The sequence below is a fragment of the Siphateles boraxobius genome, unplaced genomic scaffold (genome assembly GCF_051911475.1).
Source record: "Siphateles boraxobius isolate OS27281-9 unplaced genomic scaffold, OSU_SipBor_1 6, whole genome shotgun sequence".
In the NCBI taxonomy this organism is placed as follows: Eukaryota; Metazoa; Chordata; class Actinopteri; order Cypriniformes; family Leuciscidae; genus Siphateles; species Siphateles boraxobius.
In genome coordinates this window covers 19,176,155-19,235,678 of record NW_027509186.1, presented here as the reverse complement: position 1 = coordinate 19,235,678, position 59,524 = coordinate 19,176,155, and the positions used below count along the sequence as shown (strand labels likewise).

General features: G+C 42.1%; 1 protein-coding gene across 1 annotated transcript; it reads left to right on the top strand.

Annotated features, from left to right (window-relative positions):
- Positions 1–8,014: 8,014 nt before the first annotated feature.
- On the top strand, positions 8,015–53,065 carry LOC143716018 (NXPE family member 3-like). Its single transcript, XM_077208081.1, has 8 exons — positions 8,015–8,101; positions 45,869–45,939; positions 50,006–50,398; positions 50,482–50,897; positions 50,988–51,064; positions 51,252–51,455; positions 51,538–51,875; positions 52,727–53,065. The coding sequence occupies exons 1-8, from the start codon at positions 8,074–8,076 to the stop codon at positions 52,919–52,921; spliced, it is 1,722 nt and encodes a 573-aa protein (XP_077064196.1). The 5' UTR covers positions 8,015–8,073; the 3' UTR covers positions 52,922–53,065.
- The last annotated feature ends 6,459 nt before the right edge of the window (positions 53,066–59,524 follow it).

The window sequence follows — 59,524 nt, the reverse complement described above, 5'->3', positions numbered from 1 at the left end:
ATTGGGTCAACAGGGTCCAGCCATTGTTAATTATTAGATATCACTTGATTACACAGTTTACATATTTACATCACTTGATTATACAAGTTAAAAGTTTAGAAACATTAATAATAGTAAAGTTTTTGAAAATAAGTCTCTTCTGCTCATCAATGCTGTATTTATTTGATCAAAAATACAAAAATATAATTTAATCCTGTGATCAAAGCTGAATTTTCAGCATTCAGTGTCACATGATGTATTATAAACAGGAATAAATTACACTTTACTCTATATTCACATAGAAAACAGCTGTTTTACATTATAATAATATTTCACAAAATTACTGTTTTTTTTGTGAAAGAAATGCAAGCTTGATGAGCAGAAGAGACTATTTCAAAAAATATTAAAAATAGTATTGTTTCCAAACTTTTGCCCGGTACTGTATATTGACTTTATACACAATAAATAGTAGTTAATAAGATTGATGTGGTTTGGCTTTGATAAAATGGGCTTGAAAAAACATGATCAGAATATCGACTCAAATTATGCATACACTGTATTATATCTAGTATTATTGAAGCAAAACAGAGTCCCCATACCAGTGCAATTTGTATATGTAAGTCTTCGAGAAAATGTTTTAGGAGTTGCAAACTTGTAGTTTTTTTCCTTTCTTTCTCACAAACACAACACATCAGTTACACCTTTTTAAATTCTTCATTGAAGGTGCAAAAATCCTATTCTACAAATTACCAAACTCATAGGGTCACATTTTTGTTGAGAACAGTACAATTTTGGCCAATCATGCACATTTCTTTGTGTATAATTTTGTGAATCATCTATACTGTTTGGCTATTCTCATGTGGTCACAGTTCACTTTTCATTCCATATTTCCATTCATTTACAAGTGAATGTGGGAGATTGGAAATGCTAGCTCTCGCAAAAACAAAAAGTTTTGTATTTTACTGCATTCCAGTTCAAGTCAGTTCAAGAGTGAACTCTTGCCTGCGAATTTGCTCTACATGATAACGTGTGACCTGATCAATACATGAAGGTGTGACCTCTTGGCTGATTTGAAAGAATGATATGTTTGTTGTAAAGTCATATCCTCTAACCCCTTGTGTGACCGCGGCTTAAATGTGAGCATATACATTTCTTATTTATTTGTGCACCTCCAATGAAGAATTTGAAAAGCTGTAACTTCTGTGTTGTTTGGAGGAGAGAAAATAGTTTGATTTACTGATGTGTGACTTTACACCTACAAATTCCACTGCCACAGGTGCTCAGTTTTGCTATATTAATACCCTCACAGAACATGGTAGTAATCAGCCATCCATGCAAAAGCAGAGGTCGTGTGGTGTACAGGTACATCTGTCCAGGCCAACATCTGATGCCTTGATGCCTTCCGCTGGGGATCCCAGAAAACCTGCAATGAAAAAAATAGTACAGTTCAAAATCTATCATACATACATCTCATCTGGTATCACAAATCATCATTCCAGGTTCAATTTAAGTCTATTTGAAGTCTATTAGGTCTATTTGAAAAGAATTAATCATTTTGACTTAATTTTGCGTGCATGTACCCGTTTATGCTCAAAAGAAAGAGAAAGAGAACTTAATTGGGCATTCACGCGCTGTCTGCATTGCTCTGTGTGTGCACGTGAGTCCTCTTGCGCTTGATGCCTGACTCGACTTAAAAACACATGCACATGATGAACTTTCAGTCTATTAAACTTTGCAATTAATCCGCAAATTACATGCGTTCCCAACCGGGGGACAACTTACCCATACGCATCACAGATAAACTACGATCCCTATACATGACAACGCACATCCTGCGACGGACTGTCGTTATTGTTCACAATGCAATATTGATGCTAAAACGATATATCGTGCAGTCCTACTCAATATACAATATTTGGGGCATGATATTGCCCAAAAGAAATTATTTCAACTCGCCCCTCTGAATATTCCTTTATGGCATTTTGTGAAAGGTCCAGAGAACTTGTCAATTTTTCTTGTCATTTTCATGTAAGATTAACAGTTAATGCCAAATATAAAATGTCCATGCATTCACAAACCTCATTTGGATAAATACAATGGTAAAAAAACTTGAATCAATCACAGATAACAGTAAAACTATTTCATAGTTGAGTCATTTTATAATAAAGACATATAATTATATATATTTTTAAAGATCTTGTTAATAACTTTGCTTAATATTAACATTATTATTAGTAGTATTTAAATGCTTGAAAATTTTCATATGAGAATAGAGAGTGAAAAAAACAGCTCTATCTAAAACTTTTCAATCAAGTCAAAGGAGTACCAGCTCCTGTTGTAAAGTTATAGTACACAGGACACACACATGAGAGGTACAGCCTCTCCCTACTTACAAAATTACAAACAACCAGCCTGAAAAACACATGTTGTATGAAGATTTGCAAGACAATGTCTATAATAAATAGTGTGTGTAATTTCTTCAGTACCGTCAGCAGAACCGATAACGTCCAAGCTTATATCGATACTGCGGTCTTCCTTAATTTGCCCCAGGGCCAATTTAATACCGGGTTTCGATACCCATCCCTACATATGGATGAGTTCATAAGGATGAAAGCCTGTTGTGTTCTGTCTCTTGATTTGTGATAATAGCAGCTATTGTGAAACTCACCTTCTTCATGTACTGAGTGTGGATGACATCAAGATCTTGTCCTGAAGAATCACAGGCCAAACGCTAGGGATTATATCTCATCTGGTGACAAGAGCATAGCCATCACTTTAAGGACTCTAATGATATCTTTACCCCTGATATTGCATTGGGGATATAAATTCAAACATTTTAAAGGCTAAGAGTATGAGCCATGAGTAAGCTGGCCAGATATTTGTGAAAAATAACTTGCGTGCCTAAAGTTGTCGACCCCCTGACCAACATTCAGCATTTAAAAGTGAAAAGAATTACAGTATTTATCAGTAAAAAATGCATACAAATAAATAAATACCTTTGAGTTGAACAGTATTGTGTCTGTCTCATTGGCCAACATAATTCAAAACTGACCTAGAGAAATAAAATAAAATATACCAATGACCATGATATCCTGTTATCATAATAGTTAAATTAATTATTATAACTATGACCATTAAAACATCATATTTGTCGCCTATTATTTAGCTGATTATTTAGCCTACAGGCTTCTCAAGGATAATCTCGCTGAAAAAACCTAGGGTTAATGATTTTAAAATGTGAGACTTCTTTCAAAAGCATACATCTTACAGACCCCAAACTTTTGAACAATAGTGCAATTTATGTTTGAGGTTTTGGTTACTAATCATATGGTTCATAGCCGTGGAGATTTTCTTGGACAGGTGGTGCAGCATCAACATGATGATCTATGTACATAACATGCAATTTGTCATAGAACCAACATATTGCTAGTATGTTAAATAGGATTTACAATAGAACATAGGGTTTATTACAAGGAACCAAGCTAGAACATAGGTGAAATGCAGAAAAGAGAAAGCATATATATATATATATATATATATATATACATATATATATATATATATATATATATATATATATATATATATATATATATATATATATATATCTTAAGATAATATATATTGTGAAATAAATGCATAATGATTATTATCATGATTAAACAATAATTCACACTTTGTTGTGGAGTTTTTTTTTCTGCCCCTCCTGACATCACATATTTTTTAATCAATATTTGCAGGGCTCTCAAGTTTTATCAAAAGTTTAGAGTGAGATTTAGGGGAGGAGCCACCCAAATATTTGCAGCAGCGGTCCCTCGACCCAACCAAATTCGCTTCAATTTTTGCTAGCAGTTCAATTTTGCCTAATGTTCATAATTGACCAGCACAAATGGAAATTATAACAATTGTTAAATCTGATAAAAAGACAAATTCATCCAAATAAAATAAATAGTTATATTTAAAAAATAAAAATTTATTGAAAAATAAAAATAAATTTGACCCCAAACAAGCCAACTGAACATCAGTGCTCAATATACATAACATTGTGTCATAACAACTTGCCCTGAGCATGTACGTCAAGACCCAAACCGGTCACCTTTACAGGGGTCATCGGATGCCCATTTTCCACAAGTTGGAATGATTCTTTTGGGTCTTCATGTAAAGTTTGTAACATACTTTGGTTAAAATGTCTCAATGGTTGTGTAAAACAACACCCTTTTTACCTCTTAAAAAACAGCTCTGTTCACAGTGACCCGTTTCGGTGCATGTCTCTTTAAATGATAATGAGCAACAACTTTTTGGCTTTTTGAGGATTAAAAAAAAGTGAATGGATTTTTTTCATTGCATGGTGATTGTGTCCACACACTGCAAAGACACATTTATTTACAAATACCATATAAAAGTGTATTTTGCATCCGATGACCCTTTAAAAGCAATTGAAGAGTTTTTGAATGCATCAAAAATAATTTATCACGAATTTGGCTATACTCCTCAACATCAGCTCTCACTGTCTTTGATCACAGGCAAGAGATATCGTCCAGGAATCGTAAAATCAAAATGCTAAAAAAAATTAAAAAATAAATGAAGATGTCCGCAAACCGCATTCATCAGATCGTGCTCTTTCAACTTCCACTCCGTGTGTGCGCGTATTGTCTAGTAACGAACGAGCTTGCAGCGGGAACACATAATTTACCCAGAAACAACTAATTCTAATTTCTGATTGGCTGGTAGCTAGCATTTAACTCGGTATAACTCGAGACAGATGCTATGAACTCGGCAGAGAACTTCCCTCCGTTTGCCTGCGCCTCGTCCATTAATTGTATAGCGGGACAAGTTCCCTTACTCCTCAGCGTGAGAAATACAAGGTGTGGCGTGTGAGCGTGTGAACGGGTTGAAATGCGTGTGTCTCACGCCCAATGCGTGAGACTTGAGAGCCCTGATATTTGTAAGTGACGTCACTGAATAACAGTAAGTTACAGTGCATTATTTTAGGTTCAATAAATTAGGTTACTTCCAATCACCCATTGACCAATTACCAGCAAAAAAAAAAAGGTATCAAAAACTTTTATTTACACAAAGATGTGGTTAAAACCCCAAACTTATATAAACAAGAGCTCCAGTCTGTAGTTAGCCTTAACTTACCTCTTCTGAAAACGGTTGAGATGCTAACGGACTTTTTCGAAGACACAAAACCATTTCTATAAAGTAAATATTCAACAGAAGCGTACCAATTACACGTAAGAAAGGTGTCAGGGACGTTTGTATGTATCATTTGTGTGATTATGTATACTAAACTTACCTGAAAGCAGTGAAAACAACAGCGAGAGACGCTATATTTGCTGTTTGTCAGTTCTCAGTTGATGACGTTTCCTCGTTTCCATCTGTCTCGCGCTCGCTCCAGTCTTTCAATGCGACTCGAATGTTCACGCGCACGCAAATTAAAACACTTTAATGGCACGCAGCATTTAATTAAACATCTAGAATTAAACCTTATAACCTAATTTAAAATATCATTAATATTAAATCATGAATTTAAAGCTTGTGTAGTTATATGACCCATTCGCGTGCAAAATGCTAGTGGGACAAAGTGGCACTTAGTTTAAGAATTTAACACACAACACGTTTACACAACCTCTTTATTTTATTTGAAAATATTTTTGATACCATCACTTTGTTTTTGATTTCATTTTTAATATAAAAAAGAAATTGAAACAAATAAAATATTTCATAGAAATGCAGTCTGATAAGATGGTAATGAAATTACGTTTCCGTGACGTTGCAGTCAATTAGTAAAGTCATGACGTGACCAAAAAGTACGAATACATTCATAGCTGTCAACATTGAACATTGAAAATAAGGGAGATTTCCCGGAATCCATCCCCAAAATAAGGGATTTTTTTACACGATTCTTACCCACAAACTTTAAAAAAAAAAGCACTAATCATTAACAATCTAAAGAGTTTATAACTACATATAGGCCTACATATGTGAGAGAGAGAAAGAGACAGTGTGTGTGTGTGTGTATGAGAGAGAGAGAGAAAGAGACAGTGGGTGTGTGTGTGAGAGAGAGAGAGAGAGAGAGAGAGAGAGAGAGAGAGGGGTAGAGAGAGACAGTGTGTGTGTGTGTGTGTGTGTGTGTTAGGGGTGTGACCGTAACCGTGAGACCGACGGTTATAGTTGAACACCGTCATTAGAACTCTATAACCGCCAAAATCGTGTTATTAAAATATTTGTTACATTTTTTATCATAGAGAATGTTTAAATAGGCCTACTAATATCAGCTTACGAGGGAAACGGAGGCGGAGTTAGTGGTGCTTCGGAAGTTCGGAGGCTGCTGCAGGAGATGATTTGGTAGATGTCTGTGCCCCTTTACAGATCAGAGCGCACGCTGACACGGAGTTAGGGTTAAGCTTTGTTTATACCATGGTTTATACTCGACGCGTCCGCATGAGCGCGAAGGTGCGCGCGGCAAAAATGACCAGTTGGGTGCGCAAGACCACATTTCGCTTTGCTGTGTGCACGGCTTTTTTTGTAACAGCGATTGCGGCGCCGCATCCGAGGATGAACAACTTCAAGCCGAATCTGCCCGAGCTTGTACGTCTCACACAATCAGAGCGTAAAAATACGGGATATTTTACGGGAAAATACTAAAACGGGAAGACAGCGGGAAAAGAGCTAAAATACGTGAGAAACCCGGAAAAAACGGGAGGGTTGACAGCTATGTACATTAGGCCTACGTAACTGTTACGTCGTGTGTTAGCTGGGTTATAGCCATGAAGCTGCATACTCGGAGCCTGCATCTACAGTCCCCCACCGAGAGTCCCGTATTCTCAGACCCCTCGTTTTTCGAAAACAGTGCCTCCTGCTGTTCGAAAGTTCGTATAACACCCGAACACAGAGTACAGCGCACGCGTATCCAAATGCAATTAAAAACAATAGGATGCAATATAACGGTCTCCAAATAAATGATCCAATAAATATTTGCGTTCCCTGCTTAATGCATGTGCCAAAAAAAACTCATTGCGATGGAAGGGATACAATTACAGATTGAACTATCTTCTGAAAAATAGTATGTGATATTATATTGCTACAAAGTTTTTTTATATTTTTTTTATTCAAATTCCAATTTTTCTTTCAGTTCAACCTATAATGGTCTAATTAACATTACCATGCTAACATTACAAAATCTGTTTTTTGATATTTTGAATGCGAAGCAAAACAAATCAGAATAGACAAAACACCAATAATAAACAATTCAGTATTTAATGATCACCTAAACAAAGAAAAAAGGAAGAAAAAACTGTGTTCGTGACTTTACTTTTCGTCTTCAATTGCATTAAAAAAACCAATTTATAAGTCGCTTTGCATAATCATAAAAGTATATGTTGCTGGGTTTGGCAGGGGCGACTCCATCGATGTATGGTGTACCCTGGAATAGCCTACAACAGTATAGGCCCGATAGCACATGTCTTATGATGTTTAAAAAAAAAAAAGATGTTTGCAAATGTTACCTTCATGTTGCACTGCTCTGTTGAAGTGTCCCTTGAGATGTTTTTTGAACTTTGGACAACTTTTTGGGTTTGAAATATATGGGGGCACAAAATGGGCCCTGAAAATCACTGCAGCATTTATGACATATACAAAAAGTCCAAGGTTAAAGGCTAACGTTAGCTATCAAAATATTTTCGGGGGGAAGAGGGCGATTTGTAAACTATCTTTACAAATATTAAATGGACTATTCATATGTTGTATCGATGGGCTAAATTAGTTTTATTAAAAAATAAATCAAACGAATAGGCTACTACGATTCGCTAAATAAAATTGAAGATAGCCTACTCACGTTTTGGCTTAAGTTCTTCACATGTTTATCCGATACAATTTGATAGGAGGCGCTGTCTCGAAAAACGAGGGGTCTGAGAATGCGGGACTCTGGGTGCAGGGGGACTGTAGATGCAGGTCTCCGAGTCTGCAGCTTCATACTACTGCAAATGGTTAATATATCTGAGTCCCGCCTGCTTAACACACACCGCAAAACTGATTGGCTTTGTTTTTTCTTTCTAACTTGTGAGAGGCTCTTGTGCAAAGAAAGCGGCAATGCTCCCCAGAAGGACACCTGAATGCGGTAAGCAAGGGAGAAATCAACAGTTCTGTGCACAAAAATGCGGTGCAAATCAGTTTTTAATAGCCTACTGTATTAGCTACAATCGCGGGATAAGTGGCAAACAATCGTTAGTTTCGTGTGTCAGAGAGAGAGAGAGAGATTGTGTAGGCTATAATTGTGTGTTTGTGTAACCCTGCATTATATTGACAAAATGTCACCACAAAGATGGCAATATCCGAAATACTTGTCATTGTGGGGATTTTTTAGCAGCTTAAATGGGGGGACAGCTTAAAATGTAAAACTTCCGAAAGTTTTCTGTGATAGGTAGGGTTAGTGTGGCATATAATACAGTTTCTACAGTTTAAATCATTATGTCTTTAAAAGGTCGCCATAAAACATAAAAACACAACATTGCTTGGTCTTGTTGAAATGAGAGGACTGATGAAGTTGAAACACTTGTCATCCCAGTCTCATCAGCTGAAGCTGAAAGAAGTTTCAGTGCTCCTAGGGTAATGAACACATGGCTCTGAACAATGGCACAAGTGACACTTAAAGGGATAGTTCACCCAAAAATGAAAATTCTGTCAGTAATTACTCACCCCGTAAAGGCTGATTTATACTTCTGCGTCGGACATAAGCCGGAGCCTCTACGCCGTAGACTACGCATTGGTTTTAATTTATACTTCTGCGTCGTTGTCCGCGTTGACGCACGCAGAGGGTTTATGTGAAACCCGAGGGAGCGGTTTGAGCCGACCAATCAAAGAGCTTGCGTCCGCGTAGAATTGACGCGTTGTTACATTTTTGGAGAGGTGCACGTCAGGGTACGCCGAAGGGTACGCGCGCTACGCACAGCCTACGGCGTAGCTACGGCGTAAGTTCGACGCAGAAGTATAAATTGGGCTTAAGACTTTCGTTCATCTTCGGAACACAAATTAAAATATTTTTGATCAAATCTGAGAACATGGCTCACTCCATAGGCTGCTAGAAAATTGATATCTATGAAGGTATTTTTGGTGCAAAACTATGAAGGTAAAATTATGACATAAAGAATCGCATGCGCAGGGTAAGATTTGTGAAAGTGTAGCCTACATAAGATTGCAAGCGTAAAATAAATTTGCATGCGCAAGAGAAGATTTGTAAAGGTGTAAACCGCCCTTCAAGTGTAAGAAAAAAACATTTGCAGCATGTAACTGTTATTCGTAAGTGTAGGCTAAAGCCTGTTTTATGCTTCTGCGTCGAATCGACGACGTACCCCCGCAGACCCCTCTGCGTCGCCGCGAACCCCTCCGCCTTAGCTCGACGTGCACCTCCAAAAAATTGTAACTACGCGTTGAGGCGACGCAGACCACAAGGGCTGTGATTGGTCAGATGCACCGCGATGCAGCTCAACCTGACGCAGAACCATAAAACGGCCACGACGCCGGGAGTTGACGCAGAAGCATAATGAGGCCTTAATTCATGTATTTTGAAGCTGCAGCTTCATGCTAACGCAAAATAAATAAGATCTGTATTCTTCAGACCTTCATTTTTCCGCGCTTACACTTTTGGCACGGTTTTTGCGCACAAATGCGGCCAAAAGCACTGCAAACCTGTGAACAGCAATTTTCAAGCGAAAACAACAGAGGCAGGAACTGCAAAACAGATGAATTGCGTAAAATCAAACTTTGTGTAAAAAAACAAATAAACTGTTGCAAATATCTAAATGGCTTGTTGTGTGCATGGGGTAAAAAAGTTCCCGAAAAAACCCGATTTGTACAGTTGCGTCTTTCTTTTACCTGCGCTTCCAGTTTTGGCACGATTCTCTCACTCACTGAGTTTTGCAAGTGCAAAGAGGAGGGCGGGTCCACCTTCATCATGTAGCCAATCAAATGAGCTTCTCGCTGACACTCGATTTACTCTGATCTGATTGGTTCAATAAACACGCCAGTCACTAGAAAACTATCTTTATTTGGCTCAGAAATGTTCTCATTGACGAAATGGTAGTTTTAATGCACACATACATGTTAAATAAATAAATAAACAAAGGAACAAATAAATTAAAAAATAAATCATGATTGCTTAATAAGCTGTGCACCATTATGCATATCTGACATTCATATTGAATTTCGAGCTGGTGTTAATGTTATTGGATTGAAATTTTATACATTAGGCTATATAATCTGTTACACCACTGGGCTGATGTTAAACTTTACAATCATGTAATTGTATGTAATAATACCATTCTGATGCAGTGTTTTTCAAATTATGTCTCTGTTTGTGCTATTTAACACTCAATTATATATTTTGAAATATTGTCACGCACTGTAAATATTGATTCTGATTACTTCCGTGTGACTGATCAAGCTATTATATGTAGCTAGTATGAATAACAAAATCCTTTCTCTGTGTCCAGATTTGACTGTAATCAAAAATTGATACTAAATCAACATGAACTCAACTTTGACAAAAAGTAACTAATTATGTATGAATAAATACCCAGCAACCAGGGAATACACAGCATAGATAGGCCTATGTGTATAGGGCTATACAGGCATCTAGTGGTTACACGATGGAATTGCAGGTGATAAATGGTGCATAATTTAGAGATGCTCTTAAAATACGTTAAAGGGAAAAAAATATTATTATAACTCATTTTAGTAAAATAATAATAATAACAATTCTGGAATCCCCCCTGATCAGTAGACCGGTGAAATTATGCACGCAGTAGCAGGTACTACGCCTACATTCAGCAGCATCAAGATTACAAACTAATATGGCCTGATGAGCAGAATACATGCACTGAATACACAGATATTTTCTTTCTTAACACAACAGCTTGAAATTCAGTTTTGGCTCATATAGTCAGCCTAATGGTGCACAGCCTAATAAGCAATCATGATTTATTTATTTTTTCATTCATTCTGTCATTTATTTATTTATTTATTTAACATGTACATGTGTGCATTAAAAGTACCATTTCGGCAATGGGAACATTTCTCAGCCAAATAAAGATAAAGATGTGTTCTGGTGACTGCGTGTTTATTGAACCAATCAGATCAGAGTAAATTGAGTGTCAGCGAGAAGCTCATTTGATTGGCTACATGATGAAGGTGGACCCGCCCTCCTCTTCGCGCTTGCAAAACTCAGTGATTGAGAGAATCGTGCCAAAACTGGAAGCGCAGGTAAAAGAAAGACGCAACTGTACAAATCGGGTTATATCGGAAACTTTTTTTGCCCCATGCACTCAACATGACATTTATACATTTGCAACTGTTTATTTTTTTAAACAAAGTTTGATTTTACGCAATTCATCTGTTTTGCAGTTCTTGCTTCTGTTGTTTTCGCTTGTAAATTGCTGTTCACACACAGGCCTGCAATGCTTTTGGCCGCATTTGTGCGCAAAAACCGTGCCAAAAGTGTAAGCGCGGAAAAATGAAAGTCTGAAGAATAGCCTACAGATCTTCTTTTTTGCGTTAACATGAAGCTGCAGCTTCAAATACACTTACGTATAACAGTTAAATGCTGCAAATATGTTTTTCTTACACTTGAAGGGCGATTTACACCTTTACAAATCTTCTCTTGCACATGCAAATTTATTTTACGCTTGCAATCTTATGTTCTCTTTCACAAAACTTCCACAGCGCATGCGATTCTTTATGTCATCATTTTACCTTCATACACCCGCATCAAAAAATGTGAAGTCACGGAGAAATTTTGCTCATCCGCAAATCAATATGTGAATTCATCCAATGAGAGTTGCACACTTGTAGAATATTTTCTCACAAATATCTTCTTGTATATTTTTCTAGCACAAACACAAGTAAGCATACATAACTACAGCTGCTTGGATCTGCAGCGACGAATCTCAAACCTTGTTTTTCGCTTTCAAATGACAAGTTTCGCGCGCTCTCCCTTTTGCGCCATATCTCGTGAAATGTGGACTTGTGCATTAGCATCTGTAGAGGCAGTGGGCCTTCTGGAGCCTACATGAACATTCATGAGTTTCCCGGGCATGCGCGTGGAACTGCTCGCTCATTTTAGTTCACTCAGAGGTTCACTCCTCGTTTCTCAGCAGGTGTAATGGGTTATTTCAAAAAAGGTAAATATAGTTTCAGCGCGAACTTAAACTACAATTGTGTATCGTTTCGTTAAGTTCATAATGTTTTTATTAATTTGCACGTTTTGTGCATTCGTCAATGACTGAATGATTGCAGGCATTCACTTAATGTAGGCCTATAAAGTAGGCTACAGCAAACTTCAACTCGTCGTATAAATTGCACCTTGCAAAGCTTTAAAACTGTCTTTTACTAATTGTTATCATTTGTTGATTGCAATAAATTAAATAAACCCTCATAAATGTATCTGTGGGCTAATACTTTTTTGTACAAATATATCCTGGTGTGATTGATAATTCTTGTTCATTTAAATAAGCCAAATAATTTAAGACCACACACAAGCATGAATGTGTGGCCTTAGTTACTTAAGTACAATTTGGATTAAACAAAATTGAATGGACAAAAGTGGATACATTACATTTGGTACAACTAGGTTACTGTAAAGGAGGAAAAAAACACTTAACATTCTTTTACGGAATATAACAAGCATCCAATTTGATGTTCTAAAATAATTATATTTACAAATATAGGCTACATACTGGCAAAATAATGTAACACGCCTCACGCGAGCAGAGCTTATATGCTCCGACAATGGACACTGCACTAGTGATATAAAACACACACAGGTCTGTTAACTTAAGTTAACTTAATATTTTTAATAAGGTAGTCTAATATTTTTCTCAGTAACAAATTACTGACAAAGTAGGGTAGATTTAAATAAAGAAGCGGCGCGCCTCACGCATGCAGGGCTTGCGTATATTCTCCGAGAACGGACACTGCGCTAGTGATATAACACACACACACACACACACACACACACACACACACACACACACACACACACACACACACACACACAGGTCTTTTAACTTAATCAATATTTTTAATAAGGTAGTCTAATATTTTTCTCACTAACAAATTACTGACAAAGTAGGGTAGATTTAAATAAAGAAGCGGCGCGCCTCACGCATGCAGGGCATATATGCTCTGAGAACGGACACTGCGCTAGTGATATAAAACACACACACACACGTCTTTTAACTTAAGCAATATTTTTAATAAGGTAGTCTTATAATATTTTTCTCACTGACAAAGTAGGGTAGATTTAAATAAATAAAAACGACATTTAAATAAATAGAAACGAAATTTAAATAAATAAAAACGAAATTTAAATAAAGAAAAACGAAATTTAAATAAAGAAAAACGAAAAATAAACGTGACGTCCCAGTAAAATCTCAAAGTCTCCTATATTTAGCTGTAGATTAATTTAGATTGATAAGGGTAAAAAGGATAATACATTTTGTTTCTATTATTCTATGTTCCACAATGTCAAAGCAACGCAGCTTAACCCAAAATACAAGCTCATGCATGCACTTCTGTCTATACAAACTCCGCTGTTCTGCGCTCTAGCCAGAGAATACTCCCGTTGCAGGAACACTTTTAGTAGTCCAAGAAGAAGCAAATATATTTATTAAGTAGATATAACGAATTTATATGTTAAGTAGCCTATTATATTTCACCCGATTTTATAGTGTAAAACATATTCAAGCGCGAATGAGAACCGTTTCGAGGGGGATGCAGGTGTGCAAAAAAAAAAGAAAGAAAATAATATTCTAATGTCACATTTTCAAATCGAATACCAACACACGAACGAATATTCGGATATTCGGGTCCAGCCCTAAATTCTACAGTAAAAAAGGTAGAATATAAATACTGTTTTCTATTTACTCTATTATCTATTAACATCTCTATGTATAGCATATACAGACACTCCAAACAGACTTTTTACTCAATGGAAAAAATAAAGAAAAAATAGATTATGGTACAGTACATTGTTTGCCATTTATTTAAAACAGGTAACAGGTTTTAACAATACATTAACGGTATTTAAGGGAAAAAGGTCACAGAAAATACATTTTAAAATTCAATGAGAGGAACCATTAGTAAAAAACTGAAACCTTACAAAGAGGCAAAAAAACTAACAAACTAAAAACTAAAAACAGCCAACTAGGCCAGAGAGGAAGTCCCGGTCTGAGAGGAAAACATTGAGAACCAATGGATGAAAAATCCTCGATAGAGACAAAAAACTGCCAAAACATCCCAAACCTGCTTTTGAAAGATCTGCGGGGAAGTCCGGATCTGAGAGGACATCATCAAGAGAACCAATGGGTGAAAAAACGTAGGAAGAGGCAAAAAAAAAAAGCCAACACGTCCCACATCAGCTTTTGACACATCTGGTCTGAGAGGAAATCCAGGTCTGAGAGGAAAGAAAATCAAGAAAATCTTAGTGGTAAAATAAAGCATATAGCAAAAACTAGTGATCGAAAACTCTGCGAAAATTTTTAAAAGAGACATAAAATGATCATGTTAATGTAGGCCTACTTAACTGATCTTGTTTGACTAATTCTTTTGACACTTAAAAAACAACAACACAACGATCCTGACATTAATTCACAAGACCCCAGTGGATGAATCAATGTCTTCTGAAACAAAACGATAGACATGTGTAATAAAAATATTGATATTTTTAACTCATTTTTTTTGTGTAAGAAAAACAAAATTGAAGTATAAATCATTTCTTCCTACCTACTGTCATAAGAGTGTTCACCAGGACATGGTGACGTGACGTAAGTGAATTGTGAAGCTAATGGAAGTGTCGGTCCTCCTTGCTTCTGTTACTTCTCGAATAACAAATGCAGCACAAATGGCAGCCTACTTCATGCTTGTGCACAGAGTTTGCAAGTACATTGCGTGAAACTCACCAAAGATTAGGGCTGTGTACTGTCTCAGTAAAACATTTACATCAAGTGAATGATTCCTAGGAAAAAAATAAGAAAATAATTATTTCGAAATCTTTAGCTGTTGAGAACTGTCATAAAAACAAGGAACCACTACATTTTAATTACTATGATGGTAATGGATATTTCGAGTAGTTTCGTAATTATTCTCCATCTTATGCGCATGATATAATGCGAATAACATTAATGCATCTGTTACTGAATAACAAATTCATGTAAATCGAGTTAAGAGTTAGGCTACTACAAAAGAAAGCCAAACTGAATTCTAAATGGTAACTTGACATTAACCAAGCAAAGAATTCGAAGTAATCGGAGCTCAGAGCATTCATTAGCAGGAGAAATGCCTCAACCGTTGAGAGCTCTGTCTGCAAAACGCGATTCGCGCTCAGTAACTTAGCACAGTCAAATACCTTGTGAAAAAGGCGATTTTACACGCTGGGAGTAACATAATAGAATAACAGCAAAGAAATAAACTTACCTTGAACAGTGTCCTTCTTTAAGGGCCTAGAGGAGTGTTGGGAAACAATTTTGTTCTTTGCCTGCTTTCTGTTCAAAAATAGACCGCGTTGAAGATGCCCCGCCCCCACGTGCTATTTTTTTCGAGCCGCGCGAATCCCAACGCGACGCTTCAGGAGATAAGATGTACGTGGCAAAACTAAACATCTCGGTTACATATGGTAACCCTCGTTCCCTGAGGGAGGGAACGGAGACGTAGGTCATGACTGACCAATAGGAATCCCTACCAAAGCGCCACAGCTGCTGCACCCCATCCAGCGCCCCTGTGCAAGCCTCTACACCTTCTTGCCTGGAAGGACGATAGGAGGAGGCTTACACAGAGTGAGTCTGACACTGTTGTTCCGTGATAACTCATACAGTGAGATATTGGATAACACTGGGAAAGCGTGCCCTTTCTGTTTAGGAAGGAACGCTGCGGAAGCCACTTCTTCAAGGAGTTATGTGGAAACACATAATATGGACTAGCCCGAAGGCTGTACTGCATATGAAATAATGGGTGACTTAGCCCAGGGGAAAGACACAGGCTTCCGATAGGAGCAGCCGTGGAATATACACATATGGGATCCCCGTAGGGTCACACATATGGAACCCAGCCCAGATCCGGTTCTCAAGGATTCAGCGGAAAAGGGCCTGGCGCCGGACGCTCCGCCAAGTCCGGGCCGGGGGGGTTTAGAGGACTCGACAGGTTTTACTCTGGAGCAATAAGGGTGCACAGTAGGGTGCAGCAAGCCGACAGAGCCAGGCACCTCAGTGCTTCTACCCATCTAGGGTGAGAACACGGGAGGAGACTGGCTCTACACGTAGGCTATAGTATCTAGCGAACGTGTTAGGTGTCGCCCAGCCCGCAGCTCTACAGATATCTGTTAACGAGGAGCCACGTGCCAGCGCCCAGGAGGATGCAACGCCTCTCGTGGAGTGTGCATGCAACCTGAGCGGGCAGGGCACGCCTTGTGCTTGGTAAGCCAAGGCGATGGCATCCACTATCCAGTGGGCCATCCTCTGCTTGGAGACAGCCTTTCCCTTCTGCTGGCCTCCGTAACAGACAAAGAGCTGGTATGTCCATAATATAAAATCATTTTTGAGCCACAACATTGTCAACATACCATAGTTGGACTTGTACTGCGCTGCGCTGATTTCTAAAGACTGCTGCACAGTGGCGGCGACTAGCGTCTTGAGCTCAAACAACGCTAAGAGAGAGCTTACGAATGGTCCAGAACAACCTTACGAAAAGTGTGACTTACAGAAGATATACTTAGAGTACGAACGTGTCGGGAATCGTGCCATCACGTTAAGAGAGAGGTTAAGGAATAGGTTAAGAACTACTTAGCGATAAGAACATTTTGGGGAACCGGGCCCAAGACTGTTTTTTCCAGGAACAAACGGGTTTACACATAAATGCTGTACATTTACTGCAAGTAATTAGTTTATGGAACTTAGACTGTAAATTTGCAGGATTAAACTGTTTATTGAAATAACAGTATTTTACTGTTGGAAATTGGCTGTATTTTTACAGCAATTTTTAACCGTAGGGTACCAAGACTACATTTATCTAAAAAACAGTAATATTTAAGTATAATAATTGTTGTGTTATGTTTGTGGGAGAGAAAAAAAAGTCTACAAGTTTGCAACTCTTAAAACATTTCTCTCTGGGACTTCAAATTTACTGATACACATGTGTGGCTATTCTCTACAACTACAAATTTCACTGTCACAGGCGTTCAGTAGTTCCCTTTCAGTCGATAACGTCGGACGTAGTCGACGCGACTGAAATGAAATGGGATCACGCCAGGGAGCCTGTCTTCTTCGAGTACTATTGAACGAGCCAATGTAATTGGCGAGCGTGATTCGCATCACACACTCCGCCCCCGCGGCGCGGGTATAAATACGGAAGTGGATGCACGCACTAGTTGCCTTTCGCTTCGGAGCCGATCGTTTGATGTCTCTGAGAGTGCTGTTGTCTACAACGAGCGAGTGTGTCGGTGTTCTTCAGGAAGACTCTCCCAGGGCTGGTGTTCTACAGCGCGAGTGCAGCGGTGATCGCGAGCTTTGAGCTCTCAACTGCTGTTTTAACAGCAACAAATTTCTAAATGTTTGTGTGTGTTGATGGCTGGTTAGAGGGCGGAAAAGTGAGTGCTTCACTGTTTCAGTTCTCTGTTCAGTGTTGCCGCGGTCATTCCCCTGTGTGCTCCGGCACTGGTGACGGTCCTATTTTCTGAAAGAGCAACACGGGTGCGTTTGCGTCTTTTTCAAGATGTCATTCCGCCCGTGCGTTTCTGGGTGCGGTCGTTCCCTGTCTCTCTCTGATGGTCACAACTGTTGTGTCACGTGTTTGGCTTACAGCACGCTGAGACAGCTTTTGTGGACAGCTCATGTTTTCACTGTGGGAACATGACTGTCGCAGTGTTGAGGGCGAGACTCGCCTTCGTTCGTGGAGAGCGAGTCCCCATTACCATGCCCCACCCTCGGGTGCTGTGTGGGATGGGTGACCGGAGGATAGTGTTGGATGTCCCGCCCGGTAACCATTCCCTGTGGGCTCCTCACTCCTCCCTTCCACTGCAACCACTGGAGCCTCCTGTGTTGTCTGCTGGTCCATCTGTAATGGGTGGGCCAGCGGTTTCACTCGGGGCTCCCCTGGAGGACAGGACGCCGATTGCAGCATCGGAGGGTGAGCTGACTTCTAGAGATGATGACTCGGCTGCATTGTCTCCCTCCGGGAGTTCAATGTTGCCCGAGCCGGATCCAGAATTATCAGCTATGCTGAAACGGGCCGCCGAGGCTGCCGGGCTCGAGTGGAACCTCCACCGTGTCCCGTTCAGTCTCGGTTGGAATCTGGAGTTTGGTATCTTGGGGCGGGCCGCGCTGGTTCTCAGCTCGCCGCCCCAGTGCCTTTCTTTCCCGAAATGCATGGAGAGCTTGTCAGGTGGTGAACAGCATCTTTCTCTGCCAGAAACTGCCTGACTAGCTTTTCCCCCTCATTACCCTTGATGGAGGAACGGTGAAGGGTTGCGAGGTGTCCCTCCATTGGAGCGGTCTGTCGACACAGGTGCACCTGTGTCCGGCGGCCGCTGCCTTTTGGGGGGATCCTCGTCTCCCCCCTAAGGCCTGTGAGTTTCGTCTGCTCCGACGGGCAGAGCTTACAAAGCCTATGGGCAAGCCCCTTCCTCTTGCGTGCCATGGCGTTGCTGCAGGCTAGGGCACCCATGGCATGCACGAGGGTAATCCAGACCGTGCGCTCATAGGTGAGCACCGCACTGCATCCGACCTCACCCTCCGGGGTACGGGTGTCGTAGCGTGCGTGTTCGGTCTGGCGATGTCCACCTTGGTGGTCCAGTAGCGCCTTCGTTGGCTCAGCCTGGTTGGTATGGCGGATGCGGACAAGGTTCGGTTCCTGGTCTCCCCAATTTCCCAGGTTGGGCTGGTCGGCGACGCGGTGGAGAACTGCATCAAACAGTTCTCTGCCGCTCAAGCGCAGACGGAGGTCATCCGGCACATCCTGCCCCGGTGGCCAGCTGCTGCTTCCAACCGCCGCCGGTGGCAGCTCCTCCGCCTGCTCGTCGCCGTGGGCGTTCTCCGGCCGCTGCTCCTGCTGGCCCTCCGCAGCAGCCTCCACCCAGGCCTCAGCATGGAGCCGGCCGCAGTTCAGACGCCCAGCCCGCTCCAGGCGCTGCCAAGCCAGGTGGCAAGCGACAGCAAAAGCATTCCGGAGCGGGCCGCCCAGGAATGGATGAGATGCTCTTGGAGTGGCACGATCACTCCCTCCCCCCGGGTGAGGGCCGGGTGGAGCCTTTGTTTGTGTGTGTGTCTGTTCCGCCGCTGGCTCCCTAAAAAAAAAAAAAAAAAAAAAAGCGGAGCAAGCGGTACCCACACTTCAAAGAGAGAGCAATTTCATCTGTTCCTGGGTCCCAAGAGGGCCAGTCTGGCGGGTGTGACCCTGTATAGCCTTACACCCCTCAGCTCCCCCTTGGTCGCCAGCAGGCAGCTTGGTGCGTTCGAGGACCCGGTCATCCGCCTTCTCACGCGCCCCCTGCCGCTTGTGGAGACAGGTAAGTGTTGCACAGCACACTAACACCACTCTCTCCACTTTGCTGCCCCACCTCAGGCTCGGCTACCCCGCTCAAGTCAGTGATAGACATCACATTAGGTGTTGAGCAGACGTGCTCCTGAAAATTCAGTGATATTTATCACACCGAGTGTTGAGCAGTGCTCCTGACTTGTGCGTGCTTATCTTATCCTGCTGGCGAAGGATTTGATATAGCCGCTCCTCCAGCCGGTACGAAGGCCAGTGTAAACTCGTTCTTCGTGCTACTAGGGGGTGGGTCGTGACCATCTTGGCCCAAGATTGGTCTGCAGCTTTGACCTGAAAGACAGGTGCTTCAGATCTCTACCTCCCGCACCGCAGGCCATCCTGTGTGTTGCGTCTAAGGGTGGAGTATCAGTACAGTGTCCTTCCCCTCGAGTGCTCCAGAGCCCGTTGGGTCTTCAGGTCAACTGGAAGAGAGTAATCTCGCCCACGGGCTGAGTATCTCTTTTCTAGTTTTGGAGAGGTACTCGGTCCAACATGTCTCTCCAATGAGAATGTGTTCAGCTGGTGTTGAAGTGAGAAAGGGTCCCACTGAAAGAACTTTCAGAGGCTCCTGGGGTATATGGTAGTCGCAGCCTTTGGCTCCCTCCATATGTGACCGCTTCAGCGCTAGCTTCACGATCGAGTCCCGAGGTGACCGTGGCAGAGCAGCTCACCCTGTGTGACTATAGTTCATCCCGGTCTGCTGCCAAACCCTCTTCAACAGAGGGGCCATGTACAAAGGGCGTGTTTTAACGGGGGCCTGGGCGACCCCCGACTACACGGGCATTCGTGCCTCGAGTTGTTAGACATTGCGACCGTTGCGCAAGCTTCCCCTGCATGTCACAAACTCACCCGTCACCTCCTCCTTGGAGTCAGACGCTTCTGAGGGCGCCTTGTTCCACTCCTCCCGCTTACTCAATCGTGCCGCCATTGAGCCTCACGACAGTTATAGCCAGGGCAAGTGGAGACTCCATCCCCTGGGTCCGGCTGGGTCATGACCATTCCGGGGCCGCTCAGTTGCCCCCCCGGTTTTATTTTTCCGCCAGTGTTTGGGTAAACCGAGCGGACTACCCTTGGACAAACACTGGGACTCAGCTGCCCCAGGGGCCCGCAGAAATGCGTTTAACCCCAGTGAGCCTTCTAAAAGTGACTGCGACTCATGGTCGCCTTGCGCCTGCAAGTCAGTGAAATCATCACTCTTCATGTTGAGCAGAATTGCTCCTGAAACTCAGTGAAGTTCATCGCACTCAGGTGTTGAGCAGCAATGCTCCTGTAGCTCAGTGAGTCCATCACAGGTAGCTCAGTGAATTCATCACACGCAGTGCTGAGCAGAAATGCTCCTGGTGCTCAGTGAAGTTCCTCGCACTCAAGTGTTGAGCAGAAATGCTCCTGAAGCTCAGTGAGTTTATCACACTCAGGTGTTGAGCAGTAATGCTCCTGAAGCTCAGTGAACTTGTCACACTCAAGTGCTGAGCAGAAATGCTCCTGTCGTTCAGTGAAATTCTTCGCACTCAAGTGTTGAGCAGAAATGCTCCTGAAACTCAGTGAGTTTATCACACTCAGGTGTTGAGCAGGAATGCTCCTGAAGTTCAGTGAACTTGTCACACTCAAGTGCTGAGCAGAAATGCTCCTGTCGCTCAGTGAGGTTCTTCGTACTCAAGTGTTGAGCAGAAATGCTCCTGAAGCTCGGTGAGTTTATCACACTCAGGTGTTGAGCAGGAATGCTCCTGAAGCTCAGTGAACTTGTCACACCCAAGTGCTGAGCAGAAAATGCTCCTGAAGCCCAGTGATCTTCACATGTTGTGTTGAGCAATGCTCCTGTCTTTTGCGCCCGTCACTTGCACCTACGTGCCATGTCAGGAGAGGAACAGGTCTTCATAGTTGCCCCTTATTGGCCCAACTAGACCTGGTTCCCTTCAACAGCCTTCCTGACTTCCCCTGGAAACTCTTTCGGGGACGGGGCACGATGGCACACGCGTTCTTCCCCCGGAGATTCCGGGCGGTCTTACATCTGAACGCGGAGGTTCAGGTGGCTATCACAAGAACATGTGATAGTTACCATCACTTCTGCGAGCACCCCCTAGAATTGGGTAGCGTGCTTACGCCTTTAGAAGTGGAACCTAGTCGTTGAGTGCGTCTTCTCTCCTGAGGAGATCCTGAAAGCTTTCGATCACTTCAGTGCTCTCTTTCCTGCAAAATGGGTTGCAGTAGGCTGTTTTCCTAAATCACCCTCAAAATGATGTTGCCTCGGTGTTTAAACGACGCTCATCGTGTTGCAGAAGTATGCAGAAGCACGTTCTGGTCGTCAGGTTCCTGAGGAGCAAGGTCTTGTAAATCCTTGTGTCCCTCTTTATCCTCTTGGGCCTTGTCCCTGGTGCGACTGCACTGCAGAGACCGCCCCTGAGCCACTGCAGGTAGTGAGTTAAAAATTCTGTTATATCAGTTCTCCTGCTCGCGTGGTCTCTACTAGAGGGTAGGGACTTGCTCGCTTTCGGTCAACGTATTGTGCCTGGAGTCTGGGCCGGCTAACTCTCACAAGCTGAGACCCCGGCTCGGATTGTGCCCAAGGTTCCTACCTCTCCCGTAATAGGAGCAGGTGGTGAGCCTGCAAGCGCTGCCCTGGAGGAGGCAGATCCAGCCCTGGCTTCTCTGTCCGTTCGCTTGGACGTGTACAGAATGCAAGTCATAGACCTCAGACCAGCTCTTCAAATATCTGTTGGAATTCAGCAGAGAGGGAAGGCTGTTTCCATGCAAAGTTGCACTTAGTGCTTGCCTTCATTTCGGCAAAGATCCGAGATGCAACATGTCCACTTAGGTGTTGAGCTCCTCTATGATGAGTGTAAAGTGCTCCGCCTGGGCGTTGACGATATACTTTGCTAAACAGATTCTAGAGTTGGGGGCTGGACGACACCTGGTTGAACCGCCGCTTCCCGTGGGCTCCCTTCTCATGAAGCCAGTTTCACCGTGAGCCCGGTTCAAGTGTCGGCTTGCTGCGCCATTCCCCTCCTATGGACTGGATACGTGCGCCTTTCTACTCCAGTTGAGTTCCCTTAAAATTGAACCCTGTTGAGTTCCTCCACACCCCTCCGACGTCGGACGTGCGGAACGTCTGGTGTTAGGCCTACCACTCGTAAGCGGTGTGGAACCTGTGTTAGGCTGGGTCCATATGTTGCGGTCCCTTCGGTGACCCCATATGTGTATTCTTCCACGATACGGCTCCCTGCGGTGAGCCCGTGTCTTCCCTCGGCAGAGTCTCTCTGCCGTCACTGTCCGGTGTGTCTCCCCCCGTCTTGGGCTGGAGCCACCCCAGTGACATTCCATATGTTAGACTGCCCGGTTTCCGCCCAGTTCAAATGTGTATTCTCCACATTACCTCCCTCTGGGTTGGATGTGGCTTCCGCAGCGTCCCTTCCTTCCAACGTACGGGGAACGCTTTCCCAGTGGTCCTGTAGGAACAGCAGTGACTTCCCTGGCCTAAGCCCTGTCCTTCCCCGCCTTAAGTTTGCGGGGGCATCAGGAGGCTTTGGTTTAGGCACTGGAAGGTGGCAGCGTTAGTGGCGTGTTCAATGGTTGATCCCATTTCAGTCGCGTCGACTACGTCCGACGTTATCGACTGAAAGGGAACGTCCTGGTTGCGTATGCAACCCACCGTTCCCTGAAGGAGGGAACGGAGGACGTAGTCCCCTTGCCACTACCGCTGGACCACCGCTGACCCCGGGTTACTCTCGGCTCCTCAGCGAAAAGCAACTAGTGCGTGCATCCACTTCCGTATTTATACCCGCGCCGCGGGGGCGGAGTGTGTGATGCGAATCACGCACGCCAATTACATTGGCTCGTTCAATAGTACTCGAAGAAGACAGGCTCCCTGGCGTGATCCCATTTCATTTCAGTCGCGTCGACTACGTCCTCCGTTCCCTCCTTCAGGGAACGGTGGGTTGCATACGCAACCAGGACGTTTTGCACCAAAAATACCTTCCTATTTGCCAGCCCAGAAATGTTAGTAAAGACATAGTTAGAATAGTCCAAGTGGCTCAACCTTAAGTTTATCAAGTTAAGTTTTCTCTGTTGTTATGTTTGCCTGTAAAGCGCTTTGAGAAAGCAACTTTTAAAGGCACTATATAAAATAAATTTATTATTATTATTAATTTGTGTTCCGAAGGTAAACGAAAGTCTTACGGGTTGAGTAATTACTGACAGAATTTTCATTTTTGGGTGAACTAACCCTTTAACAGTACTGCTGTGTGTCATGTCCAACATATATGGAAGCGTATGAGTAGCAATATTCAATTTGAAGTGTAATATGCAAAATGACAGTGCAATATGTAAAATGGCAATGCATTTCTGTATTTGTATATTTCTCCATTACATTTGTGCAACGTTGGTGCAAGATGAAAATGAAAAATCAATTATAAAATTTACATTTGCTATTTCATACACATATTTTAACGCTTTATAAGTTGCAAAATTAAAATGTATTACAGAAATGATTAGATATTTTAAAGGGTAACTAAACCCTGAAACAACTTTTAATGATCTATAAGAGTGGGGCTTTATTAACGCTGTTCATTGATTCGAGTAAATTTTTTTGACATTTGGGTATAAAGTATTTAAATTCTACAATATATGGTGTAAAAACGTCTGAGTGCTGGCCTTGTTGTGGTTTTCAATCTTTCTGAAAAATAACTTCGCAGAGATCTTTGATGCCAGAAATAATTAGACTTTATTTTCAAACGCCATTCCGTTCCATAGAACGACGCTCTAACGCTCTGGCCCTGCGGCCCACTGGCCCTCTGGCCTTCCAGTGCGCTCCCGAGTATATTTTGGTTCAGAGTTAAATACATACATTTTCTTCCAAAGAAGGTAACACACCCTATAGATAGTTTTGGGTAAAGGTCTTTTACCATGTGACTTCTCAGAATAGAATTTTCTGCAGCAAACAACATTCCATTCAAGGTCTTTCACATACACAGAGGAAATCCAAAGTCACAGACAGAAGAAATAATTGTGTCCAAATATATAGCAAAATTACTTGTTTTCTAAATAATAAAATCTTCAACATTCCCTCCTCTGAGGCTTATCTTAGCCTCACTTTCACTAGCTTTTCCCAGAGTGTAGTTTCAAAATCCAGCTCCCTCAGTTACGCTACCTGGTGACTCAACTGAGTCACTCATTCTCCTTTCCAATTACTGGATTAAGCCACCACACTCTGGCGGAGCACTCGAGCCAAACATCTTCTTCCATACATTTTTATTTCTTTTAGTTGTTCTTTCTTTTTTGTTTAATGGAAAAAGTAAAAGACTCGAGTTCTCCCTAATCAGACAAACTTAAACATTGTTATAAGTGTGTGTATACATTTGTTCTTGCATTGCATGTTATTGTCACAGTTATGTAGAGTATATCAAACATAAAAGTCTCTTATATTATTGAAAGTTTTCTTGCGGTGTAGATATCCTCTAGGGTCTGGCTCATCAATCATCTTCTTGTCCTCAAATCCTCATTTACTGGAATCAACATCCAGGGTTTGTAAATATCAATTTGGTTGCCCTCTCAAATTAGTTTTCATTATCTATTTTCCGCATTTCCATTCGTTTAACCGTGGTTTTCCAACTAGTGATCTTAATATACAAAGTACACAACAGAATAATAACCCACTTTCAATATCCCTAATTGAGCAAACCTTAATTTTCAAAACTTTTCATTAAGTTTTCCTTAACTTCTGCTCTTAAGTTTTTCTTGACTCAATCGTAATCGCTAATTTTCCTCCCTGCACAATATTATTTAGTAAAAGTGCAATACTGATCACCAAACATAAGTCAGTTTACTTTTTTCACATAATTGTTTTTCTCCTAATGCAGACAAAGCATTATAATAAATATCTGCTTATTATAGTAGTCTAATTGATTTATTATGCATTTTTGTTCTACTTGATCCATATGACTATTAATTCAAAATATGGCTGGGTAAACATAACTTTTATCACTTCTTATGAGAGAATATCATTTCTTAAATTCGAAGAATCCATCTTTTAGTCAGTCAATTTTAGTGAACAGAACACTTTAGACCTATCTAATAAATTGCAATACATTTCGCTTACTGTCTATTTTATTACCAAATTTAAACAATAAATACCATTTTGACCTTTTTAATCTTGCATATTGCTTCCTATTCTCATTGTAGCTCCTCAATTCAAGACTAAACTGAATAAATTTTCTTACTAATTTCTAAATAAGCTATCATGAATAAACTAATTATGTCTCATGTAATCACTCTAACTAAGAAAGCTTCAGAGCAATGTTACATTTATCTCATAAAAGTCATTCAATAAACTCATTAGACAATTAGACAAATAACTCTAGCAAATAACTTTTTGCACTATCTTACATATTCCTTATATGTACATTTCTTTTTCAGTATATCTAACAATCTAAAAGTTTTTCTATCAACCTTTTAAACCATTAGCATTATAACTTAATTATTATTAAAACTTCCTTTTGTTCGTATGCAACTTATTTTTAATCTTCAATACTTCTGTTTAGTTGACATATAATCTGACGTTATTTTTGATAGTTTTTCAATCTAAGGTTTACTTCTCTGTTAGAAATTTAATTTCTGTTCCTGCCCCTCCTCTGTTGATTTCATTGCTTTTACCCATCTATATCATGTCCACATGGTATACTGATATATGGCCTATTTTTGTCGCTGTTCTTTTCTTAACTTTGTTTTTGCCACAAATTTCACAAAACTTTGCAAAAATGCTTTTTAATTTAAAATGCCTTTAATTTTATCTTCATTTTAATTTTTAATTTCCTTACCTTACTCCCCCCTTTGCGCACTGGTTTAAAACCATTGCGCATCTGGACTGAGAATATTCAAAAGTATTCATTGGTTCAACAATCTGTCCTTCATGTGAATGCCAAATATCTAATTTTGACCCCTCTCTGGTGCCATTTAGATTGTTCACAAGGGCCTGTTAGTTATTGGATTTCAATAAGTTCTTGTAAGTCTATAAACTTTCTATACTTTCTATCAAGCACTACTTGATATCATTTTAACTAATCAATTGCATTTTGAATCAAATTGTATGCTTATCAATTAAAATTAAAATTTAATATTTGTTAATACTTGCTTTAATTTCAACTGTAGTCTTAAATTAATTAAGTATACCCTTGTATTGACAAATTGCATCTGAGTACCATTAATATTTATTTAAAAGTTCTTTTTAGTTCAAATTTTTTCCTTCATGAATTGTCTTAATTCCCACTATGCTATATCAATTTCTTAAAAACAATTGTTAACATTATTTTAGTTTCTTTTCTTTTTTTCATTATCATTGTTTTCTATGTTGCTTTAATATATTTTTCTCTTCAATCATTTTTGTTATTGTGGGGTTATTATTAAGTTGCTACTGAATCTATTCAAGGACTGAACATTCAATCATAGGAAAGTTGGTTGATGTTGACTATGGTTTGAGCTTGTACTCTTCTGTGTTGATTCTCTTCTTTGCACAGTTCCTCTCATTACTGTGTTTCTGGTCAAGTTTGTCTTCTTTTTCCATTCATGATTTGATCATTCTGTTAGCCATCTTGTCATCTTTACATCTTTCACCAGGGTGACTCTTGAGTCGTTCATTCTAATGGACTCTTTCTCTCATTGTCAGCATGTCCTTGATCCCTCAGTTCAGTTGTGGGGGGTTGCTGAAGTCAGTTGGTGTATTTTAAGTTGAGAGACATGAACTCAAATGTCACTCTGTTAATCACTTCCTCTGAAATTACAAAGCATAGTTACTGGTTCTTTTTGTTAGACTTGTTCCAGAATCCTTCCTGGAATTGAGCTGCTGCTATCTGTAAATTAAAGCTTAATTATTTTTGTTAGTGAAAACAACATGTGATTTCAATCATCTGCTCATCTGTCCCATTGTCCTTCTCGATGTTACCTGTAGAAAGGTCATGTGGGCTGAGTGGTGTCCTTTCTGCTTTCATTAACAGCAGGACTTTAATCATATATTCTCATTGTTTTTCATACAGTTTGACTTTTCATCATTATTTGCAACTTTTTGCATTTTTCTCACAATAAATTTCCATGTACTCTTATAATTAGTCAATTCAACTCAGTTATCTCTTTGTCTTGAGTTCCACTATCAACCCACTATTTATTAGGCATCTTGGACAATACTCAACCCTCTTTGTTACAATACAAAAGTTACAAGACAATATTTCATATTCTTTTGACAAAGATCAGCTCCATCCTGATATGCTGAAAAGAAAGGCAGACGTGTTATGCTGCAAAGAAAGTCAGATATGTTATGCGCTGCGCAAATGTGGCACTGTTTTTTCTCTTTTTATTTTTCTCTTTTCATTCTTTGTTTTTTCATATTGTAACTTCAGTTCCCTTTCAGTCGATAACGTCGGACGTAGTCGACGTCGACTGAATTGGAATCTCGCTAGAGAGCCTGTCTTCTTCGAGTACTATTGAACGAGCCAATGTAATTGGCGTGCGTGATTCGCATCACACACTCCGCCCCGGCGGCGCGGGTATAAATACGGAAGTGGATGCACGCACTAGTTGCCTTTCGCTTCGGAGCCGATCGTTTGATGTCTCTGAGAGTGCTGTTGTCTACAACGAGCGAGTGTGTCGGTGTTCTTCAGGAAGACTCTCCCAGTGCTGGTGTTCTACAGCGCGAGTGCAGCGGTGATCGCGAGCTTTGAGCTCTCAACTGCTGTTTTAACAGCAACAAATTTCTAAATGTTTGTGTGTGTTGATGGCTGGTTAGAGGGCGGAAAAGTGAGTGCTTCACTGTTTCAGTTCTCTGTTCAGTGTTGCCGCGGTCATTCCCCTGTGTGCTCCGGCACTGGTGACGGTCCTATTTTCTGAAAGAGCAACACAGGTGCGTTTGCGTCTTTTTCAAGATGTCATTCCGCCCGTGCGTTTCTGGGTGCGGTCGTTCCCTGTCTCTCTCTGATGGTCACAACTGTTGTGTCACGTGTTTGGGCTTACAGCACGCTGAGACAGCTTTTGTGGACAGCTCGTGTTTTCACTGTGGGAACATGACTGTCGCAGTGTTGAGGGCGAGACTCGCCTTCGTTCGTGGAGAGCGAGTCCCCATTACCATGCCCCACCCTCGGGTGCTGTGTGGGATGGGTGACCGGAGGATAGTGTTGGATGTCCCGCCCGGTAACCATTCCCTGTGGGCTCCTCACTCCTCCCTTCCACTGCAACCACTGGAGCCTCCTGTGTTGTCTGCTGGTCCATCTGTAATGCGTGGGCCAGCGGTTTCACTCGGGGCTCCCCTGGAGGACAGGACGCCGATTGCAGCATCGGAGGGTGAGATGACCTATAGAGATAATGACTCGGCTGCTATGTCTCCCTCCGGGAGTTCAATGTTGCCCGAGCCGGATCCAGAATTATCAGCTATGCTGAAACGGGCCGCCGAGGCTGCCGGGCTCGAGTGGAACCTCCACCGTGTCCCGTTCAGTCTCGGTTGGAATCTGGAGTTTGGTATCTTGGGGCGGGCCGCGCTGGTTCTCAGCTCGCCGCCCCAGTGCCTTTCTTTCCCGAAATGCATGGAGAGCTTATCAGGTGGTGAACAGCATCTTTCTCTGCCAGAAACTGCCTGAATAGCTTTTCCCCCTCATTACCCTTGATGGAGGAACGGTGAAGGGTTGCGAGGTGTCCCTCCATTGGAGCGGTCTGTCGGCACAGGTGCACCTTTGTCCGGCGGCCGCTGCCTTTTGGGGGGATCCTCGTCTCCTTTTGTCCGTTCCGACGGGCAGAGCTTACAAAGCCTGTGGGCAAGCCGCTTCCTCTTGCGTGCCATGGCGTTGCTGCAGGCTAGGGCACCCATGGCATGCACGAGGGTAATCCAGACCGTGCGCTCATAGGTGAGCACCGCACTGCATCCGACCTCACCCTCCGGGGTACGGGTGTCGTAGCGTGCGTGATCGGTCTGGCGATGTCCACCTTGGTGGTTCAGTAGCGCCTTCGTTGGCTCAGCCTGGTCGGTATGGTGGATGCGGACAAGGTTCGGTTCCTGGTCTCCCTAATTTCCCAGGTTGGGCTGGTCGGCGACGCGGTGGAGAACTGCATCCAACAGTTCTCTGCCGCTCAAGCGCAGACGGAGGTCATCCGGCACATCCTGCCCCGGTGGCCAGCTGCTGCCTCCACCCGCCGCCGGTGGCAGCTCCTCCGCCTGCTCGTCGCCGTGGGCGTTCCCCGGCCGCCGCTCCTGCTGGCCCTCCGCAGCAGCCTCCACCCAGGCCTCAGCATGGAGCCGGCCGCAGTAGGGACGCCCAGCCCAGGAATGGATGAGATGCTCTTGGAGTGGCACGATCACTCCCTCCCCCCGGGTGAGGGCCGGGTGGAGCCTTTGTTTGTGTGTGTCTGTTCCGCCGCTGGCTCCCTAAAAAAAAAAAAAAAAAAGCGGAGCAAGCGGTACCCACACTTCAAAGAAAGAGCAATTTCATCTGTTCCTGGGTCTCAAGAGGGCCAGTCTGGCGGGTGTGACCCTGTATAGCCTTACACCCCTCAGCTCCCCCTTGGTCGCCAGCAGGCAGCTTGGTGCGTTCGAGGACCCGGTCATCCGCCTTCTCACGCGCCCCCTGCCGCTTGTGGGGACAGGTAAGTGTTGCACAGCACACTAACACCACTCTCTCTACTTTGCTGCCCCACCTCAGGCTCGGCTACCCCGCTCAAGTCAGTGATAGTCATCACATTAGGTGTTGAGCAGACGTGCTCCTGAAAATTCAGTGATATTCATCACACCGAGCGTTAAGCAGTGCTCCTGACTTGTGCGTGCTTATCTTATCCTGCTGGCGAAGGATTTGATATAGCCGCTCCTCCAGCCGGTACGAAGGCCAGTTGTAAACTCGTTCTTCGTGCTACTAGGTGGTGGGTCGTGACCATCTTGGCCCAGGATTGGTCTGCAGCTCCGACCTGAAAGACATGTGCTTAAAAACAGATCTCTACCTTCCGCACCGCAGGCCATCCTGTGGGTTGCGTGTAAGGGTGGAGTATCAGTACAGTGTCCTTTCCTTCGAGTGCTCCAGAGCCCGTTGGGTCTTCAGGTCAACTGGAAGAGAGTAATCTCGCCCACGGGCTTAGTATCTATTTTTCAGTTTTGGAGATGAACTCGGTCTAACACGTTTCTCCAATGAGAATGTGTTCAGCTGGTGTTTGAAGTGAGAAAGGGTCCCACTGGAAGAACTTTCAGAGGCTCCTGGGGTATATGGTAGTTGCAGCCATTGGCTTCCTCCATATGTGACAGCTTCAGCGCTAGCTTCATGATCGAGTCCCGAGGTGACAGTGGCAGAGCAGCTCACCCTGTGTGACTATAGTTCATCCCGGTCTGCTGCCAAACCCTCTTCAACAGAGGGGCCATGTACAAAGGGCGTGTTTTAACGGGGGCCTGGGCGACCCCCGACTACACGGGCATTCGTGCCTCGAGTTGTTAGACATTGCGACCGTTGCGCAAGCTTCCCCTGCATGTCACAACTCACCCGTCACCTCCTCCTTGGAGTCAGACGCTTCTGAGGGCGCCTTGTTCCACTCCTCCCGCTTACTCAATCGTGCCGCCATTGAGCCTCACGACAGTTATAGCCAGGGCAAGTGGAGACTCCATCCCCTGGTTCCGGCTGGGTCATGACCATTCCAGGGCCGCTCAGTTGCCCCCCCCCCCCGGTTTCATTTTTCCGCCAGTGTTTGTGTAAACCGAGCGGACTACCCTTGGACAAACACTGGGTCTCAGCTGCCCCAGGGGCCCGCAGAAATGCGCTTAACCCCAGTGAGCCTTCTAAAACTGACTGCGACTCATGGTCGCCTTGCGCCTGCTCAAGTCAGTGAAATCATCACTCTTCATGTTGAGCAGAATTGCTCCTGAAACTCAGTGAAGTTCATCGCACTCAGGTGTTGAGCAGCAATGCTCCTGTAGCTCAGTGAGTTCATCACATGTAGCTCAGTGAATTCGTCACACGCAGTGCTGAGCAGAGATGCTCCTGGTGCTCAGTGAAGTTCTTCGCACTCAAGTGTTGAGCAGAAATGCTCCTGAAGCTCAGTGAGTTTATCACACTCAGGTGTTGAGCAGGAATGCTCCTGAAGCTCAGTGAACTTGTCACACTCAAGTGCTGAGCAGAAATGCTCCTGTCGCTCAGTGAAGTTCTTCGCACTCAAGTGTTGAGCAGAAATGCTCCTGAAGCTCGGTGAGTTTATCACACTCAGGTGTTGAGCAGGAATGCTCCTGAAGCTCAGTGAACTTGTCACACCCAAGTGCTGAGCAGAAAATGCTCCTGAAGCCCAGTGATCTTCACATGTTGTGTTGAGCAATGCTCCTGTCTTTTGCGCCCGTCGCTTGCACCTACGTGCCAAGTCAGGAGAGGAACAGGTCTTCATAGTTGCCCCTTATTGGCAACTAGACCTGGTTCCCATCAACAGCCTTCCTGACTTCCCCTGAAAACTCTTTCGGGGACGGGGCACGATGGCACACGCGTTCTGCCCCCGGAGATTCCGGGCGGTCTTACATCTGAACGCGGAGGTTCAGGTGGCTATCACAAGAACATGTGATAGTTACCTTCACTTCTGCGAGCACCCCCTAGAATTGGGTAGCGTGCTTACGCCTTTAGAAGTGGAACCTAGTCGTTGAGTGCGTCTTCTCTCCAGAGGAGATCCTGAAAGCTTTCGATCACTTCAATGCTCTCTTTCCTGCAAAATGGGTTGCAGTAGGCTGTTTTCCTTCACCCTCAAAATGATGTTGCCTCGGTGTTTAAACGACGCTCATCGTGTTGCAGAAGTATGCAGAAGCACGTTCTGATCGTCAGGTTCCTGAGGAGCAAGGTCTTTTAAATCCTTGTGTCCCTCTTTATCCTTTTGGGCCTTGTCCCTGGTGCGACTGCACTGCAGAGACCGCCCCTGAGCCACTGCAGGCAGTGAGTTAAAAAATCTGTTATATCAGTTCTCCTGCTCGCGTGGTCTCTACTAGAGGGTAGGGACTTGCTCGCTTTCGGTCAACGTATTGTGCCTGGAGTCTGGGCCGGCTAACTCTCACAAGCTGAGACCCCGGCTCGGATTGTGCCCAAGGTTCCTACCTCTCCCGTAATAGGAGCAGGTGGTGAGCCTGCAAGCGCTGCCCTGGAGGAGGCAGATCCAGCCCTGGCTTCTCTGTCCGTTCGCTTGGACGTGTACAGAATGCAAGTCAAAGACCTCAGACCAGCTCTACAAATATCTGTTGGAATTCAGCAGAGAGGGAAGGCTGTTTCCATGCAAAGTTGCACTTAGTGCTTGCCTTTATTTCGGTAAAGATCCGAGATGCAACATGTCCACTTAGGTGTTGAGCTCCTCTATGATGAGTGTAAAGTGCTCCGCCTGGGCTTTGACGATATGCTTTGCTAAAACAGATTCTAGAGTTGGGGGCTGGACGACACCTAGTTGAACCGCTGCTTCCCGTGGGCTCCCTTCTCATGAAGCCAGTTTCACCGTGAGCCCGGTTCAAGTGTCGGCTTGCTGCGCCATTCCCCTCCTATGGACTGGATACGTGCGCCTTTCTACTCCAGTTGAGTTCCCTTAAAATTGAACCCTGTTGAGTTCCTCCACACACCTCCGACGTCGGACGTGCGGAACGTCTGGTGTTAGGCCTACCACTCGTAAGCAGTGTGGAACCTGTGTTAGGCTGGGTCCATATGTTGCGGTCCCTTCGGCGACCCCATATGTGTATTCTTCCACGATACGGCTCCCTGCGGTGAGCCCGTGTCTTCCCTCGGCAGAGTCTCTCTGCCGTCACTGTCCGGTGTGTCTCCCCCCGTCTTAGGCTGGAGCCACCCCAGTGTCATTCCATATGTTAGACTGCCCGGTTTCCGCCCAGTTCATATGTGTATTTTCCACGTTACCTCCCTCTGGGTTGGACGTGGCTTCCGCAGCGTCCCTTCTTTCCAATGTACGGGGAACGCTTTCCCAGTGGTCCTGTAGGAACAGCAGTGACTTCCCTGGCCTAAGCCCTGTCCTTCCCCGCCTTAAATTTGCGGGGGCATCAGGAGGCTTTGGTTTAGGCACTGGAAGGTGGCAGCGTTAGTGGCGTGTTCAAAGGGTGATCCCAATTCAGTCGACGTCGACTACGTCCGACGTTATCGACTGAAAGGGAACGTCCTGGTTGCGTATGCAACCCACCGTTCCCTGAAGGAGGGAACGGAGGACGTAGTCCCCTTGCCACTACCGCTGGACCACCGCTGACCCCGGGTTACTCTCGGCTCCTCAGCGAAAAAGCAACTAGTGCGTGCATCCACTTCCGTATTTATACCCGCGCCGCGGGGGCGGAGTGTGTGATGCGAATCACGCACGCCAATTACATTGGCTCGTTCAATAGTACTCGAAGAAGACAGGCTCTCTAGCGAGATCCCAATTCAGTCGACGTCGACTACGTCCTCCGTTCCCTCCTTCAGGGAACGGTGGGTTGCATACGCAACCAGGACGTTCCTGACCAGGAAATTTAACCAAATGCATCCATGGTCATTATTTTATTGGGCAGAATTTGCCCTGTGGGCCCACAAATTTTAAATACAGCTGTATTGGCAAAATAATTGATTTGCCTTAGTGTCTCTTCAGACACCATCTCTCACTCATTCACACTCAGTGTCTCTCACACACACACTGGCCAGCATACATTCTTGCAGGTTGTGCTCTAAATGTGGCATCCTATAATTTTAGCCAAGGGTTGATCAGGTCAACACAACTATGTCAAACACTATTGAGAAGTGTCAATGATCATAAGGTTTAGTTTAACACCATTGTTATAATCCTTTTTTTTTCATTTTACAAATTCTAATAGACTAAGTATTTTAGAATAATAAGCCTACCAATTGTAATTTTTCAAATGCATTTTGTCATTTGTTTTTCTGATTTTTCCTATTCTTTTATGTTTTTTGCTCATGAGCTGCTTTAAGAAATTGGAGATCTCTGCATAATCTTGGATCCATGGCCAACAACATTTCCATCTCATTATCCCAGTTCTGACAGCATTTTTTGCGATTTCATAATTTTGGACTTTTGGAGTAATTTTTTTCTCCAATCTATATCTCTAAAAACTTACCAAAACAAAATGGAGTGACCAGTATCATTGTTTAGCCAACAATAATAATTATTATTTGACATTTTGTGTCTATCTTTTTCTTTGCTACAGAATAATTTTTCTCATACTTTTAGCCCTATAGTTGTTTAATGTAATAGCCCTCACTATAACAAATCCAGCCTCAGATTGAACTATTTGGTGAGTTGAGCACCCACTTGTCTTTTTCAGTGTATTCTTTCTTTTTTATATGGCTGAATTTGAACCTATACTGAAAAAGCAAAGAGGGTTAGTTTAGCAGAGAATATAAAGAATTGCTTATGAGACCAGTGAATAATCAGAATGAATAAAGTTAATATAATATCTAAATTTGAAGCAGTCTCTAGAGGGATCATCGGAGTTGCCACACCTGTGTTGCCCGTAAGGGAAGGATGTCGGTCAGTTCTTCTGTTTTTAGATTATCAGTCTGTTGAAGCTTCATGGCTGTCGCTCTGCATGTGTCGTCAGCCTAGCTGTCACTCAAGGCTTGGTGTAGTAGACTGTATATTGGCTCTGTTGTTTCTCTGCCTCTGCTGAGTTTGGGCTTTTGATAGATTTTGCCTCAGCTTTGCATCTCAGGATTTTCCTCTTGTCCTCAGGAAAAAGTCTCCAGTGAAATAGTGAACGTTTCACCTTTTCCAGCATTAAATCAGTCTTTCTCCATGCTGAGTTTTCCAGAAAGTGGTCATCTTCAGAAGGGGAGCTGAACGCCCCTCACCCACTCTTCTTTTTCTCTCTGCAGTCGTGTCTTTGACCTTTCACCTCTTCCATTCGACACTGAAGCCATCTGAAAATTGAACACTCAGAGAGCTGCATAGATCAAATTAGTCTTTATAAATATTTGTTCCTGAGCTATTAGCTTTTTTTTCTTTCTAAATTCCACTTTTTAACCATCTTTTTCCTAGTTCTTTTATACTATATAATAATCACTGGTTGACAACAGCAGTTCTCCCATTCTATTTTTAGTAAAGCAAGTTCTTTGTTGCAGGAAAAAGCAAGCTATTTCTTCATTGCAATATGAGCAATAATCTAACTTTTGATTTTCTGAGTATAATACAATTAAATAATTTTCCCTATCATAAAATCAGCCTTCAATCTTTCTTCTGTATTTGCATGCTGTGCTCAAAATAATCTAACATGGTGAATACAATTTTGCTCAGCCATTTCTAACAATTCCCATTTACTACAGTGCTAAGATTGCTGTTATTTATGACTGTTGAAACTTTGTCACTCAATCTTGTTCACTTTTAGCACACTGCACAAGTTATTTTTTTCTTAGCACAAACTTAATTATCTACAATGGAATCATTTTTCTCACTTTGTCTTCAGGGATAGTGAGATACAAATTTTAGACGTCTTCAGATATAAGATAGAATATATTAAGCACGTGCATTCTTATTTATCATTATCTATTCATATATATCATTATATCAGTCCATTTATTAATTAAATATATATTTTATACTTTAACTTATTTCATACTACAATAATCTGCAAGACTAATATCTTGAAACAATTGTTTTCTTTTACTATTTCCTTTACTTTTAATACTCATTTATACATTACTTGTCTCTCAAGCTCATTCACACATTCCTTGTCACCTATTTTTAACCACAGGCACAGTCAAGCAGACACACGGGATCCCACATACACACACAAGCTATACTCTACTCACAGTTTTACTCACTGTCTTTATAACAATACATCACTGATACACTTCCCCAACACAGTGAAAAATAACTATATAAAACTTAGCCTACCCGAGCAGACTTTTGTCAAACCCATGTTTGACAAAACGGTAACCGCTGGCTATTAGCTTCCCCGAGCAGTCTCTTGTTAAATCTTTAACAAGACGGTAACCGGAAGCTAAACTTGATCTGTACGCATGCTATACTTGTATCCGTCCAGGCCCACTTACAAGTAAACACAGATCAACACTGATATCTTATCAGTACTTATAATCCTCTGTGTACATGCTATCTTATTATCCGTCGAGGCCCTCTTAATAAGAAACACAGAAAACTAATACTAAACTTCATCTGTGTACATGCTATCCCATTATCCGTCAAGGCCCTCTTAATAGGAAACACAGAAACCTGATACCCTATACCAGTATACTTAAATCTATAAAAAACTGATAACCTCGATCAGTACACTTGTCATCCTTAAGGCCCTCTTGACAAGAAAAAACAATAACTGTTATCCTTTAACAGTAAACATAAATTAGTACGTACATACGACAAAACCTTTAGCGGCACATCAGCATCCTACCAATATTCATACAATCTGCATCAGATTATATAAACACTGGCAAACACTAACGGGAGCTCCGCCGCGCTATAACACATTACTTGATATCGTCTACAACAATAGACCCTTATTTCTAGAATCAAAGATCCTCTTATCAATTTTATAGTTCTTTAAACTTGGAGAAGCATTTTAAAGGGTCTTACCACTCTGGCTCACTGGTGACAACACATACTTTTTCAAAAGCAAAAATTTGCTCACCTCAAAGTACAGTGGCCACTGTTGTCTGTGTCGGTCACCAGAGTCGCCTTTCGTGGTTCCTTCTGCTTCAAAACCCAAGCCCCACGTTGGGCGCCAAATGTTGTGGTTTTCAATCTTTCTGAAAAATAACTTCGCAGAGATCTTTGATGCCAGAAATAATTAGACTTTATTTTCGAACGCCGTTCCGTTCCATAGAACGACGCTCTAACGCTCTGGCCCTGCGGCCCACTGGCCCTCTGGCCTTCCAGTGCGCTCCCGAGTATATTTTGGTTCAGAGTTATATACATACATCTTCTTCCAAAGAAGGTAACACACCCTATAGATAGTTTTGGGTAAAGGTCTTTTACCATGTGACTTCTCAGAATAGAATTTTCTGCAGCAAACAACATTCCATTCAAGGTCTTTCACATACACAGAGGAAATCCAAAGTCACAGACAGAAGAAATAATTGTGTCCAAATATATAGCAAAATTACTTGTTTTCTAAATAATAAAATCTTCAACACCCTCTTCAGGTTGAATGGTTGCTACTTTAAAGGGTAACTCAACCCCTGGTCAGAGCCTGACTCCACCCGCTGGCAATGCTTACATCAGGCAGTACCACAACATCCAATAGGAAAATTCACTTGCAGTAACCACTGTTCAACCTGAAGAGGACAGCACTCAGACGTTTTTACACCATATATTGTAGAATTAAAACACTTGAACTTAAAATACTATACCCAAATGTCAAAAAATTTACTCGAATCAATGAACCGCATTAATAAAGCCCCAGTCTTACAGATCATTAACTAAAAAAAGTTGTTGTAGGGTTTAGTTACCCTTTAAGTTAACTTAAAAATGAAAATTCTGTCATAATTTACTCCCCATGAAGCTTTTTCAAACCTGTGTGCATTTCTTTCTTCTGCTGAACACAACTTTTCCTCGATTTACTGAAGTAGGTGGCCCACTATAAAGCAAGGTTACTCACTCCATTTCGCTTGCAGACCCCCAAAGTTTGAGGCGGTTGTCGAAACTTCAGTGAGAAGCAAAGTGGGTAACGTAGCAAAAGGGTCGATAGAGCTAGCCCCCCCCCCCAGCGCTAAAAGACTCGGTTTTCTATAGCGGCTATTTTCTAGTCCTGAAAAAAGACGGCGGTCTCAGACCCATACTAGATTTGAGACATTTGAACAAGGCTCTCATGAGACGGTCTTTGAGAATGTTAACTACAAAACACATCCTCGCGCAAGTTCGCCCGGGGGATTGTTTTTTTACGGTGGACCTGAAAGATGCATACTTTCACATTCAGATAAACCCTCGTCACAGGCCATTCATGAGATTCACCTTTGAGGGTCAGGCCTATCAATACACCGTTCTGCCAAACGGTCTATCCCAGGCACCCCGTACATTCACGAAGTGCATGGATGCAGCGCTCTCTCCCCTGAGACATCAGGGAGTGTACGTGCTAAATTATCTCGACGACTGGCTGGTGCTGGCACAGTTGAGAGCTGAACTACTGTCACACAGAGATTTTATTCTGGGCAATTTGAAAAGTCTGGGTCTCAAAATCAATCTAACCAAGAGCAAAACTGATCCCCAGCCAGAGTGTGGTCTTTCTGGGCACAGTTATCGGACTCTATAACGATGACAGCGCAGCTTACATGAGAGCGCGCGCTCTCTGTGCGGACGCTAGCAGCCTCATTCAAGGCGGGCGAGCACACACCTCTAAAGAAATTTCAGAAACTTCTCTGTCTTAAGGCAGCATCATCATCAGTCCTCCGTATGGGATTACTGTGCATGTGCCCGCTGCAGCACTGGCTCAAACGTCGCGTGCCAACCCATGCATGAAAGTCAGGCAGCCTGCGCATCATGGTGAATCACGGTTGTTTACGGACCCTGATTCCCTGGCGGGCTCAGGGCTGGTACCACTAGGCTGTGACCATGGGAGTAGTTTCCAGGAGGAAAGTGTTTTTTACAGACGCATCCAACCTAGATTGGGGAGCGCTGCACGAGGGCAAGCATGCCTCCGGCCACTGGTTGAGCACAGAGCAGAGCTTACATATCAACTGTCTGGAAATGAAAGCAGTTTGTTTGGCCCTCAAAACATTTCTGTCAAGCCTCAAAGGTCACCACGTTTTAGTCCGCACGGACAACACGTCAGTGGTGGCCTACATAAATCGGCAGGGCGGCATCAGGTCGGGCAACCTGTACGCCATAGCGAGAGACCTCCTCTTGTGGGCACAGACCAATCTTGAGTTATATGAGGGCAGCGCATATCCCCGGCATTCAGAATCTGGGTGCGGATATGCTCTCACGGGCAACACTCTCCTAGGCGAGGGGTCCCTGAACTCACAGACGGTCAGTCTGATATGGGGTGTGTTCCGCGAGGCCGAAGTCGACCTTTTCACCTCGAGAACCAACACTCACTGCGAGGTGTTCTTCTCGAAGGCCAGGGACGCACTGGCCCATCTCTGGCCCATCCGCCCCCTTTATGCGTTTCCCCCTGTTTCAATGATTCCCCAGGTCATCAAACGGGTCAGGGAGAGCGGATGCCCAGTGCTCCTAGTGGCCCCCCTCTGGGAATCCAGACCGTGGTTTCCAGAACTAGTTCAGTTATCGGACAGAGTCCTCTGGCCTGTTCTGCTGAGGAAAGACCTCCTCACACGAGCCAATGGGACGATATGGCATCCGCGACCCGACTTATAGGCCCTTCATGTCTGGCCCCTAAACGGGTACCCAGGGACCTTCCTGAGAAGGTCTTAAACACTATCACTAAGGCTAGGGCCCCGTCTACCACGCCTTTATGCTCTGAGGTAGTCAGGGTTTTCCAGCTGGTGCTCTTTGATCCAGGGTCATGTGAGTTGTCACAGGAGTTGTTGGACGTGGGCCGTTCCCCGTCCACGCTCAAAGTGTGTGTGGCAGCCATTGCAGCTCATTATGCTGTGATGGCTTGCCAATCACAAGGAAGAAACGACCTGGTGGTACGGTTTCTGAAAGGAGCCAGGAGGATGAACCCCTCCAGACCTCCTTCTGTGCCGTCTTGGGACCTCTCTACAGTCCTTGGGGCTCTGAAAGATCCACCTTTTGTACCGCTCCAGTCGGTTGATCTTAAATCTCTCTCGCTAAAGACTGCTCTCCTGCTGGCACTGGAATCTATCAAGGGAGTGGGAGATCTGCAGGCTCTTTCCGTGAGCCCTTCATGTTTGGAGTTTGGATTGGATGACTCCAGGGTCATCCTCAAACCCAGACATGGCTATGTACCCAAAGTGCTCTCAACGCCGTTTAGAGCACAGGTTATTACATTATTAGCCCTTTCCCCTTCTGCTGAGGATGGGGAGGCTAATCTACTCTGCCCTGTCAGAGCACTGATAATCTATCTGGAGCGTTCTGCATCTTTTAGACTATCAGAACAGCTCTTTGGCTACTTTGGTGGCCGATCTAAGGGTGATGCAGTCACTAAACAAAGACTGTCTAGATGGATAGTGGATGCCATATCTATGGCATACACCTCAGTGGGCTAGGCTTGCCCTATAGGTATCAAGACCCATTCGACTAGAGGCACGGCCTCGTCTTAGGCTTGGTCCTCTGGTTTTCCCATTCAGGATATTTGTGATGCGGCCGGCTGGTCCTCGCCTTCCACATTTATGAAGTTTTATAATATAGAGGAACCGTCCCTGCAGGTGAAGATATTTTCGGTATGATTGAGGCCCGACTGTGTCTGGTCTTGTCTAAAAATTATGTCACTGTGCACAATCACATATACATTTTATTATAGAACCCGCCTTTGGCCGGTTATATTTTCCCTATACTGATAGGCCCGACAGTGTCAGGTCCTATTAGTACATTATGTTGGTTAAGATACTGACATATATATATATATATATATATATATATATATATATATATATATATATATATATATATATATATATATATATATATATATATATAATTACATATTACTAGACCTCAGAGATGCTCACAAGTCTCTGAGCTAGAGTCCAAGTCAAGTCTCAAGTCTTTGAGCTAGAGTCCAAGTCAAGTCTCAAGTCTTTGAGCTAGAGTCCAAGTCAAGTCTCAAGTCTTTGAGCTAAAGTCCAAGTCAAGTCTCAAGTCTCTTGTGGTTATAATAAGTGTTGCATCACGTACAGCGACCCATCCAGGCTGCTTAGAACACTGCATAGCTATTAAGGAATTCAAAGCATGTAATATGTTATTATGACTCCTTTATCTAATAGCATACAATATCAGCTTTGATTTAAGTATATAATCAGTGTAAACAGGCTATTTCAACATGACAAAAACACCAAGAATACTTTACTTTTAAGTTAATATCTGTATCTGTAAAAATTGAGGTTCTGAAGAAAAAGGACTCTCATGTCTGTTGCTGAATTATAATGAAAGGCCTTGGCTCCTATTGTGCTGGCTCTGTGGAGCCATTAGACTAAATATAGAAAATGTTATAGCCTACCTCACAGCACTAAAATTGACATAGTGCAAAACATCACAGTAGCTAAATGCAAAACACTATTGCAACCAAATGATGTGAAATACATGGTTCATATATTTGTGGGGGCTCGCCACACATTGATTTTCGATTTATTTTTTTATTTTTACTAAGCCTATTTAAAATCGTATTTGATTGCAGAGCGCCGTAGCGCATTCGCGCAGCACTACCTCTCGCACGTCTCTCTCTCTCTCTCGTACACCCACCTCTCGCGCTCTGGAACACCATGAGGTGAACACGCGCAGATACCCCATATTTTGCATTGAGCGGTTCTTTTGTTTGGCCCGTCTTGTTTGAAGTTTTTAAACCCAAAGCTGACGATGAATGGCACAGCAACGGCCGGTGCAGTCGACATGTTTGTTTGTTGTCCTCTCATGTGTGGCCGCGCGCGCGCACGTAGTACGTGTTATGTAGGCAGGTTTTAGGTAACGGGTCAGAGGGAGGGGAATAACAGCGTGCTCATCAGACGTTTCCTAAAAATAAACATTGTTCACGAGTCCCGCAGCTCGAGTCCGAGTCGAGTCTGAAGTCTTTCGAGGACGAGTCTCAAGTCGAGTCTGAAGTCACTGTGTGTGCGACTTAAGTCGCACTCGAGTCCGAGTCTCAAACTCGAGTCCCCATCTCTGCTAGACCTGTCCGGTCTGTTCATTATATATGCTTGGGTTCTGGCTTGTTGTCTGTGAGCTCAGGGTCCTGAGCTGCAGTAGGCAACCAGTTACTTATAGTGCGTGTTTTGCATGGCGTCCCCACTGCGTATAGCTACGCAATACGAAGTGACCGTTCGAAAGGGAACTACTCCGTTACTATCGTAACCTCAGTTCCCTGAGAGTAGGGAACGAGTATTGCGTAGCCGGCCGCACTATAGTAACCTGGCAAGTTGTCGCTTCAGTCATTTAAACCTTTTATAATGGTGTTTTTCGAGGACTAATATAGGCTAAGGCCGCGCCCTTAGGCGGGCCATTGGATGTGCAGTTGCCGCAGCACAGCAAATGAGTGAGCCAGACACTCACTGTATTAGCTGTGAAGCTGCAAAATGCGTTTTACATTATAGCAGTGGTTCTCAAAGTTTTTCGGTCATTCCCCACTTTGGACAAGGGGGAATTTTCAAGCCCTACCTGCCCCCATCGCCCCAACACAATGCTAATGAAATACGCAACAAGCTTAAAATTTTCCAATTTATTGAAGTAACAAGTAGTATCAGTAAAGTAACAAGTTGTATCTAAATACATACTATCTACATCAAATAACAGCAAGTTCAAAAATAAAGAAAATAAAAGTGCAGCTGTCATAACTTGCATGAAATTCAAAAATAGAGAAAATAAAAGTGCAGTTGTGTCAAAGTTCCAGTTGTGGCATTGGAAACTTTTTGAAAATCTTCTTTTGACAGTATTTATCTTCCTATTTTGAGTATTCAGCCATTGCCCATGGGAATTATTTTTCTTTCTTTCTAACTACTTTTCTATCCATCTATCCTCATCTATCCATCTATCCATCCATCTTCATCTATCCATCCATCTTCATCTATCCATCTATCCATCCATCTACATCTATCTATCCATCCATCTTCATCTATCTATCTATCCATCCATCTTCATCTATCTATTTATCCATCCATCTTCATCTATCTATCTATCCATCCATCTTCATCTATCTATCTATCTTAAACTGTAAACTACTTTAAACTTAAAGCTTTTAAAACTTCCGGTGCTGGTCCAAACTTTCACAAGCCAGCTTAAAGTTTGTCTCGATGACCTTTTTAATCTAGTTAAATTGGCTTGAGAGAGCCAGTTTACTGAAATCCTATTTAAACTTGTTATTAGTGGTGCTTTCCAAAGGCAAGACATCAGTATTGTTATTGCTCATACTTATTATAAGTGGGTGCTTGCCAAAGGCAAGGCACTCACTATTGTTATTGCTCATACTTATTATTATTTTCTTTTTCTTTATTCCACCAAAAGGCATCAAATCGTGCAGATTATTGAGGAATGGTGTGTTATGACTTTTATAATGATCGGGGGTATAAAAAGCGTCCGAAAAATCCCATAGACTTAACTAACATCATGCTAATCATGCTAATCATGCTGGCAGGATGCTAACAACATGCTAATCATGTTGTTAGTTTTGTTAAAAACAACATGCTTATCATGCTAGCATGGTGCTAGCAACATGCTTACCATGCTAGCAACATGCTAATGCATGTTAGCATCTTGCTAAAAACATGCTAATCATGCTAGCATGATGCTAACAACATTATAATAATGTTAGCATTATGTTAATTTTGCTACCATCTTGCTAAAAACTAGCTAACCGCATCCTACCAACCGAGTGGCGAGTTTTGCCACTGCAAGCAACCACTCACATTTTCTTCAGGAAATGTACATTCTAGTCATTCTTCTACCTCTTAAAAAAAATCCCATAGGCTTAACATTGCAACAAACTTTGACGACTTGTAGCACTGAGCGAGGATTTCGCAGAAACGTGTAATTTTCCACATTTGAAGAGGCTGGCAGGCTCTGTAAGAACATATCGCACAATGGGGTAAAAGTTGCACCCCTGGGGGGCAAGAGGCCCCAAAAGTTTCCCATTGACTTACTATGGCGAAGGTCAGCCCATGAAACGCATGTGTTTCTCCTACTACAGTAAATTGCATTGAGATTTTGTATTGAACATAGCTCTGGATCACAGTGTCATAGAGACAAGTGGCTGGGCTCATTTTATTCAGACGACCAATGAGTCTCTCAGGATCATTGTGAAGCTATCAAGCTACGCCCTAGCAACCAATTAGAGCACCTTAGCAACAAGTTCCATAGACTTCCATTGAAAGAGATCAAAGGGATGTCTCCGGACTGAATTGTCATAGAAACATGAGGGTGGTCTCGTTTGACTCAGGGCAGCAAACAGCCAATCATGATGGTCTCGTTTGACTCGGGGCAGCAAACAGCCAATCATGAATCACCTCAACACTTCCTAGTCCCTCCCTAGCAACGTTTCTAGGCGGTTGCTAGGGTGTTCTGGGTTAGAGTTCTCAACTGGCCTGAAAATTACAACCCAACCTGGCCCGTGGCTTTTTAACCAGCAGACGGGAATTCAAATCAACCTTTAATGTTCACATCTTTTAACAATAGCCTACAAACAATACAAACAACTGAAACAAACTTTAAATATATAAATAGGCTTTATAGGCTACAAAATATGCCTCAAATAAAAATCTTCTGGACGACCCTGTTTTTTTGCTGTCATATTTCCTCAGCACCTTGCATTTTGAGCATTGCACATAACCTGTAGAATTTCCATCAGAATCCAGCACCACTCCAAACACTTTCCAGACCTCTGATTTTCCCACTCCTGTAGTAGCGATGGGGAATTCACCTGCGGCAAGTTTACTTTTCACCAACTCCATCTTCTTCTCCAGGCTAAAGGCGTGCACGCAGCGGCGTCAGGTCTGCCCCCGCGATGCACGTTGCACGCAGCAGCCAGACTTTCTTTACGGTGAACAGCAGCGATGATTAATACTTTTTTTTTTCACTGAGCGGAGAGATTAAGCCCGAGATCCGTCCCGACCCGAGTCATTTGCTAATATTTTCGACCCGAACCCGCGGGTCCCATCGGGTTTGTCGGGCCGACCCGGCCCGTTGAGAACTCTATTCTGGTTGGTTTCTAGGGTGTTGCTAGGTGGTTGCTATGGTGTTCTGTGCGGTTGCTAGGCGGTTGTTAAGGTATTTTGGGTGGTTGCTATGGTGTTGCTAGGTAGTTGCTAGGGTTTTCTGGGTGGTTGCTAGGGCATTGCTAGGCAGTTGCTAGGGTGTTCTGAGTGGTTGCTACGGTGTTGCTAGGCGGTTGCTAGAGTGTTCTGGGTGGTTGCAATGGTGGTAATCCTGTGGTGATTTGCTACAGCAACCATATAAAAAATGTTTTATAGGGCTATTCGTACGTAGCCTATTATATTATTTGTTTGGGGAAAAAATATTTGTGGTCGGTGAATGTTACAATTGTACTGTAGGGGCCAAAGGCATATCTTGCAATTTTACATTGTTGGTTTACTTAAAAAGGACATTAGTTCAGTGACAGTCTTATTATTATTAACACTAATTAATAATAATATTAATGATTAGAATTAATTTGGTCATATTAAGTTACAAATGTGTGGCTATATATTGGGCATTGTGTAGGTTAATAGAAAATGGAAAACGCAATTTGTTCTTAACAAGTAATTCACTGTGTGACGACATAATGCTTCTACAGTTCACAAGGAAAGATCACTTCTATGGACGTTTTTTACGGGGTTGTGTCTACTGGTGATCATGAGTGGTCTGGTAAGTTCATTTATCACAACTGCATCTTTTAAAATGGCAGTATTAATTCTTCAAATTAAATAGGCCTTAATTTAATTTGCTTAATAATTAATGCTTAATCAAACTAAATAGTTAGAGTACAAAATATTCAAGGTAGCCTACCATGCGGATAATGTAAAATTGTGTAAATAATTTTGACAACAATATTCTTCATGCTAAAATAGGCTAGTGTCTATTAAGTCACCTGTGGAGACTGACAGGTGTAGCCTAATGGGTTATCGTTATTGTAGGCTATACATAATTCTGAACTTCTCAATGTTGTCTATGGCTAATATTTTCCCAGTCGCATTGTTTGTCTTGAGGACCTTTGCTTGCTTTTAATCTTACTCTCAGTATTCTGCAGATGTGTACTTTATAATTACGCCTATGTTCCTTGCAGATATTGTTGAACACTTTTTATTATAATATGAAATGTCAAAATGATTCCAAATGAATAAAAACTTAAAATAGCCTACTAATTGTAATTTCTTAAGCATGTAACGCGAGTGCACTTCAGAGCGAACACGCACACGCATGTTGGGTTTCCATGTTTTATAGGGACTTTCCATAATTATTTTATACTGTACAGTAGAGCTCTGCGCGGGACTGTTTTTTTTTAATCCCGCTGAGCTGAATTTCTGACCATCACCACATGCGCTCCCGCAACGTAGGCTATATGTTCCGCCCCCGCCCGCAGCCGCAGCCGAACCTCATTAGACCAACTCGCAGACAAAAATTAACACAAAATATAATCCACATCTTCTTCTCTGAGGTGAATAGCCTATACCTGTTGTGTTTGACATTTATCACAAAGTAGGCCTAGGCTAGTTTTCGGGCTCTCATCCGTTACTGTCATCCTGACTGTCATCTGACAAACGGAGTTTCGGTCCGAAGATAGCCTATTTAACTCAGTGAAGAAAGTTCCTTGACACTTTTTTGGGGGATTTCTAAAACGCCATGTTATTTTCTCACACACAGACATCAACAATCAATTTCAACAATGGTGACACTCAAATGAAAAGCCTCATGTCGCAGTGCATGCTGGGTACCACCATAGTACAGAATAATCAGTAGGCCTATCACTTACATTTCACAGTATCGTAGTGTCTTACATTTTTGACCCAATATTGTCAACGAAAGTAGTTCCAAAGCCACACCAGAGTAGTTGTACAACTCCAAGCAACACAGTCTAGTGTTTCGTTACTGAAAAATTAAACATTTTTAAACAAATGATTTAACCCTCTGATGTTCTTCATTTGGGCTGACACTAGAGGTTTGATTTTGATCATAATGTAACATTATTGAAAAACATATTTTTTTCAGTACAAAAAAAGCTGATCTTTTACAAAGTAATTTTTATTGTAAGAATTGTGATTTCATAATATTTAGATATGAATCCAACAGGAAAAACTTGTGAAAAGATATCTTTCAGTTAGTCAAATAGGAAATAGCAGATAATGGAGCTCTATATCCATCTAGTGGCTAAGATGATAATTTTTTCCTTAAAAAACTACATTTTCCAAAATATGGCAAAATTGTTACACTAAACCATGTAAAATTATCCACGTTATCCCCATAAATGAAATTTAGAAATGTGGGTCTTTTATAAAGTGAATTTTACATAAAAAGCTGTTTTTGTATAAAAACCTATTTAAAAAAAAACATTTTTTAATGTATTTATATAAATTTAAAATATATCATAAATCCTCCAAACACTGCACAAATGTGGAGAAAAAACATTAATAAACAGAGTAAAATAACATTTGTTTAAAAAAAAAATATTATTCTGTAACTAAATTACATGTTGTTGCCTGGGGTCTCTGAAGACCCCGAAGACCACGAGTGTGACTATTTTTTTTCACGCTAACATAAAAACAGATATCTTTACAAATATAATTTTTTTATATATTTTTTTTGTAGATCTAGAAAGGGTTGAGAGCTGTACAAAGTTTCATATAATTTGGACAAAGATAATTGTTTTTTAAAATTCAGCAAAAGTCATTTGCGGGTTAAAAAGACCCTGAAGAACATCAGAGGGTTACCAGTTAATAAAGACTGGCACTTGCTTCAGTGACTTGCCGCCACCTCATGTACTGGTTGCTGAATAAAGATGTTTCAAGGACACCTAGGCAGTGCGGAAACTGCCAACTTTGCTGGAACTAAGTGCAATTGTTTGCCATTCCTCCTCAGTTTTTGGTTTCTAAGTGAGAAAAAAAGTAGGTACATGCTGCGCTTTCTAAATTAGTTTCACTTATTTAACACCCTAGTATTTAATTGGGAAACCACCAATTAAGCATGAACGGACAAAAATCTATAATTGTTACATAAGCCTGTCATGCTTGTCCTCTACAGGTCCTTCTCAAAAAATTAGCATATTGTGATAAAGTTCATTATTTTCCATAATGTTATGATAAAAATTAAACTTTCATATATTTTATATTCATTGCACACCAACTGAAATATTTCAGGTCTTTTATGGTTTTAATACTGATGATTTTGGCATACAGCTCATGAAAACCCAAAATTCCTATCTCAAAAAATTAGCATATCATGAATAGGGTCTCTAAACGAGCTATTAACCTAATCATCTGAATCAACTAATTAACTCTAAACACCTGCAAAAGATTCCTGAGGCTTTTAAAAACTCCCAGCCTGTTTCATTACTCAAAACCGCAATCATGGGTAAGACTGCCGAAATGACTGCTGTCCAGAAGGCCATCATTGACACCCTCAAGCAAGAGGGTAAGACACAGAAAGAAATGTCTGAACAAATAGGCTGTTCCCAGAGTGCTGTATCAAGGCACCTCAGTGGGAAGGAAAAAGAGAAAAAGAGAAGCAGCTCTGGACTGTTGCTCAGTGGTCCAAAGTACTTTTTTCGGATGAAAGCAAATTTCGCATGTCATTCGGAAATCAAGGTGCCAGTGTCTGGAGGAATACTGGGGAGAAGGAAATGCCAAAAATGCCTGAAGTCCAGTGTCAAGTACCCACAGTCAGTGATGGTCTGGGGTGCCATGTCAGCTGCTGGTGTTGGTCCACTGTGTTTTATCAAGGGCAGGGTCAATGCAGCTAGCTATCAGGAGATTTTGGAGCACTTCATGCTTCCATCTGCTGAAAAGCTTTATGGAGATGAAGATTTCATTTTTCATAATGACCTGGCACCTGCTCACAGTGCCAAACCACTGGTTAATGGTTTACTGACCATGGTATTACTGTGCTCAATTGGCCTGCCAACTCTCCTGACCTGAACCCCATAGAGAATCTGTGGGATATATTGTGAAGAGAAAGTTGAGAGACGCAAGCCCCAACACTCTGGATGAGCTTAAGGCCGCTATCGAAGCATCCTGGGCCTCCACTTCTTTTATTGGTCGGATGAAATATGCTAATTTTTTTGAGATAGGAATTTTGGGTTTTCATGAGCTGTATGCCAAAATCATCAGTATTAAAACAATAAAAGACCTGAAATATTTCAGTTGGTGTGCAATGAATCTAAAATATATGAAAGTGTAATTTTTATCATTACATTATGGAAAATAATGAACTTTATCACAATATGCTAATTTTTTGAGAAGGACCTGTACATTTATAAAATAATATATATAATATATAACATGAATATGAATAATACTAATATCAATAATATACAGATACTAATATACTCATTTTAATCTAAATAAAATATTAATAAAAATATTATTTATAACACCAGGTCAGTACTTTCAAAGCTATGGAACCTTATAAAAAAGGGTTATATTTAGCACCAAAAGGGTTTTGCTATTGTTACAAGCCAAAGAACCATAATTTTTTACTGTTTAGAACCATTTTCTAGGACTGCCGTCTGCCAATAAATTGCCGTGTCCCACACATACTTCAGACACAGGTCGCACCTGATGGTGTTCCCATAGTGTTAACGTTATGACACATTGTCTCATTCCCTTCTCAGAGAACCGGGATATATACATAACCTTAGATATTTTTTTGTTTAATAATCGACAAGCATGATTCCTACAAATACAAAACTTTTGATTAATAACAATCTTTGTATTTGTAGGTTGTATGGTCTTATACAAGTAATGAAAGGAAGAAACACCCTCCACCCAGCTTTTTGTCTCTGGACTGTGCAGGAATATACACATACTCCACTTCTCCTTCAGTACTCAGTTCAGAAGAGTCAAGCTCATTTTACTCTGAAAAAGGAATCAATTTGGACATCTACCCCAGGTTACAGCAGGATGTTTACTGGGCCGAGCCTGACAGAGCAATCACAAATGTGTCCATAAGTACTAGTCCAGGCCACACAAAATTCATCATTCAGAACCTGAAAGAGAGCTATCAAATTGGTGAGGAGCTTTATGTTACGGTGCACGCAAAGGATTTTAACAACAAATCCAAGTGTTATGGAGGTGACTTTTTTCAAGCCAAGCTATTCTGGTATAAAACTAAGGTCAGTTATTGTACACATTAGATTAAATAATCTAATCTACCTGGTTCATAGAGAGTTATACTGAGAATGTACTTCTGTCACAGGCCAGTGTGTTTGGGCAGGTGGTGGACCTGCTCAATGGGTCCTACTCTGTACGTTTCCTCTTGCCGTGGGTCGGCAAGGCACAGGTGGCTGTGCGTCTAATTCACTCTAGTGAAGCTGTGCAGGTCCTGAAGCATCACAGAGATACTGACTCTGACAGAGTTTTCTTTAATGGATATTATGAGGGACCAGGACCAAATAAGACCAGGCTGAGTGAAACCATGATGTGTAATGTAAAGTGGGACAACAGTGGACTAGAGCATTTGGGAACAGAAGACTGCTGCTGTGAATACAACGATCCCCGTACCGGAGAAACTTGGCGCTGTCAGAGACCTAAATCGCTGCCATGCAGTGCCCTTGTGTACCACTCTATGGGTGGTTATAGAAACCGCCTGACTAATATGGAGAAAATGCTTATGTGAGATTAAAGAACTCTTGATTGACTGTTTGTTTGGTATGTTTGATGCATTGATGGAAGGCAATTTGACAAAAATATTCTCTTTGGCAGGAAGCAAACTAACAAAGGTATCGATGGAGATAAAAGGATCATCAACATTTTTCATTCCGAGGAAAATGAAACTATTGGTATGTTGGTCAATGGTTTAACCCAGCAGAATTATACAGTACAAGGAGGCAGATATGCTGGCAAATGTGTTGCACATAATTAATTTTCTGACATTTAGACAATGCAAGTCAAATAAAATCTCCAGTTCAGGCAAATTTTTGAAAACTTATACCTTTGACACAGAACTTACATTTACTCGTCCTGCAGATGTAACGGAGAAATGTCACCCTGGTTTACACACTCCAGTTCCAGCTGGCTTTTACTTGAATGATGTGTGGACATCATTCGTCTGTAGCACCCGCCATTTTACAACCCAAATGACAACAGAGTGCCTGAAAAACAAACACATCTACATGATGGGAGACTCCACTATAAGACAGTGGTTTGAGTTCTTTGTTAAAGCAATACCAAGTGAGATAAATAGCTTGCTAATTTGTTAATTAAAATTATGTATACAGTGCACAGATGCATTAATTGTGAGTCTGTTTTTCAGCCCTGAAGCAGATGAACCTGCATGTCGAATATAAGTCAGGGCCGCTCTTAGCAGTGGATGTGGACAACAACATTGACTTGCACTGGAGGGCTCATGGCGTTCCTCTGCGCACTCCGAAAACAGCATTTGCTGATCTGCACTACATCAGTAATGAGATCGATGATCTGGCTGGAGGACCCCACACAGTCATTATGTTCAATCTGGGACCCCATTTCACCACGTACCCTCTGGAATTCTTCACCCATAGAGTGTTGAGGATTCGCAAAGCTGTTCTAGCATTGTTACAGCGGGCACCTGATACAACGGTTATAATCAAGACGGTCAACACTGGCTATAAGGTAGGCTAACGTTATAGGCCTTCATCACACTTAAAAAGCAGACGCTTCAAATAGTAGCATAAAATAACTTCCGCTGTAGCCTGTATCAATGGCAGTACTTGTGGCACAGGAATGGATTGTTCTGATTTATTGATGTACAGTTAATCACAGATATTTCATCTAAACACATCAACTTCAGTTTACTATCATTAATTGGGTATGATAAAAAAGTAAAATGGACGGTTATTCTGGCACATATTTCATGATTTAAAGGGGAGCGCAAGTAAATAAATGCAAGAATAGAATACAAACAACATATCACATTAAAGACCATAAGAATTAGACAATGTTATACATCCAATTAAACATTAATTGCATTGCTTTCTTGCACTCTACTTTCTAATACAATTATTAAGTACAATTCATGGTTCAAATTTCCAGCCCAGAGTGAATTATTCAAAAGTAACTGGTTTTGTTATCTTAAACAAGTCATATTATGCAGGTTTGGATGCAATGATGGGATAGCATTGTATTGTAGTGTATTTCGATTATTCCTCCAGCAATAACTTATACCTCTTATATATTTTATCTCTAATGGAAGATTGCACACATGGTAGGATATCGTGTAAGGCTAAATAAACCATTTGAAATAATGACGTTAATTGTCAAATTGCTAGTTTAATTTTCTTGACAAAATTAGCAACCGTCCATTGACAATAATGCAGGTGGAAAATCAATTAAGCTACTTATCGGAAACGGTTGTGACAATACGCGGACTGTGATATAGGTCTATAGAGTACCAAGTGTTCAAATAAGGCACTCTGTGATGACAAGTTTATGGATGATTTTGTGTTTCTCTGTCTTTACAATAGGATATTTTTGGCAGTGACTGGTATTCTCTACAGTTGGACAGAATTCTGCGCTGGGCTCTTCAGGATGTTGGTGTTTATATTATAGATGTGTGGCAAATGACCGCATGTCACTACAGCGAAGAGAATATTCATCCTGGCCCTATCATCATTAAAAATGAGATTGACATTTTACTCTCTTCTATTTGCCCTAACTGAATTTAAATTAAATTATCTTGACCATGTTGTGTAATAACTGTTATTACAAGAGAAAAACGGTCTTAAAAAAACAAAGAAATCCTGTTTGACTTCCCTGAGTTGTAATTATAAACCACATCTTGAATAAACCACTACTATCATTTTTTTTAAAAGAATGGTTTAGTACATGTCAGAGACCTCATTTTTGTTTTATCTTCCTCAAATTGGAAGATCAACTTCTTTGATAAACATGAATGACCCAGACAGCAGGTTTATTTAGTAAGTCAAACAACTTTAATAATAGCTTTAAAGGGCCCCTATTATGGATTTTTGAAAATGACATTGCATGTAGTGTGTAACATAGAAGTGAATGAAAACATCCTGCAAAGTTTTAAATCTGAAAATGCACCATATATAAAGTTAAGAGTCAAAAGTTTCAAAAGTAAGAGTTGACTCTTGAGTCAATGAAATTAATCGTTTTTCAAACGAGTCATAAACCGTTTCGTTGTGACGTCAAGAAGAATTAAGATATTGCCCACCCACTTAATGCGCACGCGCAGACACAAGGGAAAACTTCAACCTCGTGTCTAGAAGACGCTGTGCTCTACAATGTGCAGGTAAAGCCATGTTTTTCCCCACTGCCCAAGGACAAGCACTTGAAGAATCAGTGGTTAAAATTAATCTTTACCAGATAGGCTACCACAGCAGTAATCCTAAATAATTCCCTTTATTTTACTTATGACTGCTTCTCAAATCTCGGAGTTCAATGCAGTCACTTGCTCTTGAAAAAGATGGTGTTCAAAATACTTAGTTTTGAGTTTTATATTGTGTAGGTCTCCTGCTAACTGGTTAACTCACATTATGACTGTATTACTGAAATACTTCTGCTAATCAGCTGTGGGCCACTATTACCTAAAACTGTGTCTATTAATGCAGATTGACTGTTGTTCTCACTACTTTGAGGAAAGATTAAGCATGGAGCAAGATTCGTTTTACCAACGCCTATGTTACATCAGTCATTCACGCTGGAAAGGAGGGATTTAGAGAGACTGATTCATCTGACGAGTCCTTTGAGAATCATTGAAAATGTGGTGATGTGCAAATGTATATTATGAGGACATATTTTGACCTTTGATGCATGTAAACATGTTGTAGAAGACTTCAAAACAACATTAGGAAACTTTAAAAAAGCATAATAGGGGCAACTTTAATAATAATCAGTTTATTTGTAATTAATACACTAAAGACAACGCAGTGATTATTTTTACATGTTTATTCAATTTATGTATTCTTACTTGAATACTTTATTAAATAAATTTAAAACACTTTTAAGTAAAGCACTTTTAATTTAGACTGTTTCTTTCTTATTTTGTAGTTGTTACTGTTTTTTTATTTGCAAAATTGTTCTTATTTTTAATAACAGATAAAATAACTGAAATAACTATAACATGATTATTAATTGTAATTGGTATTAATAAAATAATTGGAGGAAAAGAAGAATTGTTTTATAATCAAATTGTTACCCTTTGAATCGTTATTGAATCAAATTGTGAGGCAAGATTTACACATTTAATATATTCATTGTTTTATTTTTTTATTCAAACGGTTTCCATTTTACCATACTTCAGCTTTTGTAACTTGTTTTTTTAATATATAGACATACAGTCTATATTAATTCTGAAACTTTAAATCTAAAGCTCCAAGTAAAAAATAATACACTAGATCTACTCAATAAAAATGTGGCAACAGATTACAAGCAATATTATTCATTAAATTTAACAACACTTAACAATTGAGTTAGAATTAATCAAATGAGATCCTTACAGATCAACCATTCAAAATGAGTAACTGCAAATAGCATGCACAAAAATTCATTAAAATGTAAGCAAAAATATTGGTTCCCTTTCAAGGGAACTTGAGCTGCATGCCTTGTTAAGCCACGCTGTGGGAACGCCCCTGCGTGAAGCATGTGTATAATCAGTCCAATGGTGTGACAAAACGTCATAGGCGGGTGATGTCATAGACCAGGAAACTATAAAGCACACCTGAAAACAGACCGCACTAGCTTCTGTGCCTTCAGCAAGCTCTCTCTGTATACTGTCTCTGACTATTTGGTGTTGTCTGTCATTGGAAGCACAATTTACAAGAGTATCTACATATGTGTATATATAATGGCAGGCAAGCAAGAGTTTAAACGGTGTGCTGTTCCCTGCCCTCGTTTTATCACACCAGCTTTGTGTTGCTTGTTTGGGAGCGGAACATGCCCAGTTAGTTCTCGAGGGGGCTGACTTTGAGTATTGCGAGAAGCTGTCTGTGAGGACGCTCTGTTCCTGCTGGGCTTTCTTCGAGGAGGACAGTTTGGTTCGCGCTCCCCAGGGTGCAGGTCTCGCTGCTGCCGAGGCACAGCGGCGACGCACATCTTGGGGCTCGCAAATGGATATGACAGTGGGATTTGAGACGGGTCCAGCCCTATTTCAGCCTTCACCTGCCAGATCCAGTGACTTATCTCAGAGGGAACCACGCGCTGCTGTTTCTTCTCCCCGGGCTGAGGCACCAATGCTGCGATTATCGAGTTCTGAGGAAGCATGGTCAGCATTGATGCAGGGGATTTTGAGGATTCGCCATCTCATACCCCTGCTGATGAGGAGCTTTTGGAGGTTGTGTCTCACGCTGTTGCCAAATTAAATATAGATTGGCCAGCCGAGGAACGAGATGAATATAAAAAGAAAAGTGTACTAGTGTAATGAGGTTAGATGTTACAGGAAGAAGGAGGCGGGAATTGGTGAACATTGAACAAACTTTAATATCAAAAATAAAACTAATACAAAATGAAAGTAAAAGACAGCAGCCCCTCACGGACGAATTCTGTCACATATAACAAAACAAACACAACACAAGTCCAGGCCTGGCCTCTCTCCATCTCCACTGTCGTCGCTCCTCCTTTTATGCTTCCGCTCCTCCGTGAGAGATACGAGACCGGTGTGTCACGCACAGGGCCGGCGCTAGCCATTTAGGTGCCCTAAGCACAAATGCTTGGTGGTGCCCCCCCAAGCCCCGCCCCCATATATCTAAATTTATATATAATATAAATTATATATAAATATATACAGTATATACTTGCAAATATTTCTTAAATATATACGTGCATATGTGTGTGTATTTATATATACAAAATGATTATACACAGTACACACGCATATATCATGTAGACACAAACTTTTATTTTGGATGCGATTAATCTTTTCCCAGCCCTAATAATTTGACAAGTTTGACAATAGCAGTTTAAAGCATTTATTTTCAGACTAACAAATGACTGCACAAACTCACGTCTCTCAAGTTCTCTCTCTCCGCATGTAACACACATTTTCTCTACACTAACGTCAACATAGACATACCAAACACTAACAAAATAAAACAAAGTAGTGGCACAATACAAAGAACACAGCTTGAGTTGATCAGCCGGCTGGACATCATGACGCGCACGGAGTTCACCGCTGCGTGTCTCACCCTCCTGCACACTCCACTTATATGCTCAGCACGAGCCATCAGAGCAACGAACCACAGGTGCGCAGGGGAGGAGCCTACACTCAGAAAGAAACACCAATTAGAAGACGAGACAAACATACACACAAAAATACACAGGCAACACCCATAAGGCTGAGGCCGTAACAATCTTAAACAGCCCAAGTTTCAAATTTTCAAACGGACCCCCGTTAAAATAAAAGATTCAACATGCAGGGCTAAAAAAGCCTGCCCCGGATAATTTGCACTACTAGCGACGCCCCCCTGGACATGCATACACGACGCAAGTTCGCCCGCGCTACAAAACTAACATTTTTATTTAAAACATTGTCTTACCTGCAAGCGACGCACGAGTATCATCCCGCCGTCTCTTCTTTTTCCTTTTTTCCGCCCCCGACTCTTGGTGCCTTTTCGAGGCCATGTCTGAGGTCAGTGTCTGCCAAATTTGACATTGATTGAGGCATAATCGAACAGACCACTGGGAGGTGGGGAAGGGGGGCACCAGAGGGAGACTGGCACAGGAGATTCACCCTTTTCTCGACTAATTTGGTCTAGGCCTATATTACTTTTGTATTGCTTTTGTATATTAACATGCTTTAGACATATTTTATTTATTATTTATACTAGTAGACTATTGTGATGATTTTTCACGACCCAGATTTTTTGGTGCCCCCCCAAGCACTTGGTGCCCTACGCGCAGTGCATGATGTGCGTGTGCGGAGCACCGGCCCTGGTCACGCAGGTGGCGCTCATCAGTAATCACGCCACCGGCCTCTTGCCGCTCTCTCACGGCCCTCGGCCTCGTCCTGCTTGCCACATACCCTCCTGCTCGCCCCTCGCAGGCCGGGGGGTACCCACGAGACTGTGCTCTACTCCACCCCCCCCCCCCCCCCACCCCCTCCTCCGGGGGTAGCAGACACGGTGGCTGCGGTACCTAGGGGTATGGACAGACGAGGCAAGAGAAAAGGAGACAGAAGCATGAGAAGCGACAGAGACAAGAGAGGGGAGAGAAAAAAATAAATCTTGGTCCGGTTCCCATAACGCGCTGCCATCTGGTCCTCCACCAGCTGGGCAATCTTCTCCGAGGTGCCTGACGGTGGCACTGGATAGCCTTCGGTGGACGGCTCGACACTCCTCCGCTCCCTCACGGACAGCAGCCGCTCCTCCAGAACCCAGGTGGCCGGCAGCGAACTTGTCCGTCCCCCCGGCAACTCACTCCAGCGCACTGCCTCGAACGTCCATGGCGACAGAACCATGGCAGGCAAGTTCTGAGGACTGTCATCGTCTCTAAGAAGGATTCAGCAAAGAAGAAATCTTGACGCAGAGGCTATCAGACTTCTGAGGGTGGTCCCCTCCGGGGAGAGACGAGTACCGTTTTTCCTCGGTGCCAGTGGCGGTTTTAGGCACGGGCGAACCAGGCAGTTGCCCGGGGCGGCATTTTTTCATGTCACATGGGGGGCGTCACGAGCAGTTAAAAAAAAATCCTCTGCGCCGCGAAGTGGTTTTCTATTATATCATTTCACTGTGTGGGGAATTGGCAAATTGGCGCCCCTGCTTGAAGTTGCCGTGTGTGACGCCGGTTTCACACTGCACGCGTTAGCAGTGCGTATTTTTTTCGGCGCCCATGTTAACAGATTAGAGCATTCACACACCGCACGCAGAGGCGGTGCCGCAGCGCGTAGCAGGAGCACTGTATCAGCAATACTCTAATGGAATTAGTGGGCTAAATTCAGTCACACCACTTCGACTTTCTTCCTAAATAACGCACATTTCATTCATAATATTATAAATACAGGCCTATAGTTCCTGCAAATTTTTGTTTTTATGAATTCTGAAAATGGCTAATAAAAATAAGTAATACAAAACGATTATGTGGGTCACCTCACCAAGGTGAATTGGTTTAGTCTTGACTTCTGGTCGTGACTCGTTACGTGAGTGACAGTGTTGGGGGCGGGGGATGGGAAATCTGTTGATTGTCGAGTGCCAAATAAACAGAGATGGACAGGAAGAGGTCAAAGCCATCAGGTGCACAATTTAGAAAAAAAAGAAAAGAAGAAGAGGAGAAACGAGCAAAAACTATGTTCTCTCTGTGGTATGATTACGGTAGGCTATCCATGTTGACATGAATGAAGGGCTAATGTTAATTGTGGGTAACTCGTCTCTTACGTTTCTTAGCCTTTTTGCTATGATGATTGCTATGCTTACAACAATAATTAGGTTTTAAGTCAACAAACACGAGATCTAATTTCACCATAATATTGTGCTTTTCAACAAAACTGTTACAAGTTCAGTTATTATTTATTTCCATCAGTTGGGTTAACGTTAGGCCCTGTAATTAGCCAACGGAATTTTCAAATCTGTAGGTAGTTTCAAGTATACTTTTCTTGATCTCAACTACAGTGGTACAATGACATTTTAATGACTAATTCAATTTGTACATCTGTAGTTGAGGTCAAGAAAAATATTCATGACACAGTTATAATGGCCTCATGATGACAGCCAATGTTCTGTTCTTAGTGCAATAGTGTAATGATTCTCTTTAGTGTTTTCACATTTGTGTGATAAAGTATTTGTGCTATAGAATATTTATTCTATATCTTATTTGTATATTATTCTTAATGTTTTATATTATTGTTGCTCTCTGCTCTTGTTAATTTTTTTATATATCTGATTGTATATATTTTTTGGCACATTTATGTATATAGTGTATATTAAAGTTCTGATAACTTACACTGTCATAGTTTGTGCAGAATTGTGTCCACTGTCCTTTGGCAATGATGGATGTAATGAAGGATTTGTGCAATTGAGAAATATAATTTTCTCTTTAACTTTAGTTGTTATGATAAAATATGACTGTTTGTGGATAATTTTGTGTTTTATTTTTATTTTTTTATTTTTTTTGTAAGGGGGGTGCTCGAAGGTGGTCTCGCCCAGGGTGTAATTCAATGTAGAACCGCCACTGCTCGGTGCCCTCTGGGGGGGGCAACTCTAAGAGGAGGATTGCAGCGCTGCCAGTACGGTTGTTCCCTGCTGGTTTGCCGCTTTAGGGCACCGAGGTGTCAGCATCCCCAAACGATCCTCCGAGGAGGTTTGTAAAGCAGT

Bases quoted from the DNA above. Each gene is read 5' to 3' on its own strand.
- LOC143716018 (XM_077208081.1), top strand. From the start codon at position 8,074: ATGCTCCCCAGAAGGACACCTGAATGCG. The intron at 8,102-45,868 runs GTAAGCAAGGGA...ATGCTTCTACAG, and splicing joins CAGAAGGACACCTGAATGCG to TTCACAAGGAAAGATCACTT. The intron at 50,399-50,481 runs GTCAGTTATTGT...CTTCTGTCACAG, and splicing joins TATTCTGGTATAAAACTAAG to GCCAGTGTGTTTGGGCAGGT.